The 72,089-nt window shown below is 50.2% G+C and overlaps 1 protein-coding gene across 1 annotated transcript; it reads right to left on the bottom strand.

Moving 5' to 3' along the window:
• Positions 1–40,515: 40,515 nt before the first annotated feature.
• LOC133360051 (collagen alpha-1(V) chain-like) lies at positions 40,516–68,906 on the bottom strand. Its single transcript, XM_061578630.1, has 7 exons — positions 68,876–68,906; positions 61,821–61,874; positions 60,651–61,008; positions 59,763–59,875; positions 58,162–58,230; positions 46,006–46,248; positions 40,516–42,796 (listed from the first exon to the last, which is right to left on the bottom strand). The coding sequence occupies exons 3-7, from the start codon at positions 60,970–60,972 to the stop codon at positions 42,650–42,652; spliced, it is 894 nt and encodes a 297-aa protein (XP_061434614.1). The 5' UTR covers positions 60,973–61,008; positions 61,821–61,874; positions 68,876–68,906; the 3' UTR covers positions 40,516–42,649.
• Positions 68,907–72,089: the final 3,183 nt, after the last annotated feature.

Raw genomic sequence — 72,089 nt, 5'->3', positions numbered from 1 at the left:
TGAATATGTGGGTCTCTGCGTGAATCTATGGGTCTCTGTGTGAGTCATTGGTGACCAGGCTGAGACCATAAACCCACTGCACTTGAGAACCCGGTTTGACAACAGGCAGCCGCTGGAACCCGGATTCGAACCCAGGGTCTCAGCGTCTCTGGCCTCTGAGCCACCGGGAGTCTCCTCCAGATTGCGGTTCTTTTGTTAATTACATTATAACATCTTTTTTGTTGTTACAATGATTTTCCAAAGGTTCGGCGCGATTTTGAGAAATGCGTAAGTAAAATTGGCGAACCCATTTTTAATATAACGACTGCGGGAGCTGGGTGCGAGGGGATGAGGAAAGGGAGGGAGGGAGGGAGGGGAGGAGGTGCGAGGAAGGGAGGAAGGGATGGGATGAGGGGTGAGGAAGGGAGGGAGGGGATCAGGGGAGAGGTAGGAAGGGGAGGAGGGGGTAGGGAGGGAGGGGAGGAGGGGGCAGCGAGGGAGGGAAGGATGGGGAGAGGGAGGGAGGGGAGGAGGGATGGGGAGGGTGGGGGAGCGAGGGAGGGAGGAGAGGAGATGGGAGCGAGGGAGGGAAGGATGGGGAGATGGAGGGAGGGAGGAGGGTGGAGTGGGGGATGGAGGGAGGGAGGGAGAGATCACAGTTTCACCCATAGTCGGGTCTATAAAAAATAACTAGTGGGCAAAATGAATTTAATCAAATTAGACTCCGCAAGAAACGGTCTAATAAATTAGGCCCGTATCCCTGTGTATATAAAAGAAATCCATATGAAATGTTCCGTAGCACCTAAGGAACACTTTCATCCGAGCCGCTGTGATTCAAAAAGCCCCGTCTCTTAAATCGCGGCGCCCACGATGAAATATGAACCATGGAAAAGTCGATCCGTTTGGTAGAATAAAAAAAATATGACAGACAGAGAGCGAGAGAGAAATAGCGAGAGACTTTAGACTTTTAAACAACTTTTATTGCCGCCAGCAGCAAAAGCACTGGAGGCGATTTCAATATGAAATACCGTCACCAGCAAACAAATGAAAATAAACGCTACAAATCGACGCGCTGTGGCGCTAAATGCACCGCGCACAATACAAAAGAAAAGTCACGTGGTTGTGGTGATGGTGGTGGTCATCGCGCACGCCACGGTGACGAGCGAGCGTTTCAGAAGGTGAACACGAGGGTACCGTCCACGCTGGTACAGAGGGCTTTTCCGGCTCCCCAGCGTTCGAAGAAGACGTTCACATCACCAACATGTGTGTGGTATGCGTGCTCCAGCCGGAGCCGCGCCTTGAGCAGGCCTCTGAACACTGGAAGCACAGAGCAGCCGTCAGTGTCACCCTCCAGCATCTTTATTCGAAGCTGTTGTTGTAGAAGGGTAACCCCAGTTTCCTGAAGATGTCCCCCAAAAGGCGGAACATTGGTTTGAGCCGCTGGCAGTGTTAGTTCTGGTGGGGCAGATCCTCCCTGGCACCTGCTCGACGCGTACACGTTAAAGCACCTGAGGCTGGAGTTATTCAAGACGAAGTCGACAGAAATCAAGTGACCTTTGATGAGTTCTTTGAAGGAGACGTTCTCTGGTGCAAACCGCGAACTGAACACAATCGCCACGCCGGCGAGGTTGTCCTCGGCGTGGCTGAAGAAGGCCCGGCCGCCTAAAAAAGCTGCCGTTGGGCCTCCAGAGTGGCGTCCATGTGAGTTTCCTGGAGGAAGAGTCACATCTGCTTTGTTCCCTGACAAAGCGCTAGATCTGACCCCATCTCTTGTAACTGCGAGCGCTGATACAGTTCAGACTAGCAACCTTAATAGCTGAAGCCAACATACTTTTTGGTTCTTTCGGTAAAGTCACGTAGGTAGAAAAATTAAAAAAAAATTTAAAAAAATATATATATCATGACGTTTTGATCGCAACACAAGCGGTCGTCCTCAGGCGGAAAAAATAAGAGGTTATATATGTGGTGAAGGGCAAGCAGGCGGGGTCTGAGCTGGAAAGGAATTCCATCCTCGCACGCAAGCACGTCAGTTGTGTTAATGGGGGAGATTAAGTTGAGAGAGATTAGGGAGAGAGATTAGCGGGATTAGCAAGTTAATGTTATGTCTATGTGTAACACAAGCTGCGGCGCTGCCAACTGCGCTGTGAGGCAAGCGCATGATACATAAAGCCCATCACACAGCCAGAACCATCGATACATCGAGGCTAAGGGAGCAGAGGTGCCCATGTTAGAGAGACCCCAGCCCGTTAATGCAGAGGCACCTAACAGGGCAATGCAACTCAGAGAGTCGGAGATAACAGCCAAACGGCAGGGAAGAATGGAAGCACCACAGCAAGTTACGACTTTGCTTGGTTAATAACGTCCTTCCAATGATTAATCAGCTTATACCCATATTCTCGGTTAAAATTGTCTCTGTGTTTATATATCGCGATATAGTGATATAGATTTTTTTATTTTATTTTATTTTTCTACCTACGTGACTTTGCCGAAAGAACCAAAGAGTATGGATTCCTGCAGCCACGAAAGCTCCAAATCAAGATTGAAGCCATCACGTTGTTGTGGTGGTGGTGGTGGTAGTGTTAACAGTAGCGGCGGGGGACCGGGTTACTTCTGAGCAGAAGTAAGCTCCCCCTTCGCCTTGCGAATGAACGCTTTTAGGCGGTACCATTCCTGAGTCGAGAAACCAAACCTGTCGCTATTGCGGCAAATTTGTTGGGATGCTTTGAGGAAAGCGGTGAGGTCAGGGAAAACGTCCCCGACCCTGACTTTCCGCTTCCTGAATGTTTTCCCAACGAAGCTGTGGATGTCCCCAGGTGACTAATCGCACTGGCCGTTGACTTGTGAGTAGCTGACCTCACTCACGATGTCCTCCCCTTCGGTCTCCGACACCTCGTCGTCAGAGTCCTCTAGCTCGTCAAACTGCGACTCAGCAGAAACCTCGTTTGCCGTTGATGATGGCAGGACCCCATCGGAAACAGGGTGGCTGCCCTCTGGTAGTGGAGCTTCTGTTGCTCTCCCTTCGGGTGAGGTGAGCCAGCCTTCGTCCCCTTCCTGCATCACCGGCTGGTGGTTCCTCTTGCCCTGAGGATGCTAAGGCGGCGTGCGGCAGTGGCGGTGGGGGTGTCGGCGGCGCCTTTCCCACCATGCTGTCCTCAGGCGAGTCGCCATGTCTTCATATTCAACCCCCGCAGTGTCGTCTAGGACGGGGCGTTGCTTGTCCTGCTCTGCGACTTTTTGGGTAGGGTTCGTGATCGGCGGTGGCCACGCGCTTTGGGTTCGGGGCCGTGTGGCCTCCTCCACCGTGGGTGGGCTTGACCCTAGGCTTGCGCGAGGGTGACGAGGGTGATGCCGTCGTCATCCTCTTCGTCGGTCGGCGGTGCAGTGGTGGTGGTTATGGTGCAGTTGTGGTAGTGCAGTGGTAGTGGTGCAGTGGTGGTGGTGCAGTTGTGCAGTTGTGGTAGTGCAGTGGTGGTGGTGCAGTGGTGGTGGTTATGGTGCAGTTGTGGTAGTGCAGTTGTGGTAGTGCAGTGGTGGTGGTGCAGTGGTGGTGGTTATGGTGCAGTGGTGGTTGTGCATTGGTGGTGGTGCAGTGGTGATGGTTATGGTGCAGCGGTGATGGTGCAGTGGTGGTTGTGCATTGGTGGTGGTGCAGTGGTGATGGTTATGGTGCAGCGGTGATGGTGCAGTGGTGGGTGTGCAGTGGTGGTTGTGCATTGGTGGTGGTGCAGTGGTGATGGTTATGGTGCAGCAGTGATGGTGCGGTAGTGGTGGTGCAGTGGTGAGCGTGCACCCCAGGTTAAGAAGACCCACTGCGTTAAATCATCGCGCACAGGTGCGAGAAAAAAACGCCTTGCGCTCTGAGAACCACGCGAAAGGCAACCCAATTAAACGTGTTATTGTTGTTGCTATTGTTTTCGAGAAAGAGGGTAGGGGGTGATGTAATGAGTGGGGGACGAGAGAGAGAGTTTCACATCGAGTAGAGCGTCGTGCGTGCACGTAAGTCGAGTGACAGAGCGCGAGCGACTCGGTGCGCGAGTGAGAGAGAGGACACTGACACGGACCTTTGTCGTTGTTGTTGTTGTTGTTTAGGAATGAGATTAGGTGCAGGCGGAGTGGTGGGGGGAGGGTGGCGAGGGGGGCAGCTTCAATGGCGCTCAGTGGAGGGCAAAGGACGCGGAGAGGATTCCTGGCGAATGCAGTGGTGGTGGTGCAACAGTGGTGGTGGTGGTGGTGGTGCAACAGTGGTGGTGGTGCAGCAGTAGTGGTGGTGATGCAGTGGTGGTGGTCGTGCAGTGGTGGTGGTGGTGCAGCAGTAGTGGTGGTGCAGCAGTGGTGGTGGTGGTGCAACAGTGGTGGTGCAACAGTGGTGGTGGTGCAGCAGTGGTGGTGGTGGTGCAACAGTGGTGGTGCAACAGTGGTGGTGCAGCAGTAGTGGTGGTGCAGCAGTGGTGGTGCAACAGTGGTGGTGCAACAGTGGTGGTGGTGCAGCAGTGGTGGTGCAGCAGTAGTGGTGGTGCAGCAGTGGTGGTGGTGGTGCAGTGGTGGTGGTGGTGGTGCAACAGTATTGGTGGTGGTGGTGCAACAGTGGTGGTGGTGCAACAGTGGTGGTGCAGCAGTAGTGGTGGTGCAGCAGTGGTGGTGGTGGTGCAGTGGTGGTGGTGGTGGTGCAACAGTATTGGTGGTGGTGGTGCAACAGTGGTGGTGGTGCAACAGTGGTGGTGCAGCAGTAGTGGTGGTGCAGCAGTGGTGGTGGTGGTGCAGTGGTGGTGATGCAGTGGTGGTGGTCGTGCAACAGTATTGGTGGTGGTGATGCAGTGGTGGTGGTGGTGCAACAGTATTGGTGGTGGTGATGCAGTGGTGGTGGTGGTGCAACAGTATTGGTGGTGGTGGTGCAACAGTGGTGGTGGTGCAGCAGTGGTGGTGCAGCAGTAGTGGTGGTGGTGATGCAGTGGTGGTGGTGGTGGTGCAACAGTGGTGGTGGTGCAGCAGTGGTGGTGGTGGTCGTGCAGTAGTGGTGATGCAGTGGTGGTGGTCGTGCAGTGGTGGTGCAACAGTGGTGGTGGTGCAGCAGTGATGGTGGTGGTGCAGTGGTGGTGGTGGTGCAGTGGTGGTGGTGCAGTGGTGGTGGTCGTGCAGTGGTGGTGGTGGTGCATTTGTGGTAGTACAGTGGTGGTGGTGTTCTCCAACCCCCTATTCTGACAGAGTGAATCAGGTTGTGAGCGTGTCAGTGTGTGAGTCAATATGTGTGTGTGTATCAGTGGGTGAGTGAATCAGTGTGTGAGTCAGTGGGTGAGTGAATCAGTGTGTGAGTGTGTGTGTGAGTCGGTGGGTGAGTGAGCTAGTGAGTAAGTGAATCTGTGTGTGAGTGTGTGTATGTGAGTCAGTGGGTGTGTGAGTCAGTGAGTGAATCAGTGTGTGAATCAATGTGTGTGTGCATCAGTGGGTGAGTGAATCAGTGTGTGTGTGTGTGTGAGTCAGTGGGTGAGTGAGACGGTTGTTGTTGAGTGAGTCAGTGAGTGAGTCAGCGAGTTAATGTGTCACGACCTATATGACCTCCCCAAGGTTGACTCAACAGCGACTGGGGAGACAAAGGCGGCCGGGCGTGGTGATGGCCACCCACCCTCTCCTTTGCCCATGTCGGCTTTCGTAGGTGCTGCTCGCTCAAAGCAACTTGTCCCATCAGTCATCTGAAGGATATACGAGAAATCGGAAGCCTTTGTAGAGTTTGTATGCGTCTCCGTCTTGTTCTGCGCGAGTTTCCCTGCAGATTTCGCTGCTTTCTTCCGATGGATAAAATAAATCCGGACATTTGTGACCAATAATAGGGGTTTTTTCCCCTTTTTTCTGGCAACAAAACAGCTGTGTTAAGATATTAAAACACCAAACTTAAACCTTTTATAAGGAATCACGTCTGCGTTAACCACAACGCTTGTGGGTCAGAATGCAAACAAAACAACACACTGATAATATATGCATTGTCTTTGGTTCTTTCGGTAAAGTCACGTAGGTATAAAATAAATAAAAAAAATATGTATTTTATACCTACGTGACTTTACCGAAAGAACCAAAGAGTATGGATTCCAGCAGTCACGAAAGCTTCAAATCAAGACTAGATGGCATTGTCTTTGAAACTGATTGGTCCACACCAGAGAGACAGCTTTCTTTTGAGCCTCGTCTCACACGGTGTTAGACCAGAGGACGCCAAGAGGCGTACAGCCCAAAGACAATGCCACTAGAAGAGTAATGAGAGCCCCGGGTGAGCAGCTATACCATGGGACCTCCTTTGCCGGTACCAAAATGTGGTAATAAGTTTTTCCTCATTACTCTGATAGTGCAATGTCTTTGTGATGTACGCCTCTTGGCGTCCTCTGGTCTAACACCGTTTGAGACGAGGCTCAAAACAAAGCTGTCTCTCTGGTGTGGACCAATCAGTTTCAAAGACAATGCATCATATTATCAGACTGTGTTTTTTTTTATTCTGACCACAAACATTGTGGTCAATGCAGACATAATTCCTCGTAAAAGGCTTCAGTTTGGTGTTTTAACATCTCAACACAACTGTTTCGTTGCCAGAAAAAAAGGGGAAAAACCTATTATAATATTTTGGTGCTGGCAAAGGTTATGAAAAATAAGATTTTTTTTTTACCCTCGCCGGCAATAAAACAGGGTTTGTTTCAAGATGTTCAAACACCAAATAGACACCTTTTGCAAGTAATAAATTTACTGCATTAACCACGCACAAAGTAGTTGTAGTGAACATGCAGACACTTGCCTGCGCGTGGCCTCTGGTCCACGTGTCATCGTCATGGTCTATTCACTGCTGGATGAAGATCGATGTGACGATGCCATTGGCCTGGGGGGGAGGGCAGCTGGGGAAGGGGGGCGGGGTAGTTGGGGTGGGTAGGTGGGGGGCAGCCGAGGAGGGGGGCGGGGTAGTTGGAGTGGGTAGGGGGCAGCCGAGGAGGGGGGTGGGGTAGTTGGGGTGGGTAGGTGGGGGGCAGCCGAGGAGGGGGGCGGGGTAGTTGGGGTGGGTAGGGGGCAGCCGGGGAGGGGGGCGGGGTGGCGTGTGAATGAAGAGCGACGCCAGCTCACTCCCCGTGGTGTCGCGGCTAAACGGGAGGGGAGCGGACACAGAGGCGATCAGGGACGCGTGGGTCAGGGGAGCCGGGCTCGCTCAGCGCAGTAAACATGCCACGGCGCGCCGCCGTCCATTCATTACGCACGGCGCAACGGGGAAGTGAAATATGCGAGCGCAGATGTAATGGTCCCTTTGACATTAAACACTTTTTTTCCCTTGTTGCCCGAAGGTTTGATTTAGCCGACCGATTTGTACGTTGCAAAAACGTTGCTTTGTTAAATAACTTCAGCCTGGCTGCTGCTGCTGATGGTGGTGGTGGTGGTGCTGCTCGGATAGCCGAACGGAGATCACAAGTCCCAACCGCATCTTGCTCCTCGTCGTCGTCGTTGTGAGAGTCCCAACCACGCAGCACATCCCCTTGGCTGCCATCTGAACGCTACTGGGGTCACAACCCTTGAGCCGGATCATCCACTGCACCAACCATAGCAGCAGCAGCAGCTGATGGTGATGATGATGATACAGGGGATACCGAATGATGATGATGTAGATGATGTTGTTGATGATGATGATGATGCAGGGGATACCCGATGATGATGATGATGATGTTGATGATGATGCTCAGATGGGAAAAAGTCTCAGGTCAGTATGCGGAATGTGTGGAAAGCAGCCAGAAGAGAACCGTGGAACGTGTAACGTGGACTCCACAGCGCCCGAGTCAAGAACACGAGGAGGAGGGAAGAGTAGAGAGGAGAGAGAAGGGAGGAGGGAGGGAGGAGGAGGGGGAGGAGAAGGTGGGAGGAGGAGGGAGGAGGCGGAGGGAGGATGGAGGAGGAGGGAGGAGGCGGAGGGAGGATGGAGGAGGAGGGAGGAGGAGGAGGGAGAAGGGGGGAGGAGGGAGGAGGGAGGAGGAGGAAGCATCGTCATCACAGCAGCGACGATTTTCCTCTACTCCTGATGCAATCATCTGGCTCATCAATCACCGCCTTGATGTAAAATGACAGCTGTTGCTCTACATCAACATCATCCGTGTGCGAAGAAGGAGACTGTTAACTCTATCAGCATCATCATCATCATCCGCATCACCGTCGTCATCATAATCGAGAGCCGTGGTCTATCCACTGCTTGAGTAAACTCTGTACGTCTCCGGCGCATCTCCGTGTCTTCTAGCAAAATCCGTGAGCATCTCTTGCGACACCACCCACCAGACGCCCCAACCTGGGAAAGTTTGCAACTTCAGCAACGCCGAGTCAGCACACAGAAAACTCCTGGATGGTTTCGACACGCAGTGTCTCATCATCTGCATCAGCATCTGCACCATCATCTGCATCATCATCTGCATCATCTGCATCATCATCTGCACCATCATCTGCATCATCATCTGCACCATCATCTGCATCATCATCTGCACCATCATCTGCATCATCATCTGCACCATCATCTGCACCATCATCTGCATCATCATCTGCACCATCATCTGCGTCATCATCTGCACCATCATCTGCATCATCTGCACCATCATCTGCATCATCATCTGCATCATCTGCATCATCATCTGCATCATCATCTGCATCATTATCTGCATCAGCATCTGCATCATCATCTGCATCACCTGCATCATCATCTGCACCATCATCTGCATCATCATCTGCACCATCATCTGCATTATCATCTGCACCATCATCTGCATCATCTGCACCATCATCTGCATCATCATCTGCATCATCTGCATCATCATCTGTATCATCATCTGCATCATCATCTGCATCATCATCTGCATCATCATCTGCATCATCATCTGCATCATTATCTGCATCAGCATCTGCATCATTTGAATCATCATCTGCATCATTATCAGCATCTGCATCATCAGACTCATCATCTGCATCATTATCTGCATCAGCATCTGCATCATCTGCATCATTATCATGTAACATCATCATGCAACATCATCTGCATCAGCATCTCCATCCTCTGCACCATCATCTGCACTATCATCTGCATCATCATCTGCATCATCTGCATCATTATCTGAATCACTATCTGAATCACCATCTGCATCACCATCTGCACCATCATCTGTATTGTGAGTAGCTCTGCTCCTGAGATGACATTGTCAGTCCACCTCTTGTCTGGAAGTGCCAATCGAGGTCTGACCAAGTCAGATGGGGGGGGGGGGGGGCTCAAGGAAGCACTCAGGTAGAAGCAGGCATCTCACCCCTCCGAGCAATGAGGCCAATAAACCAATGGCAAGGCCCCATTGGCTGTCTGGCTCACGTAAAGAAAGCGGCTGAGGCTTAGCCAGAACGGCAAATGTGTGGACCAGGAACATCTCAACAGCTGCTGCATCCCTTTGACAGCAGCGGCCAGGGTCGCGTTGCCACTTGGCGGCTGTAAGTCCACTCTTACGCTCACTGCTGCAGGAGGTTGACGAGTGGCTGGTCTAGCTGTGGTTGGATGGCAACGTTATCTCGAATAGGGCTGTGCTTGCAAAAGGGAGGTGGGGGGGGCTCGTGTGAGTGCACGCCGAGGTGCAGAGGCGGCGAGGGTGAACGGGACGGGCCTCAGCTGAGATCCCGAGAGCATCCCCGTTGTTTGAAGGCTAAGGGGTGGTCCATAAATGAAGTCACGCGATTTTGGACGATTTTTGACCCCCCCCTTCCCCCTCGTCACACAAAAAGTCAGACCCCCCCCCCTCAAATATGACGTCACAAAGGTCTGCGCGCCCCCCCCCCCCAAAACATATTTCCATTTTGAAAAAAAAACATGCTTCAAATCGCTTTAAACTATTGTCATTGTATTTAGATTTAAAGCTTTCGTGACTGCAGGGATTCATCTTCTTGGTTCTTTCGGTAAAGTCACGTAGAATGGAAATAATAAAATAAATCTCACGACGTTTCGGCCACAACGTAAGCAGCCGTCCTCAGGTGGAGAACAGGTCTGTCGAGAAGACAGAGTCTGTGAGAATTATTTTACGATGTTTTATTTTTATTATTTTATTATTTCCATTCTACGTGACTTTACCGAAAGAACCAAGAAGATATTGGCATTGTAGTGCGTATTTAATGTGGCGCTGTACTCTGATGTTGGAGGAGAAAATGTTTATTAAAACGTCCATTAAATTAAGTAGAACGTGTTGTCTATATTTATTAAAGTTGTGCATTTTGAAGTGACGTCACATTTTTCAACCTCCCCCCTCGTCACACATCGTCACAAATGTCTGACCCCCCCCCCCCCCCCGCAATAGGTGCGTGACGTCATTTATGGACGGCCCCCAAACCTCGCTACCGGGCGGGGAGCGGGGTGGCTGAGCCGCTTCATGAGCCGAGGATGAGCGGTTTGTAGAGAGCTGCCCCACACTGGCAGTAGCACTGCGTGTGTGTGAACCACGTCCTTGGCGGGTCCATGAGTGTGGATTCTCGAGTCTGTGTTGTCTAACACTGTGAGTCGGGAACGTGGCTCGCTATCTGAAGCGCGTGCGTGCGCGTGTGCGTGTGAGTTCATCTCAGTCAGTCGACCCGTGGCACCTGCTGGGTCTGACCCGTGAACCTCCTGCCGGCGGGCGTTCGACAATTCACGTGGCCTCAACGTGCACCTAGCCTGGCACAAGCGACGTGGTGACGTCACCGCCACTTAGTGGCGAATGGCGGTTGTTGTTGTTGTGTGTACGGAGTGGTGGTGTATTAGCGGTCAGCGCGCTGCGCTACGAACCCGGCGACCCGAGTTCGGTTCTCTCTCACGGCCAACGCCGGTGATGATTATCTGAACCGGTCCTCGGCTTCTGCCTAGGTCGACTCAGCCTCAAGCGAGTACCTGGTGCGGTGTGTAGTAAACACAGCCACTGGGGAGACAAAGGCGGTCAGGCGTGATGCTGGCCACCCACCCTCTCGTGTGCCCTGCCAGCCTCCATAGGTGCTCGCTAACAGCACTTGCCCTCAACCGTCTGTTAAGGCTACACGGGGGATCTTTGTCTTTAGGTAAAGAGTGTCCAGCACCAGACACGGCTGCCTTTATCTCTCAGCTGCTGAGGTTTACAAACCGCAACCCAGGTACTAATTGATGGCCGGGCTGACCTCGGATGCCCAGGACCGGTTCGAACGTCCGTCCCCAACATTGTCCGAGGGACGGGACTCTAACTCGGGTGGCCGGGCTTCTTACACGCGGCACGGCACGCGATGGGGGGGTGGGTGGGTCGGTGGCCAGCACCTCGTGGCGATGTTTACAGGTGAGGTGTCGGTGTTCGTGAGCGCAGAGCGCGCTGCCCGCTACACTACCGCTCCCCGCTCGCAGTTGAACGCGCGCGCACACGGACGTGCAATATTGCGGGGGTTGTCGGCGTAGATCGAGACGGATACGCCGTGGTGAGTATCGATCTGTCACCCCCCCCCCCCACCGCAACACCTTCTACCCGACATCCCTGCCACGACTCCGTCTTCCGTGCGACGTTTATTTGATTTATTTTCCCAATATTTGGTGGCGACAGTGGATTTCAACCCCCCCCCCACCCCACAAGAAAATAAAGTTACGATGCAGCCAATTTATCCAACTCTGTCGCAGTCTCTTTTTTTAATTATTATTTTACGACGGTATAAATAGACGTTTATAGTTTCCTTTTTTATTCTGTACGAGGGCCGTAACTCAACAAAACCGGGCGTGGGTTTTAAATGAAGGTGCGTGCTTTGTTTTAATTCGCTTGCTGTATCAGCGCCCCCCTTTCTTTCGCCACGAGAACGAGCTAAATAACAATGATGATGATTGTCGGGGTTGTTGTTGTTATTGTTTGCGGACTATTACAATGTAAGTTTGGTTTAATCTTCCCGAGTTTCAGACCGTTCTGTGTCCCGGTTTGTATTTAATTTTACCCAGTGGCTGCGACACCGCCAGGGCAAGACGCGTAGACTCAAGGATGTAACGTGGGGTCAGGGGTCAAGCGATGGAAGGCTGAAGGGGTTGGGGGGGGGAGCACAGTGTATAGTGTAGTAGTGTATAGTGTAGTAGTGTATAGTGTAGTAGTGTATAGTGTAGTAGTGTAATAGTGTAGTAGTGTGTAGTGTAGTAGTGTATAGTGTAGTAGTGTATAGTGTAGTAGTGTATAGTGTAGTAGTGTATAGTGTAGTAGTGTATAGTGTAGTGTATAGTGTAGTAGTGTATAGTGTATAGTAGTGTATAGTGTAGTAGTGTATAGTGTAGTAGTGTATAGTGTAGTAGTGTATAGTGTAGTAGTGTATAGTGTATAGTAGTGTATAGTGTAGTAGTGTATAGTGTAGTAGTGTATAGTGAGTGTATAGTGTAGTAGTGTATAGTGTAGTGTATAGTGTAGTGTATAGTGTAGTGTATAGTGTAGTAGTGTATAGTGTAGTAGTGTATAGTGTGGTAGTGTAGTAGTGTATAGTGTAATAGTGTAGTAGTGTATAGTGTAATAGTGTAGTAGTGTATAGTGTAATAGTGTAGTAGTGTAGTAGTGTATAGTGTAGTAGTGTATAGTGTAGTGTACAGTGTAGTAGTGTATAGTGTAGTAGTGTATAGTGTAGTAGTGCATAGTGTAGTAGTGTATAGTGTAGTAGTGCATAGTGTAGTAGTGCATAGTGTAGTAGTGTATAGTGTAGTAGTGTATAGTGTAGTAGTGTATAGTGTAGTAGTGTATAGTAGTGTATAGTGTAGTAGTGTATAGTGTAGTAGTGTATAGTGTAGTAGTGTATAGTGTAGTAGTGTATAGTGTAGTAGTGTATAGTGTAGTAGTGTATAGTGTAGTAGTGTATAGTGTAGTAGTGTATAGTGTAGTAGTGCATAGTGTAGTAGTGTATAGTGTAGTAGTGTATAGTGTAGTAGTGTATAGTGTAGTAGTGTATAGTAGTATAAAGTGTAGTAGTGTATAGTGTAGTAGTGTATAGTGTAGTAGTGTGTAGTGTGGTAGTGTAAATTGTAGTAGTGTATAGTGTAGTAGTGGATAGTGTAGTAGTGTATAGTGTAGTAGTGTATAGTGTAATAGTGTATAGTGTAGGAGTGTATAGTAGTATAAAGTGTAGTAGTGTATAGTGTAGTAGTGTATAGTGTAGTAGTGTGTAGTGTGGTAGTGTAAATTGTAGTAGTGTATAGTGTAGTAGTGTATAGTGTAGTAGTGTATAGTGTAATAGTGTATAGTGTAGTAGTGTATAGTGTAGTAGTGTATAGTGTAGTAGTGTATAGTGTAGTAGTGTGTAGTGTGTTAGTGTAAATTGTAGTAGTGTATAGTGTAGTAGTGCATAGTGTAGTAGTGTATAGTGTAGTAGTGTATAGTGTAATAGTGTAGTAGTGTATAGTAGTATAAAGTGTAGTAGTGTATAGTGTAGTAGTGTATAGTGTAGTAGTGTATAGTGTAATAGTGTAGTAGTGTATAGTAGTATAAAGTGTAGTAGTGTATAGTGTAGTAGTGTATAGTGTAGTAGTGTATAGTGTAGTAGTGTATAGTGTAATAGTGTAGTAGTGTAGTAGCGTATAGTGTAGTAGTGTATAGTAGTATGAAGTGTAGTAGTGTATAGTGTAATAGTGTATAGTGTAGTGGTGTATAGTGTAATAGTGTAGTAGTGTATAGTAGTATAAAGTGTAGTAGTGTATAGTGTAGTAGTGTATAGTGTAATAGTGTTTAATGTAGTAGTGTATAGTAGTATAAAGTGTAGTAGTGTATAGTAGTATAAAGTGTAGTAGTGTATAGTGTAGTAGTGTGTAGTGTGGTAGTGTAAATTGTAGTAGTGTATAGTGTAGTAGTGTATAGTGTAGTAGTGTGTAGTGTAGTAGTGTATAGTGTAGTCGTGTATAGTGTAGTAGTGTATAGTGTAGTACTGTGTAGTGTATAGTGTGGTAGTGTAAATTGTAGTAGTGTATAGTGTAGTAGTGTATAGTGTAGTAGTGCATAGTGTAGTAGTGTATAGTGTAGTAGTGTATAGTAGTCTAAAGTGTAGTAGTGTATAGTGTAGTAGTGTGTAGTGTGGTAGTGTAAATTGTAGTAGTGTATAGTGTAGTAGTGTATAGTGTAATAGTGCATAGTGTAGTAGTGTATAGTGTAGTAGTGTATAGTAGTATAAAATGTAGTAGTGTATAGTGTAGTAGTGTATAGTGTATAGTGTGGTAATGTAAATTGTAGTAGTGTATAGTGTAGTAGTGTATAGTATAGTAGTGTTTAGTGTAGTCGTGTATAGTGTAGTAGTGTATAGTGTAGTACTGTGTAGTGTATAGTGTAGTAGTTTATATTGTAGTAGTGTATAGTGTAGTAGTCTATAGTGTAGTAGTGTATAGTGTAGTAGTGTATAGTGTAGTAGTATATAGTGGCGTAGTGTATAGTAATGTATAGTGTAGTAGTGTATAGTGGTGTAGTGCATAATAGTGTCGTTTGTAGTGTATTGTCGTGTATAGTCGCGTAGTGTATAGTGGCATCTACAGAACATGAAAAACAAGTGACATCTACATCTACAGAACGTGAAGAACAAGTGGCATCTACATCTGCAGAGGGCTAAGAACCAGTGGCATCTATTACTGCAGAACATGAGGAACCAGTGGCATCTACAGAACGTTAAGAACCTGTGGCATCTACATCTGCAGAAATTGAAGAACTGTGATGCCGCCGCCACGAAGCCGTTCGGCAGGCGCCCCATCCCCGACCTCGCCACCACCAAGCAACAGAGCCAACCCCTTGTCCCCCTCACCTCACCTCACATGAACACACCCGCACGCATTCCCCCCCCCCCCCCCCCCCATAGAGCTCCGAGGGGAGGTCACCTGGCCGACCGGTTTTTATCCGAGAAACCCTTATCGGGATTAACTCTCACAGTTTCCGGCGATCAGGGAATTGGATGACCTCCCCCGTGCTACGTTGCGCCGCGGCGCTGCGACCGTCCTTAATATGGTGTGGTCGCGGCGTGGGGCATTCGGCCACCGCGGTTGAGGCGCATTTCCCCCCACACACACCCCCACGGGTCGACGGGGCAAGCAGGGGAGGGACGGGACAGCATGAATAGCGGGACCGCAGGAGCTGTTGCGTATAGTCATGGAGGGTTGGGATAATTACGCTTGAGCGCGCAGGCCCCATTGTTAGGGAGGGTAAGGGATTAATTAGGATGTACGCCGCCAACGTCGCTCACTGATTAGCAGATCAAAAGCGCCCGGAACCGCCGTGCGCGCACTCGAGGTGCGCAAGCCCATTGTTCAGCGCAGCATCCCCTTTGAGGTAGGGAGGATAAATAGAGGAGCGCAGAGGGGAAATAGCCCCCTTCTCTCCAGGCCAGCGGACCAGCAGCAGCTCCAGCCAGCGACCCGGACGTCCGTGAGACGCATCGAGGTACGTTGTTAGCGCAGGGAGCAGCGAACCTCCGCGGGCGCCAAACAGTGAGTGGGGAGGTGAAGTAGGATAATAGCCGATAAATAGGGAATAGGTGCCGGTTTAGTGGAATAGGCCAGCCTCGTCGACTCACTGATTCAACATTAGTTACCAGGTAATAAATCATTAATAGCGAAGCGTGGTCTCGCGTGATCTTGTCGTGCAGTGTGAGCGTGTGAGTGCGCGTGTGTACGCAGTGATTCTGTAGTGCTGCGGCTCGCCTAGGGGGAGCGCTGCGCAGTGGTGCGAGAGTGGGTGTCGTGTGTGCTCACTCCGTGTGTAATACAGGTGCGCGATCATAACTTGCGTAGTCGGTGTGGAGTTGGAGTGTACGGAGCGGTGTGTGTGTGTGTGCATACGTTCGTTACGTGTCGGATACGGATGCGCATTGGTAACGTGCCGCACAGGGCTATACTGCGAGCACGGCGTTTGATTGATGATGATGTGCGCACGTATGCTCGCAGCGTGGGAGCGCGGCGCGAGGCTGTAATAGTAGGGGCGTCGCGTTCGAATGCCGGCGAAACCGTCGCGGGTAATAGGGAGGTGGGGCAACGTAAACGGAATAAGGGATGCTGGCGGGAGGGACCCCGGGGGCCAACGGCCCCCACAGAACCAGTGGCATCTACATCTACATAATTTCAACGGATGTCATCTACATCTGCAGAACGTTAAGAACCGGTGGCATCTACATCTACATAATTTCAACGGATGTCATCTACATCTGCAGAACGTTAAGAACCGGTGGCATCTACATCTACAGAACGTTAAGAACCAGTAGCATCTACATCTGCAGAACTTGAAGAACCAGTGGCATCTACATCTGCAGAACTTGAAGAACCAGTGGCATCTACATCTATCGAATATGGACCAGTGGCATCTACATCTGCAGGACATGAAGAACCAGTGGCATCTACATCTATAGAATATGAACCAGTGGCATCTACATCTGCAGGACATGAAGAACCAGTGGAATTTACATCTATAGAATATGAACCAGTGGCATCTACATCTGCAGGACATGAAGAACCAGTGGCATCTACATCTGCAGAACGTTACGATCCAGTGGCATTTACATCTGCAGGAGATGATACAACTTTTAAAGGCATTCCCCGTGTTTAGGGGACACGCCGTACAACGTGTTTTGAATCGACAGGAGTAAAGTTTAGACTTATGAACAAATCGACTTACGAACAAATTCTCTGGAACCTAACTCGTTCGTAAGTAGAGGAGTCCCTGAACTGCGTCCGGGTGAGAGGGGAGGAGGGATTTGGAGGTGGGGTGGCGACACCGAAGTCGTGGAATTCCCGGGGAGACTGGAGGTGATTTGTAGCTGTCCAGATGAGGGTTTTGGTTACGCGTTTCATCATGAATCCGATGTTTATTTTCTCATTCTTCGATAAATGGAACAATTTGGATGTCACGAAACACACCTTACAGTTTCGAATGGACCCAAAAGTATGACATCCCAGGTAATGACTTCGCGAACATTAAATCACCTCCATGTAGAATTATATATTTTTCATTCTCTTTGGGTCTTTCGATAAAGTCACGTAGATAGAAAAATAATTTTAAAAAATCACGCGTTTCAATCGCAACACACGCAATCGTCCTCAGGTGAAAAACTACTTTTTTCCACCTGATGATGATTGCTTGTCTTGCTTGTGTAGTATTGTACAGACAGACTCTTCAACGTCTTTTAGTAGCACACACTTTATTTGTGAATACAGTCCCTATGCACTGAGGGGTATACGGTCCCCTCACCCGTTACACTCCGAACGTACAAGCCTACAGGCTACTCATACCCCGCTCCTTCAGTGTCCTCTGACTGGACCTAGGGAGATGTCTCCCTGACCACTGGTTACTCTGAACCCTAGCCCTTATAAGGGCTGGAGGGCTTGGTCCAGGGTCCTATGCTTCTTCCGCCGTCTTGGGTCTTCGTGTCGTCGAACTCCCCGAGAGCTTTGAGCGTTCTGGCTTTATACTCGTTCGTGGCCGGGTTGTCCAATCCCCGGCCACCTTGTGGAACCCTGTGATTGGTCGTTCCCAATCTGCTTTTCGATCCCAATTCACCCTATCTGACCCTGACCGTTAGGTCGCGCGGGAAAACCTTGTTTAAGGTCAGCTCTCACAACTTGTGAGACCCTGACCGTTAGTTTGAGCGGGAAAACCTTGTCAACGATTAGCTCTCCCAGTTTGTGAATATCGAGTGGGTAACTCTACTACACTTGTGTTGCGATCGAAACGTCGTGATTTTTTATTATTTTTCTATCTGTGACTTTACCGAAAGACCCAAAAAGTATGAATTCCTGCAGTCACGAAAGCTTTAAGTCAAGATTTATATAAAAACATTGTATTTTTCCCACACGTCTTTAGCAGCACTGTGCGCACACGCTGGCAAAAATCCACCAGGCACATACATCACGGCCGTGGTTTTATTCGTTTTATTGTTTTTGTTGCTGCTACTGCGATATTCCAGTTGTTAAAATATATACGCGGCCAAACACATTCACGATAAATGACGTCACGCACCTAGGGAGAGGGGGGGGGGAGTCAGACATTGTGACGATGTGTGACGAGTGGGGGGGGGGGGTGAGAAATGTGACGTCACATCAAAATGCGGATCTTTAAATGAATATAGACAACACGTTCTACTTAATTAAATAGACATTTTGATAAATGTTTTCTCCTACAGCATCAGAGTGCAGCGCCACATTAAATACGCACTACAATGACAATAGTTTAAAGCGATTTGAAGCATGTTTTATTTGTGGGGGGGGGGGGGCAGAGCTTTGTGACGTCATATTTGAGGGGGGGTCTGACTTTTTGTGACGCCGTGTGACGAAGGGGGGGGGGGGGTCAAAAATCGTCCAAAATCGCGTGACGTCATTTATGGACGGTCCCTTAGCTCTGCTGGCTACGTACGGCGCGGAAAAAGTTCAACGTACGTACCTGGCGCGACGCGTGAACATCGCCACCAGGGAGACAAAGGCGGCCTTCGTAGGTGCTGCTCGCCAACAGCACTTGCCCCAACAGCCGGTTGATGATATACGGGGGATCTTTGTCTTTGTGCACAAAGAACCAGACTTGTGAATTACAATTTTGCCGTAAAAGCCGGGGACACGAGAACACAAGCACGCGCACACAAAGACAAAGTCGCCGCATGAAGTTCAGATTATTGCTGAAATTTACGATTTTTTTTTGTTGCTTCAAAGTTTGCTGTTCATTGATTTTGCCCGGGCCCATTCAGCGCCTCGCATCGATGAGTAACGGCAGAGCCGTGGTCACTAGGGAGCCACAACCACCACCACCACTCCACCCCCCCCCCCCTCTAGTCCCACACGAATCGGTGAGCCGGGCTCCCCGAGAGGAGCCTACGTCCAACCCCACTCTGGCAATGACGGTAATGGCTCGTCTTCACCACATTATAACTCGCTTTTTCTTTGCATTAACACTTTGGAGCTTTTTTTATATCCCCCCCCCCCAGCCAATATTTATAGATTGAGTCACACAAAAAACGATAATTGTATTATTTTCTTTTTACCTCCGTGACTTGACCGAATAAAACCGAAGAGTATAGATTCTTGCAGTCACGACAACTTCAAATTTTGAAATAATTGCATCGTATTTATTTATTTATATATTTGGAGGAGTGGCCCACTTAATGATATCGGCAAAATGTGTCTTAGTAAGAGCCCCATTCACAACCCGGCCATACGCTGAATAACGAACCCGTTTAAGAATCTTGATAATAATGTTGCTCGTGCTGAAACCACCCCCATAATTGCTGCCGAAATAACGATCTCCTCCACTAAGGTAAGAACCGCCTGTGATGGTGGTGGTGTGAAATTTTATTTTATTTTTATACGTAGCTGTGCAGTGTCTACCCGGTCATTGCATGACCCGTTCTTATTAGAACGATGCTCCTGATTATTTGAAACGTGCAAGCCGGGAGGCTGCGGCCGCGCTGACACGCGGTGCCTGCCTGCATTCCAGCACCGTGTGGAGGCAGCAGCGAGGGTTGATGGATGTCCCAGCAACAATGCGGATTCCACTTGATCCGTCGATGGGGGGATAATGCTTCGTGTCTGTACGTCGCACGCGTGGGTTGTCACGGAGTGGATGTGTGTGGGGCGCCACGGTGGCTAGGAGATGTTAACTCCCTCGCCTGGTATACAGGAGGTCGTGGGTTCAATCCCGACCCTGACGCGTGCTGCTGTGTATTTGGAATTTGCGTGTCCCTCTCATCATCATCACGGTGGCTAGGAGATGTTAACTACCTCGCCTGGTGTACAGGAGGTCGTGGGTTCAATCCCGACCCTCACGCCTGCTGCTGGATATTTGGAATTTGCGTGTCTCTCTCTCATCATCATCACGGTGGCTAGGAGATGTTAACTACCTCGCCTGGTATACAGGAGGTCGTGGGTTCGATTCCGACCCTGACGCGTGCTGCTGTGTATTTGGAATTTGCGTGTCCCTCTCATCATCATCACGGTGGCTAGGAGATGTTAACTACCTCGCCTGGTGTACAGGAGGTCGTGGGTTCAATCCCGACCCTGACGCCTGCTGCTGGATATTTGGAATTTGCGTGTCTCTCTCTCATCATCATCACGGTGGCTAGGAGATGTTAACTACCTCGCCTGGTGTACAGGAGGTCGTGGGTTCAATCCCGACCCTGACGCCTGCTGCTGTATATTTAGAGTTTGCGTGTCTCTCTCTCTTTTTCTCATCATCACGGCGGCTAGGAGATGTTTACTACCTCGCCTGGTGTACAGGAAGTCGTGGGTTCGAACCCGACGCTGACGCCTGCTTTTGTATATTTAGTGTTTGCGTGTCTTTCTCTCCCCGTGGTCACTGTGGATTTTTCTCCGGGTCCTCCGGTTGATCCCCCCCCTCCCATTTAGAATAAACGTCACGCGTTTGAAGCATTTGTGTGCTTCTGAAAAAAAACCCAGCTAACATCGCTCGGTGAGGCTTACCTGGTTAAAAAAACAACAACAATATTTTATTTTAATAGTAATTCCAGAGAGTGGGTGGGTAGGCGAGGGTGAGTGTCTGGGTGGGTCAGTGGTCAATGCGTTCTGCAAAGCTGTGACTCGGTCCATGCAGTGACGGATTATCATCGTATGAGCAAAAGTAGCTACATGTGTAGTAGCTACTACATATGTAGTATAACATATGCACTACTACATATGTAGTAGTACATATTTTGTAGCTACGGGTCCAGCACTTTCAAGGGCTCCGCGCTAAATGCTTTCGAGCTATCAAGCCCGGTTCAGTGATTCTGCACTTGCTCTATTGCTATAGTACTATACCGCCTTCAACTTTTACGAACGACCGGGTGTTTAACGTTGCGATTTGTCGTATTATCTGGCTGTATAGCAAATGAAAACATACAATTACTTTACTATGCAAGTAAAACATTTGTGTGTTTTAATATTTAGTTTTAATTTTATTTATTTAGGGCCCCTTTATAACATCATATGCTACAGGCCTCGCACTAGCTTCATCCGGCACTGGGTCCATGGTGCCAAGGAGTCAGCAGGTCACGACGACCACCACTGCCGTCGATACCACGGCGCCATCGCTTCCTTCCCTCTGCCTCACTGCCTCCCTTCTGCTCACTGCAGTCGGCCTACGATCGGCAGGCCGAGTGCTTTGGGTTGGGCGTAAAAGTGTGGGTAGGCCTCGGCAAGGTAAGGTAATTTACCCTTTTTACCGGGTAAAAGAGTAAAGGTGTCGACATACCAAGGGGTAAGGTAAAGGGCAGGGTAAAGGTAGCGCAAAGTATTACCTGGTGAATACCTTGTGTTTACCGCTCGCTGAAAGCTCCGTGGCGCAGTCCGTGGCCTCCATTTAAAATTGGAATCATCGAGAGTATTCTATATGAATAAAGCGCTCTACCTGGCATTTACCTGTTATACACCTTGTTCATGTGTAGCAGTACCCTAGTAATTTCCCTGTGATCGGGCAATTTGTATGAGGTAAGGGTAAAAGGTAGGGTAAAGGTAAGCTCGTTGTTTTTACCTTTTACCTTACCTTGCCGAGGCCTAAGTGTGAGTCACCTATCGGCCGGTACGGTCAGAGTTTGAGCAAATAAGCGGTGGCCGCGTCCGGCCACCCAGTGGCTCGGGTGGGCAATTGCAGGTGCTGCACCTTCACCCGACGCTTTAGTTTTGCCGAATGCACGGGTTTTATTTGTTCATTACCAAAGCACGCAACGCCGATATACTTTACACACGCGTGTGTGTGGTGTGTGTGTTGTTTGTGGTGTGTGTGTGTGTGTTGTTTGTGGTGTGTGTGTGGTGTGTGTGTTGTTTGTGGTGTGTGTGTGGTGCGCAAATTGATTAAATGTTACATTTGAATTTAATCATGAACGACGGAGCGTTCCAAGTCTTGTGTGTCAATTTGGAACGTGTCGTTGGCACGCAGTGGTGATATTCCTGCCCAGGGCCAATAAAGATTTTGGGGTGGGGGGGGCAGTGGAGTGGGGGGCACTCATAGCCCCCCACTCCACATCTCTCCCATGGGCGCGATTTGTGTCGTGTGCCTGGTCGAGAGGCCATTTGCTGTCCGTCTGGCGTCTGGCATCTGGGCTTTTGGCTTCTGGCTTTTGGACACAAATCCTTGCTGATGTCCAATCGTTGGCGAATCCAACTTGGGTGGAGGGTGGTGAGGGGGGGGTTATCCCCCTCCCCCCCGCTCCCACTTTGAAACGCCGTATTAACACATTCCTGCGGAGGGAGCTGGTAGGAACGTTGGGTTGCTCGGTCAATGGCCAGGGTCAACGGCGGCGTGGTGTATTCCGCAAATATGACCGACTGCGAGGGCGGGCACAAGCCGGCGTGAGTAGGTTAAACGTTGAGTTTTATAAGGGCACCACGGGGTGACCAGCCCCTCCCCACCCAGCCCCACCCCTCCCACCCCCCACCCAGCCCCACCCTCCCCACCCAGCCCCACCCTCCCCACCCTCCCTTCCCCACCCAGTCCCTCCCTCCCCACCCAGCCCTTCCCTGCACGACGGACGGACGGACACAATAATCCCCTGTGGGCTGGTGTAACCAGGATGTTCCTACCAGTAAAATGCTGCTCTTCGATTGAAACATAGCAGGGAATCTACATTGGTTTTATGGTTATCATCATTAGCGAGTATGTGACTCCTTCGCCTGCAACGGAAATTAAGACATCTGTCACCGCGCTGAACGTTATCTGCTTTGGTATGTAAGAATAAAATGACGAGATAGATACGCATTGTGATGAGGTTTTTATTTTATTTTCAATATTTGGCAACGATGTAAAGAATGTTCGTGGTGAAAGCATTGCCATTGATGGTTGCACACAAATTGAAAATTTAGCAGTTTTTTTTAATTAACCGTTTTGGGTCTTCCGTGTCGATTACTCAGAAACCCCGCCGTGTCGCCATCTATCATTGTTGTTGTTATTGTTGTTGCTATTATTGTTGTTATTAATGATGTTATTTGTATTTGTTGTTATTGTTGTTATTAATGATGTTATTTTTATTTGTTGTTATTATTGTTGTTGTTGCTATTGTTGTTATTGTTGTTATTGTTGTTAGTACTGTCGTCATTATTGTGGTTATTATTGTTGTTGTAAATATTGTTATTGTTGTTGTTATTGTTGTTATTATTATTGTTGTTGTTGCTATTATTGTTGTTATTGTTATTATTATTGTTGTTATTGTTGTAATCATTATTGTTATTGTTGTTAGTACTGTTGTTATTATTGTCGTTATTATTGTTGTAAATATTGTTGTTGTTATTGTTATTATTATTGTTGTTATTACACTATGTAACACATTTTTTGTTCCTGGGCACAAAGTATTATTTTTAATTGCTTATGCCTAAAAAGTAGAAAAAATGTCTCTTATTCCCCACAAACATTACGGCGTCGAAGACGAAGTAGGACATCCACGCGCTCGTCCGCCCGTTCGTTTCTCAGTCCGCTCGTCCTGGTGAGGGTGGCGGCGGCAGCAGCGGCGTGTTGAGTGGTGGCGGTCTACACCTCCTGGTGACAGACTCCAGCACCACTACACTATTCACTACTATACACCACTACACTCATATACACTATACACTACTATACGCTATACACCACTACACTATACACTACTTTACACTACTACACTCATATACACTACTATACACTATACACTACTACACTCATATACACTACTACACTCATATACACTACTATACACTACTACACTATACACTACTACACTCATATACACTACTACACTCATATACACTACTATACACTACTACACTATACACTACTACACTATACACTACTACACTCAAATACACTACTATACACTACTACACTATACACTACTACACTCATATACACTACTATACACTATACACTACTACACTCATATACACTACTACACTCATATACACTACTATACACTACTACACTATACACTACTACACTCATATACACTACTACACTCATATACACTACTATACACTACTACACTATACACTACTACACTATACACTACTACACTCATATACACTACTATACAAACGTACAAAATCAGCAGGGGATCAAATACTTTTTTCCCTCACTGTACATGCAAAAGATGCAGCAAGCCTAGAAAGAGTCATCGTCCAGAGACTGAAATCTGACAACATACCTCTAGAGGACTGCCGGGCACAATTGTAATAAAGGACTATGCAGGCGATGTAGGTCTCCGTTTGTCCTTTATTGGGTTCTTGTCTCGCACCCCGCGGCGTCCACGGTCGGACCCGCGCCTCGACTGCCGTGCACCCCGCGCACGCTCCGTGTGCCCCGCAAACCCCGCAGCCACACCGCTGCTCCGTGTGCCCCGCACACTCCACTAACTCCTCACACACCGCTAGCTCCTCGCACCCCGCTAGCTCCTCGCACTCCGCTAGCTACGGCTACCCCACGTACACCGCTGGCCGACGGTGCCGTGGACTCTGACCACGTGGCAAATGGCGCCACTCCTCCGCCACCGCCCAGCGTGGCTTTCCCCTATTTCCACTCTCTTCCAACCCCCAGATCTCTTCCGGCTCTCTCCCTATATTCTCCCTATCACGTGACCCTGACCCCTCCTTCCTGTACTGCCTCCGTCTCCGCCCCCGCTCACCCCGACTCCCATTGGAGCCGAGGTGAGCGGTGGCTCCTCGCACACGCTCCGTCAACCAGGCTCCGCCCCCTCAATACTCCGGCCCACGTGAGTGGCTCGGAGGCCAGCACCCACCCTGTTCTTGCTCGCATTACACAATGTTATGACAATGCTGCTGTGATGACTGGGCATATATCCGGCCTTCAACAACGAATATGTGACAAAAATCACAGAGCATTGTTTGTCAACTGTGACAACCACAGCTTAAACTTAGCAGTACACTCAGCTAAACAGTATCCACTTGTCATAACATTTTTTGAACTGTTGAAAGTATATATTTGTTTTTCTTTCGTTCAACAATTCGTTGGGAAAAGTTAAAAAAGCTGTGCCCATCACAGTAAAGCGGGAGTCTGAAACACGCTGGAGTGCACGATCAGAAGCTGTTAAAGCTATCTGTGAAGGACTGGATGAACTAGTAGGGCTGCTAGACAAATTATCGGAGGACGTAACTATGACGCCTGAAACCAGAAGTGATGCAGAACAGTTACAGGCATGCGTATTAAATTTTAACTTCATAGTTTTATTACATTTCTGGAATGTCATTCTTGGAAAGAAGCGCTTACAGGATCCTACTATGAATTTCAAGAAAGCAGCAACTGATCTTGAATCTTTGGAGCTTGAATTTGTCAAGCTTCGTGATGATTTGAGCCAAGTTGCTGTAGAAAACGCCAAAACAAGATGCACAGCCTGGGGGATCGATGTGGACAGAAGAATTAGGCGACGTCGGAAGATGCCAGGAGAACTGGCAAGAGATGCAGGACTTTCAGCAGAAGAAGAAATTGTGCGCGTTATGAAGAGAGTATTTTATCGACTTCAACAGGAGATGTCAACACAGTTTTTACGACTAAAAGACCTGAACACAAAATTTGGATTTCTGCTGGACGTCAAAACTCTTCTATCCGACACAGATGTCGATGCAATTCGTCGAAATTGCACAGATTTTGGAAATTTATTTGACACCGACATCAATGGCCACGAACTTTTCACAGAAATTGGAGATTGCAAAATGCTGCTCAGTAACCGGAATGAAGTTCTACCAGAAACTCCTTTGGATCTTCTTGGTTTTATGGAGACGACATATTTCCGAATATGCGAATTTCACTGCAAATTTTATTAACAATAGCAGTTTCAATTGCAAGCTGAGAGCGGTCGTTCAGCAAATTGAAACTTATTTTGTCGCATTTGCGTGTTTCAATGGGACAAGATCGTCTCAGCGATCTTGCTCTTCTTAGCGTTGAAAGAGAAACATTGGAAAAAACATTGGAAAAAACATTGGAAAAAACATTGGAAAAAACTGATTCCGTGATTGACCATTTTGCGACAGTGAAATCAAGAAAAAAAATAATCTTTTGTAGACTATGTCAACTAGTCTACGACAGGGACTGAGTGAGCCATGTAATATAATTTCTATAAATCTTTAAATAAAATGTTTAATTAAAATTTAAATTGTTATTCCTTATTCGATGAAATAGGAAAATGTGATTAAATGGGGGGGGGGGGGGGCGCCAATGTTATAGTTTGTCCCCGGGCGCAAAATATCCTAGCTACGCCTCTACACTACTATACACCACTACACTATACACTACTACACTATACACTACTACACTATACACTACTATACACCACTACATTATACACTAATATACACTACTACACTATACACTACTACACTATACACTACTACACTATACACTACTACACTATACACTACTAAACTATACACTATACACTACTACACTATACACTACTACACTATACACTACTACACTATACACTACTACACTATACACTACTACACAATACACTACTACACTATACACTACTACACTATACACTACTACACTATACACCACTACACTATACACTACTACACTATACACTACTACACTATACACTACTACACTATACACTACTACACTATACACTACTAAACTATACACTATACACTACTACACTATACACTACTACACTATACACTACTACACTATTACACTACTACACTATACACTACTACACTATACACTACTACACTAGTACACTACTACACTATACACCACTACACTATACACCACTACACTAATATACACTACTACACTATACACTACTACACTATACACTACTACACTATATACTACTATACACTATACACTACTACACTATACACTACTACACTACTTTCCACTACACTAAACACTACTACACTAATATACACTACTACACTATACACTACTACACTATACTCTACTTTCCACTACACTATACACTACTACACTATTACACTACTACACTATACACTACTACACTAATATATACTACTACACTATACACTACTACACTATACACTACTATACACTATACACTACTACACTATACACTACTACACTACTTTCCACTACACTAAACACTACTACACTAATATACACTACTACACTATACACTACTACATTATACTCTACTTTCCACTACACTATACACTACTACACTATACACTACTATACACTATACACTACTACACTATACACTACTACACTACTTTCCACTACACTAAACACTACTACACTAATATACACTACTACACTATACACTACTACACTATACACTATGACACTATACACTACTTTCCACTACACTATACACTACTACACTACTATACACTACTACACTATTACACTACTACACTATACACTACTACACTACTATACACTACTACACTATTACACTACTACACTATACTTTTTGGTTCTTTCGGTAAAGTCACGTAGGTATAAAATAAAATAAATCACGACGTTTCTGGCGCAACACAAGCGTCCATCATCAGGTGGGAAAGCATGGTCTGCTGCTGAGGCAGATTGATTTAAAAGGTTTGAAATGGGTGTAGCCCAAGGGTCATAAAGAAGTGGCCGGGGCTAATGATGTTAATGTGAGAAATTAGCATGTTAATGTGACATCGAAGAATTGTGCAATGCAAAGGCATGAGTGCAACCTAACGGGTGCAATACAAAGGGCATGTGAGTGTAATAAAAGGACTCAGACACTTCTCTCTGACTCCGTGTCCTTTATTTGGGGTTCGCGTTCTCCTTCCCACACGGCACTCCTCCTGAGACTCTCTCCCTGGCAGCCCCACATCTGCCTTCGCTCCCGTAGCCTTCCACGCTCCTGCAGCTCCGCTGCAGGCTCTTGGTACAGCCCTATGGCTGCTCCCCCAGCAGCTCCATCTCTGCTCCCTGTTCCTCCGTGCGTGGCGATCTCGCCACCTCCCAATGTCAGCCCTTCGTGGCCTCTATGGCTATCTCGCCATTTCCTACCTCAGCCCTTCGTGGCCTCTGTGGCTATCTCGCCATTTCCTACCTCAGCCCTTCGTGGCCTCTGTGGCTATCTCGCCACTTCCTACCTCAATCCTCCACTCTCTCTTCCACCCCGCTGGCTGGCGCCGTCATGAGCCCCTCAGCCACCAGGCTGAGGCACGGCGACCACCCAACGTGTTCACCACCCTTCACTCCCCCGACTGACCCCAGATAGCTTCCTGTCTCCCCGCTATAACTTCTCCCCCACGTCAACCTGACTCCTCCCTCTCGGATCGTCATATCCGCCCCGCCCATTTACGCCCGCATTACACTACCCTCCCCCGTACAGAAAATCCCAGCCGTCCTCGGCTGAAACAGAACAAAATAATGCGGGCGAAGGCATCACAATCAGGAGTCCCCCAGACACAACGGAGATTATAACAACAACAACACAAGCAACGAAAGGGGAGGTATCAGGAACTGGAACAGAACACCGGCCTGTCCTCCGCGCAACATCAACAAGAATAAGAATGGCACAATGAACAAAACGGCAACTGACACGCAAGAACGGCCAACGCGCACAACCCAGAAATGTGATGTTTTAGTGCGTGTCCATGTTGCAGTTCCATCCGCTCGGCTCAAGTCCAACGTCAAAGAGCAAGTGGTAGAGCAGAATGACGAACGGCGCTCAATTGCTCCTTCAAGTCCTCATCCAGCTAGCACACCAGGTAACACCCAGTGCGACGGGAGCTGAAGAATCTGTGACGAGAAGGAGAATCCAATCCCCTGAGGCACAGCACAACAACGCACATCCGCATGTCGTACACGACAGCCACCCGGCCTCAGGGTAGTGGAGATGATGTAAATCCGGCCCGCTTAAAAAAAAAAACCCCAATAATTACCCAAATTAACCGCGATCGATGCCCCAGTATTTACATTTTAACAACAATATTATTTACACGTAACAACAATAACAACAAAATTTCCTGCTCTTGCCCACCAGCAGTCCTCCCTTGAGGACCAGCACAGACATCGCACGTACACAGCATGTACCCACGGTCACTCTCAGCAACCCAACAAAACACCTAATCACACACCCTCGCGTGGAGAGAGCCACGCTCCCCAGCGGTAACGTTTAACTCGCCCTAACCCCCACCGTGGTCGTCAACCCCCAGCAACATCCACTGACCATACTCTCAGCTAGTGCAATTTCGGGGATGAGCAGCAACTCGGCCACGCTCCTCCCTTACTATCCCATCAGAGATGGACACACACCAGCCTCGTATAGTCCGATGCTTTATAGCCCAGGGAAGGTTCATCCCCCAGCAATGCCAGACCCCCTGTACTCCCCCCACGGGGCAATGTTCTCTTATAGAGACAATAACACCCTAACCCAGATCCCGTGAGCCCCCGGCACACCAGGTTCAGTCTGCCCCCGCACAACTGAACCATGACTCCCCGAGCCATATGAGCACATGGCCCATTAGTTTAAGACATACCACGGAGGTTTCGCCTCCGGGCTGTCAGGTCAGCCATCAGCCATAGGCCGATGTGACCACAACTCGTGCATCACCCAATCAACAATGGCAGGCATAACAGATGGAATATTTGCCCCACCCCGGTTTTTCCCGCGCGCTCAAGAATGGCGTCCCCCTTCGCCCAGCGCGTTCGCGCAATCTCTCGCGCGCACTCAAAATGGCGGCCCTTTCCGCAAAGCGCATCGTCACCATACCCCGCGTGCGCGCAAAATGGCGGCCCAACGTGCGAACACGTGGCCAGTTTTCTCCATTCGTGCACCCCAGCTTCCCTTAGCTGGGGGTCACAAGACGCATCCCCCGTCACGTTATAACAACCCCACCAACGATAGACGCACAGCCCCAGCTTGCTGCGCACAGCTGTCATATCGTGGAATTTTTAACCAATATTTTACCAACCACATTGGTTACACAACCCAACTCGCCAAGCAACTCGTGGTTGCATGCGATCAACCGAATACGCGACGCCACTTGGCGCCAATTTACGATCCCATTAGCATTAACATCTAAGCCACCCACAACGGCGTCATCGCGCACCCTCATTCTCAAAAAGCTCAATTACCCCTATAATATACACGCAATCTCGTGTGCACAACACCCATACAACCAAATTTTTGGGTCCCCCTCTATAATATACACGCAATCTCGTGTGCACAACACCCATACAACCAAATGTTATGGTCCCCCTCTATAATATACACGCAATCTCGTGTGCACAACAACCATACAACCAAATATTTGGGTCCCCCTCGAATTTGTTACCAATTTCCAACAGGTACGCACAATATAAAAACAATCTCAATTCCAATAGTCAACCACTGCATCGCACCCCATAACCATACAGAACGGTATAACAGCACATGCAATCAGCATATCGCGATCACACGCGTACATTTAAGCACAATAGCAAGCAGATCTGCAGGCAACCAACACACCATTAATCCTGTCGTAACTTTGCAGCAACAACACAATTATTCTCTCTCTTGCAACAATCGCATCGCACACAGCACCTCGCAGCACAATACACCCAAAAAAATAAATATATATATTTTTTCAATTAAGCCCATCGCACAAGGTAACCCACAAATAATACAGCGCAAGATACCCGACGCTCCCAAGTTAATAATTAACTTCACCATCAAGATAACCACTCCACGCAGCAGCGCACACACACAATTTGACACTCAGCAAATACAGCAGACTCTCCGTCCATTCTCAACACACGCACACACTTATATTGACACCAAGCAACAAGCAGATAGCGCGTTCATCGTTATTACACACACATACAGACAGTCCGAACCGCGCTCCGCACAATCGAGTCATAAGAGAAAACCAAAATAGCCCCCCCCCGGCCCTCGAAAGATGAGTGAGGTGTGTGTTAAGGCCGGGTGCGTATCGTTATGACTCGCCCGGGGCTGCGGCAAGAAGAGGACGGCAGGGTGGCAACTTGAGACGCCTCGCAGAACTCGTTCGGCGACTTGACGGCTCCGTTGTCACGCACCCGAACCAGGACGGGAAGCTCCCGCCCCAGCAGCTGCAGCATCGGCGTCTTCTCCTCGCAGCACCCCCTCGAAAAACAGCAGCTCACAGCAGGCTGCTCACCCCGCGGCACCTCCAGATGGCAGCGCAAGGCTGCCTCTCCGCCGCGATGTTGAAGATGGCGGCGTCCTCCCGCCGCGGTGAAGACAAGATGGCGGCTTCCCGCCGTTTCTCCCCTGCCACGCCCAAGATGGCGTCTTCGTGCCACGTGGCAATGGCGCTGGCAGCGCAGGAAAGGCAGAGGCCTGCGGATCACCACCGGGCCTCCCCGACGTCGTCCTCGGCGTGGTGAACTCACACAGTCGCGCCAGCACGATTTTCAAGGTCCCCATCTGCATCACCATCTGTCTCCATCGTAAGTTGGCATCCTCCGGCACAGACAGGTCCACCGACGCGGCGACACCTTGCTCACCCGGACCCGTACTCGTTCCAGAACGGATCTCCTCTTCCATCGCAGGCAGGTCCACTGTCTGAGGAAGGTCGTCGTCGTCGGATGATGTAGCAGGAATATTTTTTTTTCTTCTTTCTCTCAGTTGTTTTGAGATGCCGTTTCACTTCTGACTCCAGTGTAATAAAAGGACTCAGACACTTCTCTCTGACTCCGTGTCCTTTATTTGGGGTTCGCGTTCTCCTTCCCACACGGCACTCCTCCTGAGACTCTCTCCCTGGCAGCCCCACATCTGCCTTCGCTCCCGTAGCCTTCCACGCTCCTGCAGCTCCGCTGCAGGCTCTTGGTACAGCCCTATGGCTGCTCCCCCAGCAGCTCCATCTCTGCTCCCTGTTCCTCCGTGCGTGGCGATCTCGCCACCTCCCAATGTCAGCCCTTCGTGGCCTCTGTGGCTATCTCGCCATTTCCTACCTCAGCCCTTCGTGGCCTCTGTGGCTATCTCGCCATTTCCTACCTCAGCCCTTCGTGGCCTCTGTGGCTATCTCGCCACTTCCTACCTCAATCCTCCACTCTCTCTTCCACCCCGCTGGCTGGCGCCGTCATGAGCCCCTCAGCCACCAGGCTGAGGCACGGCGACCACCCAACGTGTTCACCACCCTTCACTCCCCCGACTGACCCCAGATAGCTTCCTGTCTCCCCGCTATAACTTCTCCCCCACGTCAACCTGACTCCTCCCTCTCGGATCGTCATATCCGCCCCGCCCATTTACGCCCGCATTACACTACCCTCCCCCGTACAGAAAATCCCAGCCGTCCTCGGCTGAAACAGAACAAAATAATGCGGGCGAAGGCATCACAATCAGAAGTCCCCCAGACACAACGGAGATTATAACAACAACAACACAAGCAACGAAAGGGGAGGTATCAGGAACTGGAACAGAACACCGGCCTGTCCTCCGCGCAACATCAACAAGAATAAGAATGGCACAATGAACAAAACGGCAACTGACACGCAAGAACGGCCAACGCGCACAACCCAGAAATGTGATGTTTTAGTGCGTGTCCATGTTGCAGTTCCATCCGCTCGGCTCAAGTCCAACGTCAAAGAGCAAGTGGTAGAGCAGAATGACGAACGGCGCTCAATTGCTCCTTCAAGTCCTCATCCAGCTAGCACACCAGGTAACACCCAGTGCGACGGGAGCTGAAGAATCTGTGACGAGAAGGAGAATCCAATCCCCTGAGGCACAGCACAACAACGCACATCTGCATGTCGTACACGACAGCCACCCGGCCTCAGGGTAGTGGAGATGATGTAAATCCGGCCCGCTTAAAAAAAAAACCCCCAATAATTACCCAAATTAACCGCGATCGATGCCCCAGTATTTACATTTTAACAACAATATTATTTACACGTAACAACAATAACAACAAAATTTCCTGCTCTTGCCCACCAGCAGTCCTCCCTTGAGGACCAGCACAGACATCGCACGTACACAGCATGTACCCACGGTCACTCTCAGCAACCCAACAAAACACCTAATCACACACCCTCGCGTGGAGAGAGCCACGCTCCCCAGCGGTAACGTTTAACTCGCCCTAACCCCCACCGTGGTCGTCAACCCCCAGCAACATCCACTGACCATACTCTCAGCTAGTGCAATTTCGGGGATGAGCAGCAACTCGGCCACGCTCCTCCCTTACTATCCCATCAGAGATGGACACACACCAGCCTCGTATAGTCCGATGCTTTATAGCCCAGGGAAGGTTCATCCCCCAGCAATGCCAGACCCCCTGTACTCCCCCCACGGGGCAATGTTCTCTTATAGAGACAATAACACCCTAACCCAGATCCCGTGAGCCCCCGGCACACCAGGTTCAGTCTGCCCCCGCACAACTGAACCATGACTCCCCGAGCCATATGAGCACATGGCCCATTAGTTTAAGACATACCACGGAGGTTTCGCCTCCGGGCTGTCAGGTCAGCCATCAGCCATAGGCCGATGTGACCACAACTCGTGCATCACCCAATCAACAATGGCAGGCATAACAGATGGAATATTTGCCCCACCCCGGTTTTTCCCGCGCGCTCAAGAATGGCGTCCCCCTTCGCCCAGCGCGTTCGCGCAATCTCTCGCGCGCACTCAAAATGGCGGCCCTTTCCGCAAAGCGCATCGTCACCATACCCCGCGTGCGCGCAAAATGGCGGCCCAACGTGCGAACACGTGGCCAGTTTTCTCCATTCGTGCACCCCAGCTTCCCTTAGCTGGGGGTCACAAGACGCATCCCCCGTCACGTTATAACAACCCCACCAACGATAGACGCACAGCCCCAGCTTGCTGCGCACAGCTGTCATATCGTGGAATTTTTAACCAATATTTTACCAACCACATTGGTTACACAACCCAACTCGCCAAGCAACTCGTGGTTGCATGCGATCAACCGAATACGCGACGCCACTTGGCGCCAATTTACGATCCCATTAGCATTAACATCTAAGCCACCCACAACGGCGTCATCGCGCACCCTCATTCTCAAAAAGCTCAATTACCCCTATAATATACACGCAATCTCGTGTGCACAACACCCATACAACCAAATTTTTGGGTCCCCCTCTATAATATACACGCAATCTCGTGTGCACAACACCCATACAACCAAATGTTATGGTCCCCCTCTATAATATACACGCAATCTCGTGTGCACAACAACCATACAACCAAATATTTGGGTCCCCCTCGAATTTGTTACCAATTTCCAACAGGTACGCACAATATAAAAACAATCTCAATTCCAATAGTCAACCACTGCATCGCACCCCATAACCATACAGAACGGTATAACAGCACATGCAATCAGCATATCGCGATCACACGCGTACATTTAAGCACAATAGCAAGCAGATCTGCAGGCAACCAACACACCATTAATCCTGTCGTAACTTTGCAGCAACAACACAATTATTCTCTCTCTTGCAACAATCGCATCGCACACAGCACCTCGCAGCACAATACACCCAAAAAAAAAAATATATATATTTTTTCAATTAAGCCCATCGCACAAGGTAACCCACAAATAATACAGCGCAAGATACCCGACGCTCCCAAGTTAATAATTAACTTCACCATCAAGATAACCACTCCACGCAGCAGCGCACACACACAATTTGACACTCAGCAAATACAGCAGACTCTCCGTCCATTCTCAACACACGCACACACTTATATTGACACCAAGCAACAAGCAGATAGCGCGTTCATCGTTATTACACACACATACAGACAGTCCGAACCGCGCTCCGCACAATCGAGTCATAAGAGAAAACCAAAATAGCCCCCCCCCGGCCCTCGAAAGATGAGTGAGGTGTGTGTTAAGGCCGGGTGCGTATCGTTATGACTCGCCCGGGGCTGCAGCAAGAAGAGGACGGCAGGGTGGCAACTTGAGACGCCTCGCAGAACTCGTTCGGCGACTTGACGGCTCCGTTGTCACGCACTCGTTCCAGAACGGATCTCCTCTTCCATCGCAGGCAGGTCCACTGTCTGAGGAAGGTCGTCGTCGTCGGATGATGTAGCAGGAATATTTTTTTTTCTTCTTTCTCTCAGTTGTTTTGAGATGCCGTTTCACTTCTGACTCCAGTGTAATAAAAGGACTCAGACACTTCTCTCTGACTCCGTGTCCTTTATTTGGGGTTCGCGTTCTCCTTCCCACACGGCACTCCTCCTGAGACTCTCTCCCTGGCAGCCCCACATCTGCCTTCGCTCCCGTAGCCTTCCACGCTCCTGCAGCTCCGCTGCAGGCTCTTGGTACAGCCCTATGGCTGCTCCCCCAGCAGCTCCATCTCTGCTCCCTGTTCCTCCGTGCGTGGCGATCTCGCCACCTCCCAATGTCAGCCCTTCGTGGCCTCTGTGGCTATCTCGCCATTTCCTACCTCAGCCCTTCGTGGCCTCTGTGGCTATCTCGCCATTTCCTACCTCAGCCCTTCGTGGCCTCTGTGGCTATCTCGCCACTTCCTACCTCAATCCTCCACTCTCTCTTCCACCCCGCTGGCTGGCGCCGTCATGAGCCCCTCAGCCACCAGGCTGAGGCACGGCGACCACCCAACGTGTTCACCACCCTTCACTCCCCCGACTGACCCAGATAGCTTCCTGTCTCCCCGCTATAACTTCTCCCCCACGTCAACCTGACTCCTCCCTCTCGGATCGTCATATCCGCCCCGCCCATTTACGCCCGCATTACATGAGTATGAGAGTGCAATCCAAAAGACATGTGAGCATGAGAGTGCAATCCAAAGGCATGAGAGTGCAATACAAAGGACATGTGAGCATGAGAGATCTTAGAGAGAGAGAGACACAGAGAGTCGGAAATAACAGCTGACATAGGCAGATAGGATGGAAACATCACAGTCAGTTAAGCCTTTATCTGGTTTAATTACGTCCTTCCAATGATTGCTCAGTTTGTAACCATTCTCTCAGTTGAAGTTGTGTCGGTGTTGATAAATCTTGATGGCTTCATGAACAAATCTCTAAAGGTAGCCAGTAGGTTTGCAGAGTACCTCCGTCTTGGAAAAATCAATTTCGTTTGAGCCCACAGTGTTAAAACAATGATCGGCAATCGCAGAGATATTGGTCCTACCGTGTTACAGATCTGCCTTGTGTTCACGAACGCTGTCCAAGACATGTCGTTTCGTTTCCCCAATGTAACTGCTGCCACAACCACAACTCAGTTTGTAGACACCAGGGTATTGCATGTCAGGAATCACATGCTTTACAGTTGGGATTAAATCACTGGATCTTGTGTTCGTTTAATATTTCTTGTGTTCGTTTAATATTTTGGAAATCTTTTTGGTAACCCCCGCGAAAGAGTGTTACAATAAAGAAGGTGCCTCCTGCAACTACCTCGTCTCCGACTTGTGCTACACTACACATACATGCAGCGGGTGTTGTCGATGAAATGAACGGATGTGGGAGGGAACGCGGAACACCTGGAGCAAGCCCACGAGTGCGAGGAGGAAGCGCTCGATTTCACTCCAGACATTTGAGTCCACTGTTTTGTTTGGTATCGCTCTTCCTGCTTTCTCCTGGCGAAGCCTCCCCGGGGGTTTTCTGCTCCCTCCTCCTCCTCCTCCCCTCATCCTCCGCCCTCTTCCTCCCTCCTCCTCCCCCTCCTCATCCTCCCTCCTTCTCCCTCCTTCTCCCTACTCCTCCTCTCTCCTCCTCCCTCCTCCTTCTCTCCCTACCTCCCTTCCTCCTCCTTCCTCCTCCCTCCGTCCTCCTTCCTCCCCCTCCTCCCTCCTCCTCTACCTACCTACCTCCCTCCTCGCCCTCCTCCTCCCATCCACAACCCTACCCTCCACCTGCTCCCACCTCTCCTCCTTGCACCTCACACTACTCACTCCTCACTCCCCTCTTCCTGGTCTCTTTTCACTCCTCCACCTGCTCCGAACCCTCACCTCTCTCCTCTTCATCCTTCCTCCTCCTCCTTCCCCCCTCCATCCTCCTCCCTCCCCTCCTCCCTCCTCGACACCCACGCCGTGGGGGAAAGCAAAGGGGGTGGGGGGAGTTCACCACCATCATCTCTGCACGTGATCCACCAGCCCTAGCCACTCGCACTCCAACCGCGGTGCTAGAATCGCTAACGGGGGGGGGGCGGTGCGGCCCCCCGTGGCCAGACACCACGGGGGGGGGGGGAGGTGTTTGACGGTGATGGTTGCTACATCGCCAATTAAAGCGGAATTCGCGGCCCATGGGTCGATATTGTGCGGCGTGATCCCAGGAACCATGGCAGAGCCATTTAATAATAGCGGAGGGATGGAGGCGTTGGAGGGGGGGGGGGGGTCCGGGGGTAGTGGAGGGAGTGAGAGGAGGAGGAGGGGGTGGAGGGGGTGGTCATGAAGGCATGGGGAGGTTAATGTGCCGTGCAAATGTTTCTATGAAGGGCAGCTTTTTTTAGAGGATCACTCTCTCTTTCTCTCTGTGCATGGGCAGCAACACTTTGGGTGGGTTACCACCTCCTGCAATGCGAAAAACCGGGACGTTTGCGTTTTCAGAGCGAGGAGATAATGTCATCGTAGCGAAATAAAATGAACTATTTCAAATATTTCCTTTTTATTTTACAAGGCAAGGGCCACATGAGCTATGTCGCTCTTTTTTAACAGAAGCGACCTGGCCACAAATGATAGCCCACGGGATTGTCTCATCGTGTGGAAATTTATAGCAGCCAAATACTATAAACGCGTATTGCTAAATGTGGAGAGAAAAATCCGGAGGATCCGGAGAAAAATTCCACGCGAACACGGGGAGAGAGAGGCATGCAAACTCCAAATATACAGCAGCAGGCGTCAGGGTTGGGATCAAACCCACGGCCTCTTGTATACCAGGCGAGGTAGTTAACATCTCCTAGCCACCGTGATAATGATGAGAGAGAGAAACACGCAAACTCCAAATATACAGCAGCAGGCGTCAGGGTCGGGATTGAACCCACGACCTCCTGTACACCAGGCGAGGTAGTTAACATCTCCTAGCCACCGTGGCGCCCCACACACGGCCACTCCGTGACAACCCACGCGTGCGACGTACAGACACGAAGCATGATCCCCCCATCGACGGATCAAGTGGAATCCGCATTGTTGCTGGGACATCCATAGTTAACACCGTGTCACCCCAATAGGATGGATCTGCATGCACGTGTGAGTATTAGAAAAACTAAATTGGAAACCCATATTTTGGGGGGTAACATTTATTTATTATAACATGTTGACATTGGATGCCATCAACATCAGCTCCCCGCCACCAACTCTAAGTTCCCGCGGATCGAATCTTTTCTGGAATGGGTAGTGTTAGTATATGGGTAGTGTTAGAATATGGGTAGTGTTAGTATATGGGTAGTGTTAGTATATGGGTAGTGTTAGTCTATGGGTAGTGTTGAGTCTATGGGCAGTGTTGAGTCTATGGACAGTGTTGAGTCTATGGGCAGTGTTGAGTCTATGGGTAGTGTGTAGTCTATGGGTAGTGTTGAGTCTATGGGCAGTGTTGAGTCTATGGGCAGCTGGTGGTGGTGCTGGCGGTGGTGCTGGTGGCGATGCTGGTGGTGGTGCTGGTAGTGCTACTGCTGGTGGTGGTGCTGGTGGCGATGCTGGTGGTGGTGCTGCTACTGCTGGTGGTGGTGCTGGTGGTGCTGGTGGTGGTGCTGGTGGTGGTTCTGGTCGTGGTGCTGGTGCTGGTGGTGGTGCTGGTGGCGATGCTGGTGGTGGTGCTGGTGGTGCTACTGCTGGTGGTGGTGCTGGTGGTGCTGCTGGTGGTGCTGGTGGTGGTGCTGGTGGTGGTGCTGCTGGTGGTGCTGGTGGTGGTGCTGGTGGTGGTGCTGGTAGTGTTGGTGCTGGTGGTGGTGCTGGTGGTGCTGGTGGTGCTGCTGCTAGTGGTGCTGGTGGTGGTGCTGGTGGTGGTGCTGGTGGTGCTAGTGGTGCTGGTGGTGGTGGTGGTGGTGCTGGTGGTGCTGCTGCTAGTGGTGCTGGTGGTGGTGCTGGTGGTGCTGGTGGTGCTGCTGGTGGTGCTGCTGGTGCTAGTGGTGCTGGTGGTGGTGCTGCTGCTGGTGCTGCTGGTGGTGCTGGTGGTGCTGGTGGTGCTGGTGCTGGTGCTGGTGGTGCTGGTGCTGGTGGTGCTGGTGCTGGTGCTGGTGGTGCTGGTGGTGCTGGTGGTGGTGCTGGTGGTGCTGGTGGTGGTGCTGGTGGTGCTGGTGGTGGTGGTGCTGGTGGTGCTGGTGCTGGTGGTGGTTCTGGTGGTGCTGGTGCTGGTGGTGGTGCTGGTGGTGCTGGTGGTGGTGGTGGTGCTGGTGGTGCTGCTGGTGCTGCTGGGGATCCTCGACGTGAAGAGCGGTGGCAGAGCGGTTGGCGCCGCGCCGCGAACCCGGCGGTGCAGGGCCTCCCCTAGGTCGACTCAGCTTCGAATGAGTACCTGCCGTGGTGTGTAAACTTCGCCAGTGGGGAGACAAAGGCGGCCGGGCGAGTGCCGTGCCGGCCTTCATAGGCGCTACTCGCTCACAGCACTTGCCCCGACAGTCTGTTGAGGCTATACGGGTGATCTTTGTGTTTGGGGGGCACAGGTGGTGGCACCGGCCAGCCATCTCAGCCAGTCAACCCATGGCACCTGCTGGGCCTGTCCCGTGACCTCCTAGCGGCGGGCGTTCGACACTTGGCCTCGGAGTGCACCTAGCCTGGCACAAGCGACGCGCCGTGGCGTCATCGCCACTTGGTGGCGAATGTTGTTGTTCTATTTCCGTAGCTGTCAACCCCTTATCAGCGCCCCTACCTCATTACAGACCGATTCAGATCGTATTGATCACCCCGTGCCCCTTATAAACATCAACGTTCATTCCACAAAGTCCCCTCGCAAGGGAGAAACACAAACACATAAGGGCCGTCCATAAATGACGTCACGCGATTTTGGACGATTTTTGACCCCCCCCCCCTTCGTCACACGACGTCACAAAAAGTCAGACCCCCCCACTCTCAAATATGACGTCACAAAGCTCTGCCCCCCCCCCCCCCAAATAAAACATGCTTCAAATCGCTTTAAACTATTGTCATTGTAGTGCGTATTTAATGTGGCGCTGCACTCTGATGTTGTAGGAGAAAACATTTATTAAAAAGTCTATTTAATTAAGTAGAACGTGTTGTCTATATTGATTTAAAGTTGCGCATTTTGATGTGACGTCACATTTCTCAACCCCCCCCACTCGTCACACATCGTCACAAATGTCTGACCCCCCCCCCCCTAGGTGCGTGACGTCATTTATGGACGGCCCCATAGACACAAATTATGTTATTAAACACAAACAGTTTTACGTATTAATTTAGATAATTGGTGTCAATGGTGCTACTTATCATGCTACTGTCTGTGATCTTGCATGCTGATGCTGATGCTGCTTGCTTGATATGTGAATGCACACACTCACAAACCTGTCAACCCCTTATCAGAGCCCCTACCTTATTACAGACCGATTAAGACACCTTATTGATCACCCAGTGACCCTTACAAATATCAACGTTCATCCTTCAAAGTCGCATCGCAAGGAGAGAAACACAAACGTAAATTAATTTTGGACCTGCAAACTCAATCCCCTCTGCACAGGAAGACGGAGCAAACCGCGTGGAGGCCGATTCGCTGGGCCGAGAAAAAATCCACAAAGTTGCGACGGAAAAACCCAACCAATGTATTGCAAAGCAATGACATCGACGACGACGACAACGACGACGGCAATAATAATGTTACACGTAATTATTATCAATAACAATAATAAACGACGATATTTTTTTTTTAAAGATGCAAATTTACAATTGAAAAAATACTTCCAAATTTTTCAACACGACTTTGTGTTAGCACCATCAACGGATAACTATGGCACACAAATAAACTGCATAGCGTTGGGTGGGGGGGAGGGCAGCACCATGGTATCTGTAACACGAAGTAAATAGTCGACCAAATTGTCGAATGAATTGTCGACCGAATAGTCGACCGAAGAGTCGACCGAATAGTCGATCGAATAGTCGAACGAACTGTGGACCAAAACAGCCGACCAGTGCGCAAGAGATACACGTGACCAGGACAGACAAGCAGACAATGTCCCCTCTACAGAATTACATTGTTTTTTTAAAGTATCGTCTCAAAAACCACGACCCAAACTCTCCTGCCGCCGCCGGCGCGGGTAGCACGGGCGCTCGACGGCACTGGCTACCGCATGCAGCGATCTTCATCGTGGGCAGGTTGAGATGAATGAATGCGACGACGACGGTGGTGGTGGTGGTGGCGGTGGCTACAATGCTGCACGTGGCTGCTGCCGGCTGACTGTAAAGTTAACAGCACCGTGGCCGTGCGGAGGTTAACAACAGCGGCAGCGGCGGCGGCGAGGGTTGATGAATCACCACACGCAGATGTTGCGTAACCCCGTTTGGGTGGCAAGCAAGGCGGTAGCCGGAAACATTTGGGGCGCCATCCGTGGGGGACAGTGTTTGACACCCCAGTCGCATTGCGCCGTGGGGTCTCCCTTTGTCGGGCGCTCCGCTTTCCTGCCAGGTATAAACCGCTCAATTGGCCTGGGAATATCTTTGCCATATATAGATAGGGGACGGCAGAGCTTGGGCGATTGATCGGGGCCAGCGCTCGCCCCGCGTGCCTTCCGCTGCCTTCCCGCTCCACCCGCTCGCGTCGTTCCCCTCTCTACGCGAGAGCGGGAATCCGGATGCGAGGTACCGCCCCCCCCCCCCCCCCCCCCGTTGTCTCATGTCTGTCTGCTCATCTGACTCCGTCACGTGCTGCTTTGCGAGCCGCCCATCCTGTGAGGTTGGCACAGCAACCGTGCCAACCGTTGGGGGGCGGGGGTGGACGCTGGCACGCGGTTGGCACCTTTGGGTCAACATTGGCCTGACGACGCAAGAGTCACGGTCGCGTGCGGAAGGCCCCGCGCCCGATTGGTCGGAGCGGAGGTCACGTGATCACGGGGTTGTGACGGCCGCCATTTTTTTAAAATTTTGGTTTAAGGGCTTTAAACCAAAAGACGTCCCTGCGTGTGAAATGAACTTTGGAAATTGTGAATTGTGTATCGAAATTTTTTCTCGGCGGGTCCCGAGATAATAAAAAAAAAAGTCGACATCTTTTTCAAGATTTTCTTCAGGCGCCTGGGATTTTTCTTCGGCGGGTTGAGACGACGGTTACCGAGACAGTAGTGGTAGTCCTGGCAACAACGACGACGACGATGAGGGCGATTTCGCAAATTCAAGTGTCTTCTCAAACAAGTCGGGATGGGTCGCAGTAAAGTGACCTCCAAAAAAAAAAGGTGTTTTTAAGAAAGAATCGTAAGGTCCATTACCATTGACAGGAACAAACATCAACAGCAATAACAATAACGCCGACAAATAATAATAATAATAATGGAGGATATTAACAACAAAAAACAACCTTGTAAAAATAAAATAATTGACCTGGCCTCGCACCTGCACACAGGTACGAACAACATTTTACTTTAATCATTCAAATCATATCTCGACTTTAAAATTCCTTCGCTGTGGTTTATGCACGCCGTGTGTAACTCCGTGCCTTACAAGTTTACGAACACGCCCGTTTTCTTTTAGTGATTGCATCGTCTGGGCGAGGGAGGAGGGACGAAGGGAGGGAAGGGAGGAGGGTTGTGATGGGCATGGAAGACTGCGATGGGAGGGAATGAGGGATTGATCAAGGTGAAGGAATGAGGGATTGAAGGAGGTGAGAGAATTAGGGATTGAAGGAGGTGAGAGAATTAGGGATTGAAGGAGGGGGAGCGAGAGGGGGCGGCCCTCTAGCCGAGGTAGCAAACGGGCCCCAGCTGGAAGCCAAACTGCTGCCCAGGACCTCCGAGGTCTCCGGGCATGAGGTCCGCGATGGGCAGCTGCTCCACGTGGGGGGTGGAGACCTCCAGCACCGTGCGGCCCTCGCCCTTCCGCTCCTACGGCGCACGGGCGGCGCACACGGCAACGCCACAACCATCACGGCAACGCCACAACCATCACGGCACCATCACGCGGCACGCCACAACAATCACGGCAACGCCACAACCATCACGGCACCATCACGCGGCACGCCACCACCATCACGGCACCATCACGCGGCACGCCACAACCATCACGGCACGCCACAACCATCACGGCACCATCACGCGGCACGCCACAACCATCACGGCACCATCACACGGCACGCCACAACCATCACGGCACCATCACACGGCACGCCACCACCATCACGGCACCATCACACGGCACGCCACAACCATCACGGCACCATCACGCGGCACGCCACAACCATCACGGCACCATCACACGGCACGCCACCACCATCACGGCACCATCACACGGCACGCCACCACCATCACGGCACCATCACACGGCACGCCACAACCATCACGGCACCATCACACGGCACGCCACAACCATCACGGCACCATCACGCGGCACGCCACAACCATCACGGCACCATCACGCGGCACGCCACAACCATCACGGCACCATCACACGGCACGCCACCACCATCACGGCACCATCACACGGCACGCCACCACCATCACGGCACCATCACACGGCACGCCACAACCATCACGGCACCATCACACGGCACGCCACAACCATCACGGCACCATCACACGGCACGCCACAACCATCACGGCACCATCACACGGCACGCCACAACCATCACGGCACCATCACATGGCACGCCACAACCATCACGGCACCATCACACGGCACGCCACAACCATCACGGCACCATCACACGGCACGCCACCACCATCACGGCACCATCACACGGCACGCCACCACCATCACGGCACCATCACACGGCACGCCACCACCATCACGGCACCATCACACGGCACGCCACAACCATCACGGCACCATCACACGGCACGCCACAACCATCACGGCACCATCACACGGCACGCCACAACCATCACGGCACCATCACGCGGCACGCCACCACCATCACGGCACCATCACATGGCACGCCACAACCATCACGGCACCATGACATGGCACGCCACAACCAAGATGGCACCATCTCGCGGCATGCCACAACCATCGTGACGCCATCACGGCATGCCACACCATCACCACATCATCACCACACCATCACCACATCATCACCAGACACCACACCATCACCACACCATCATCACACCATCACGACACACCACACCATCACCATACCATCACGACAGACCACACCATCACGGCACCATCACATGGCACTATCACATGGCACGCCACAACCATCACGGCACCATCACACGGCACCATCACGACAAACCACACCATCACGGCACCATCACACCATCACGACAAGTCCCAACATGGAGCGGTCAGGTAAGGGATGACTGAGTGTCTGTCCAGGAACCTCCAAGTGTCACCCGTTGCACGTGACGTGTGCGCTATCGCTGGCTACTTTGCATCTACCCCTCCAACATTTCAAACAAAGACAAAGATCCCCCGTGTAGCCTGTAACAGACTGTTGGGGCAAGTGCTGTTAGCGAGCACCTACGAAGGCCGGCACGGCACACGAGGGGTTGGGTGGCAAGCACCACGCCCGGCCGCCTTTGTCTCCCCGGTGGCGATGTTTACACACCCCATCAGCTATTCATTTGAGGCTGAGTCGACCTAGGGGAGTGAGGCTCAGGACCGGTTCAGATAATCGTCACTGGGTGTTGGCCGTGAGCGGGGAATGGATCTCGCGTCACCGGGCTCGTAGCGCGGCCTAGCGCCAACCGCCACTACACATGTCAAGCACACACACACACAACATGTCAAACACACACACACGCAACATGTCAAACATACACACGCAACATGTCAAACACACACACACGCAACATGTCAAACACACACACACGCAACATGTCAAGCACACACACACGCAACAAGTCAAGAATACACACACGCAACATGTCAAACATACACACACGCAACATGTCAAACACACACACACGCAACATGTCAAACACACACACACGCAACATGTCAAATACACAAACACGCAACATGTCAAGAATACACACACGCAACATGTCAAACACACAAACACAACATGTCAAACACACACACACGCAACATGTCAAACACACAAACACACACACACAACATGTCAAACACACAAACACACGCACACGCAACATGTCAAACACACAAACACGCAACATGTCAAACACACAAACACGCGCACACGCAACATGTCAAACACACAAACACACACACACACAACATGTCAAACACACAAACACACGCACACGCAACATGTCAAACACACAAACACACACACACGCAACATGTCAAACACACAAACACACGCACACGCAACATGTCAAACACACAAACACGCAACATGTCAACACACAAACACGCAACATGTCAAACACACACACACGCAACATGTCAAACATACACACACGCAACATGTCACACACACACACATGCAACATGTCAAACACACACACACGCAACATGTCAAACACACAAACACGCAACATGTCAAACACACACACGCAACATGTCAAACACACACACGCAACATGTCAAACACACACACACGCAACATGTCAAACACACGCACACGCAACATGTCAAACACACACACACGCAACATGTCAAACACACACACACGCAACATGTCAAACACACACACGCAACATGTCAAACACACACACGCAACATGTCAAACACACACACACGCAACATGTCAGACACACACACACGCAACATGTCAAACACACACACACGCAACATGTCAAACACACACACACGCAACATGTCAAACACACACACACGCAACATGTCAAACACACACACACGCAACATGTCAAACACACACATGCAACATTACAAACATACACACACGCAACATGTCAAACATACACACACGCAACATGTCAAACACACACACACGCAACATGTCAAACACACACACATGCAACATTACAAACACACACACACACAAAATGTCAAACATACACACGTGCAACATGTCAAACACACGCAACATGTCAAACACACGCAACATGTCAAACACACCACGCGCGAGCCACCTGTCAAACAATTTCAACCGCCCAACCGTCCCGACACACGATCGCCGCGAAAGCGAGGGAAGGGGGACGGACGGGAGGGTCCGACTCACCGAGCACCCGTCGTGCAGCGCCCGCACGTAGGGGCTCGCGTCGTGCGAGATCTCCTCGTCGTTGGCCGCGAGCATCCGCACGGAGCGAGCGTGCGGAGAGCCGGCCCCGCCGTGCGCGTCCACCCACGCCACGGCGTCTCGGCACAGGTAGGTGACGTTCTGCCGGGCGGACGAGCTGAGCAGCCGCAGGAACGTCATCTGCACCGCGCCTACGGGCCTGCCGTCCAGGTCCACGTAGGAGAGCTAAAGGGGGGGTGGCGGGCGGGGGGAGAGGGTTGTCATCGTCGTCACGGTGGCGGTGGCTACGCCGTGTCGCGCGTGCGGTGTACGTGTGGACGTTCAACTTAATTTGCTCCAACCATACTGATCGGAGGTGGAGTGTTGAGTCTATGGGTAGTGTTAGTCTATGGGCAGTGTTGAGTCTAGGGGTAGAGTTGAGTCTATGGGTAGTGTTGAGTCTATGGGCAGTGTTGAGTCTATGGGCAGTGTTGAGTCTATGGGTAGAGTTGAGTCTATGGGTAGTGTTGAGTCTATGGGCAGTGTTGAGTCTATGGGCAGTGTTGAGTCTATGGGTAGTGTTGAGTCTATGGGTAGTGTTGAGTCTATGGGTAGTGTTAGTCTATGGGCAGTGTTGAGTCTATGGGTAGAGTTGAGTCTATGGGTAGTGTTGAGTCTATGGGCAGTGTTGAGTCTATGGGCAGTGTTGAGTCTATGGGTAGTGTTGAGTCTATGGGCAGTGTTGAGTCTATGAGCAGTGTTGAGTCTATGGGCAGTGTTGAGTCTATGGGCAGTGTTAGTCTATGGTGCAGTGTTGAGTCTATGGGCAGTGTTGAGTCTATTGGCAGTGTTGAGTCTATGGTGCAGTGTTGAGTCTATGAGCAGTGTTGAGTCTATGGGCAGTGTTGAGTCTATTGGCAGTGTTGAGTCTATGGGCAGTGTTGAGTCTATGAGCAGTGTTGAGTCTATGGGCAGTGTTGAGTCTATTGGCAGTGTTGAGTCTATGGTGCAGTGTTGAGTCTATGGTGCAGTGTTGAGTCTATGGGTAGTGTTAAGTCTATGGGCAGTGTTGAGTCTATGGGCAGTGTTAAGTCTATGGGCAGTGTTGAGTCTATGGGCAGTGTTGAGTCTATGGGTAGTGTTGAGTCTATGGGCAGTGTTGAGTCTATGGTCAGTGTTGAGTCTATGGGCAGTGTTGAGTCTATGGGCAGTGTTGAGTCTATGGGTAGTGTTGAGTCTATGGGCAGTGTTGAGTCTATGGGCAGTGTTGAGTCTATGGGCAGTGTTGAGTCTATGGGCAGTGTTGAGTCTATGGGCAGTGTTGAGTCTATGGTCAGTGTTGAGTCTATGGGCAGTGTTGAGTCTATGGGCAGTGTTGAGTCTATGGGTAGTGTAGAGTTTATGGGCAGTGTGGAGTCTATGGGTAGTGTTGAGTCTATGGGCAGTGTTGAGTCTATGGGCAGTGTTAGTCTATGGGGAGTGTTGAGTCAATGGGCAGTGTTGAGTCTATGGGCAGTGTTAAGTCTATGGGCAGTGTTGAGTCTATGGGCAGTGTTGAGTCTATGGGTAGTGTTGAGTCTATGGGCAGTGTTGAGTCTATGGTCAGTGTTGAGTCTATGGGCAGTGTTGAGTCTATGGGCAGTGTTGAGTCTATGGGTAGTGTAGAGTTTATGGGCAGTGTGGAGTCTATGGGTAGTGTTGAGTCTATGGGCAGTGTTGAGTCTATGGGTAGTGTTAGTCTATGGGGAGTGTTGAGTCTATGGGCAGTGTGGAGTCTATGGGCAGTGTTGAGTCTATGGGCAGTGTTGAGTCTATGGGCAGTGTTGAGTCTATGGGCAGTGTTGAGTCTATGGGCAGTGTTGAGTCTATGGGCAGTGTTGAGTCTATGGGTAGTGTTGAGTCTATGGACAGTGTTGAGTCTATGGGCAGTGTTGAGTCTATGGGCAGTGTTGAGTCTATGGGCAGTGTTGAGTCTATGGGCAGTGTTGAGTCTATGGGCAGTGTTGAGTCTATGGGCAGTGTTAAGTCTATGGGCAGTGTTGAGTCTATGGGCAGTGTTGAGTCTATGGGTAGTGTTGAGTCTATGGGCAGTGTTGAGTCTATGGGCAGTGTTGAGTCTATGGGTAGTGTTGAGTCTATGGGCAGTGTTAGTCTATGAGCAGTGTTGAGTCGATGGGTAGTGTTGAGTCTATGGGCAGTGTTGAGTCGATGGGTAGTGTTGAGTCTATGGGCAGTGTTGAGTCTATGGGGAGTGTTGAGTCTATGGGCAGTGTTGAGTCTATGGGCAGTGTTGAGTCTATGGGCAGTGTTGAGTCTATGGGCAGTGTTGAGTCTATGGGCAGTGTTGAGTCTATGGGCAGTGTTGAGTCTATGGGCAGTGTTGAGTCTATGGGCAGTGTGAGTCTATTGGCTGTACGTATGTACGTAGAACTTCTTTCGCACCGTACGTAGTCAACTGTGCTAATCGGGGGTGTACAGCGGGGGGGGGGGGGTGAAGGACAACAGGGTGCACGGTGGCAGTACGGCCAGCACCACGCCCGGCCGCCTTTGTCTCCCTAGAGGCGATGCGTGCACACCGCACATCAGCCACTGAGTTGAGGCTGAGTCGACCTAGGGGGGTGCTGGCCGCGTCCCTACCACCGCGCCTCCATCGATCCGCGCGGGGTCTGTGCAGCCATCGGGACGGAGGGGGCGGTGGCGAGTGGATGGGCGAGCTAGAAGGCCTAATTAATTTTTCCTTCATTTCCGTTAATGGGGATGTGTGTGTTGGGGGGGGGGGCTAATTAGGATTGATTTTGACTCCACGACCTCATAACCCCCCCCCTCTCTCCTCTGTACCGACACCTCCCGACGCTGACCACCGCCACCGTAATTGGTTATCGACCGCCAGAGAAGCGACGTGCACGCGACGTAATTGGTCGCGACCGGCGGGTACCCGGAGCAGAGAGAGGGAGACGAGGATGAGAGGCGTGGGGGCATGGTGGTGGCGCTGCTTGCCGTGCCTCCGCCGTGGTCAATTGATCAACAAATCGATGGTGGAGGGGAGGGAGGGTGGGAGTGGGGGAGGAGAGGCGGTGGTGGTGGTGGGGGGCGTCAGCTCGTTAGCGAGGCGGTAATTGAGCGATACGGACGCATTAGCCGTGATGTTTGCCGATAACTCTTCAGCGCACGGCAACCAAAATCTGTGCGTGTGGGGGACGGCGGGGGGTGCAGCAAAGGCCCCCTTGCCCACGAATAAAGGGACACCCCAAATTAGAACTTGAGAGTTATTTCGTGCTGTCATTGGTGACCGTGCTGAAACCATCAATGCACTCGACTTAAGAACCTGGTGTAACAGGCTAAAATAACCACCTTCCCTGATTAAACCTGGGTATAGTTTGGCCCAGGCCAGAGTATACACGGGGAGATAGAGTGTCCTAGGCTAAACTATACCCGGGAGTTTAAACTAGTCTGGTCCAGACCATACCCCTCTAGGCCAGAATATGCCCCATGTGAAAGTTCAAAGGCAATTATCCACACAGAGAACAGCCGACAACGAACTTCAATCGATATCTAAAAAGCGTATAAATGGAAGCAAGAATCTCAATTTGATCAATTGGAGCATTTTAAGGTTTAGGGTTATTATTAAAGTTTTTTTTCTGGTTGAAGCAATCAAATTCTATGTGTTTCCAGTTTTAAATAAAATGTTGGGAAAATGTAGTAATTCATGTGTATATCGCTCAACACTATTACTGGGGCTATGATTTGGCCTATAGGGGCATAATTTGGCCGAGGCCGTAATATATCCGGGTATAATCTAGCCTAGGCCGTTTTAACCCCGGGTATACTATGGCCTGTGGGTTAACTCCGGCCTGTTACACCGGTTTAATCACAACTCGGTCTGTGCGAGTCTATGGGTCTCTCTGTGAGTCCATGGATCTATGTGTGAGTCTAGGGGTCTCTGTGTGAGGAGTCTTTGGGTCTCTGCGTGAGGAGTCTTTGGGTCTCTGTGTGAGTATATAGGTCTCTGTGTGAGAAGTCTATGGGTCTCTCTGTGAGAAGTCTTTGGGTCTCTGTGTGAGTCTGTGGATCTTCATGTGAGCCTATGGGTCTCTGTGTGAGTCTATGGGTCTCTGTGTGAGTCTATGGGTTTCTATATGAGTCTATGGTCTCTGTGTGAGTCTATGGGTCTCTGTGTAAGTCTATGGGTCTCTGTGTGAGTCTATGGGTCTCTGCGTGAGTCTATGGGTCTCTGTGAATCTACGGATCTGTGTGAGGTGTCTATGGGTCTCTCTGTGAGTCCATGGATCTATGTGTGAGTCTAGGGGTCTCTGTGTGAGTATATAGGTCTCTGTGTGAGAAGTCTATGGGTCTCTCTGTGAGAAGTCTTTGGGTCTCTGTGTGAGTCTGTGGATCTCCATGTGAGCCTATGGGTCTCTGTGTGAGTCTATGGGTTTTTATGTGAGTTTATGGGCCTCTGTGTGAGTCTGTGGATCTTCATGTGAGCCTATGGGTCTCTGTGTGAGTCTATGGGTCTCTGTGTGAGTCTATAGGTTTCTATATGAGTCTATGGGTCTCTGTGTGAGTCTATGGGTCTCTGTGTAAGTCTATGGGTCTCTGTGTGAGTCTATGGGTCTCTGTGTAAGTCTATGGGTCTCTGTGTGAAGAGTCTATGCGTCTCTGTGTGAGGAGTATATGGGTCTCTGTGTGAGTCTATGGGTCTCTGTGTAAGTCTATGGGTCTCTGTGTGAAGAGTCTATGCGTCTCTGTGTGAGGAGTATATGGGTCTCTGTGTGAGTCTATGGGTATCTGTGTGACGAGTCTATGGGTCTCTGTGTGAGGAGTCTTTGGGTCTCTGCGTGAGGAGTCTTTGGGTCTCTGTGTGAGGAGTCTATGGGTCTCTCTCTCTCTGTGGAAGGAGTCTATGGGTCTCTGTGTGAGGAGTCTATGGGTCTCTCTCTCTCTCTCTGTGTGAGGAGTCTATGGGTCTTTGTGTGAGGAGTCTATGGGTCTCTGTGTGAGGAGTGTATGGGTCTCTGTGTGAGGAGTCTATGGGTTTCTGTGTGAGGAGTCTATGGGTCTCTGTGTGAGGAGTCGTTGGGTCTCTGCGTGAGGAGTCTATGGGTCTCTGTGTGAGGAGTCTATGGGTCTCTGTGTGAGGAGTCGTTGGGTCTCTGCGTGAGGAGTCTATGGGTCTCTGTGTGAGGAGTCTATGGGTCTCTGTGTGAGGAGTCCGATGCGTCGTCGATGTAAGTTGTTGGTGACCAGGCTGAGAGCACCAACTCTCGCCACGCTCGAACGCGGCCGTCAATCTATGCGCCCTTGGGGCGACTCAAACCCAGCATCCGAACTCGGCACCCCCAAACGACCGCCGCCTCCGACGCGACCATCGCGAGCCACGAGTCGCCGATGGGCCCCCCACCAACCTCGCTGGGTCGGTGCCGCAATTTTAACGACCCGTTAACAACGCCCCCCACTTTCGCGGGCGCTTCACGGAGGGCTGTGGAGATGGAGATATTGGATTTCTGCACGAGCGCAGAAGCACCCCCCCCCCCCCCCCCCCCGCTCCCACCTCATAAAGGAGCCGCAGCTGTGACAACCGCGGAGCTGCGGGATTCGCTCGCCCGCTCGTTCGCCCGCTCGTTCGCTCGCTCGCTCGCGTTCGTTTCTGCCCTCGAAGCCTTGCTCGCTCGTTTTCTCACGTGTGCCTCGTGCATCACGTATGTTACCATGCGATGAACTTGAATGCGTGACAACGCTGGGTGGGTGCGATGCTCGGGTGGCGAGGTTTTTGTGAGCGCCGTGTGTTTCATTTTTAAACGCGCTCGTGTTTTGATAATAACAAAAGTGTGTGCGCGTGTGGTCTGTTTATAGGGTCTCGCTAACAGCACTTTCCCCAACAGTCTGTTAGAGGCTATACGGGGGATCTTTGTCTTTGGTGTGTTTGATGGGGAGCGGTGGCGTAGGGGTTAGCGCTACGCCGCGCTACGAACCTGGCTACCCGAGTGTGATTCCCGCTCACTGACAACACCAGAGACGATTATCTGAACCAGTCCTGGGCCTCCCCTAGGTCGACTCAGCCTCAAATGATTCTCTGGTGTGGTGTGTAAACATCGCCACCGGGGAGACAAAGGCGGCCGGGAGTGGTGCTGGTCACCCAACGCCTCGTGTGCCGTGCCAGCCTTCATAGGTGCTCGCTAACAGCAATTGCCCCAATAGTATGTTAAGGCTAAATTCCATCTGCTGGTAATGTAAAAAAAAAATATTCTCAAGTGTGACCAGCCACAAAAACAGCATTCTGGGTGAGCCATCATGCCCACGATCCAGCCAGGTCTCAAATATTATGAACATTCGATTTACGAACTTTCAGAGATACGAACAAACCTGTCCGTATGTCTAGTTGTCTGTTCGGACCGAAAGTCATAAGTTCCAGCGCCGCACAACAGATGTTGGCGATGGCATCTACATCTACAGAACGTGAAGAACCAGTGGTATCTACATCTACAGAACGTGAAGAACCAGTGGCATCTACATCTATAGAACGTGAAGAACCAGTGGCATCTACATGTGCAGGACATTAGGAACCAGTGGCATCTACATCTACAGAACGTGAAGAACCAGTGGCATCTTCAGAACGTGAAGAACCAGTGGCATCTACATCTACAGAACGTGAAGAACCAGTGGCATCTACATCTACAGAACGTGAAGAACCAGTGGCATCTACATCTACAGAACGTGAAGAACCAGTGGCATCTTCAGAACGTGAAGAACCAGTGGCATCTACATCTACAGAACGTGAAGAACCAGTGGCATCTACATCGACAGAACGTGAAAAACCAGTGGCATCTACATCTATAGAACGTGAAGAACCAGTGGCATCTACATCTATAGAACGTGAAGAACCAGTGGCATCTACATCTGCAGAACGTGAAGAACCAGTGGCATCTACATCTGCAGAATGTGAAAAACCAGTGGCATCTACATCTATAGAACGTGAAGAACCAGTGGCATCTACATCTATAGAACGTGAAGAACCAGTGGCATCTACATCTGCAGAACGTGAAGAACCAGTGGCATCTACATCTGCAGAATGTGAATAACCAGTGGTGTCTACATCTATAGAACGTGAAGAATCAGTGGCATCTACATCTATAGAACGTGAAGAACCAGTGACATCTACATCTCCAAAACGTGAAAAACCAGTGGCATCTACATCTGCAGAACGTGAAGAACCAGTGGTGTCTAAATCTGCAGAACGTGAAGAACCAGTGGCATCTACATCTACAGAACGTGAAGAACCAGTGTCATCTACATCTGCAGAACGTGAAGAACCAGTGTCATCTACATCTACAGAATGTGAAGAACCAGTGTCATCTACATCTGCAGAACGTGAAGAACCAGTGGTGTCTAAATCTGCAGAACGTGAAGAACCAGTGGCATCTACACCTGCAGAACATGAAGAACCAGTGGCATCTACATCTATAGAACGTGAAGAACCAGTGGCATCTACATCTATAGAACATGAAGAACCAGTGGCATCTACATCTACAGAATTTGAAGAACCAGTGGCATCTACATCTATAGAACGTGAAGAACCAGTGGCATCTACATCTACAGAACGTGAAGAACCAGTGGCATCTACACCTGCAGAACATGAAGAACTAGTGGCACCTACATCTATAGAACGTGAAGAACCAGTGGCATCTACACCTGCAGAACATGAAGAACCAGTGGTATCTACATCTACAGAACGTGAAGAACCAGTGGCATCTACACCTGCAGAACATGAAGAATCAGTGGCATCTACATCTATAGAAGGCGAAGAACCAGTGGCATCTACATCTATAGAACGTGAAGAACCAGTGGTATCTACATCTATAGAACGTGAAGAACCAGTGGCATCTACATCTATAGAACGTGAAAAACCAGTGGTATCTACATCTACAGAACGTGAAGAACCAGTGGCATCTACATCTATAGAACGTGAAGAACCAGTGGCATCTACATCTACAGAACGTGAAGAACCAGTGGCATCTACATCTACAGAACATGAAGAACTAGTGGCATCTACATCTACAGAACGTGAAGAACCAGTGGTACCTACATCTGCAGAATGTGAATAACCAGTGTTACCTACATCTATAGAACGTGAAAAACCAGTGGCATCTACATCTGCAAAACGTGAAGAATCAGTGGCATCTACATCTATAGAACGTGAAGAACCAGTGACATCTACATCTCCAAAACGTGAAGAACCAGTGGCATCTACATCTACAGAACGTGAAGAACCAGTGGCATCTACATCTACAGAACGTGAAGAACCAGTGACATCTACATCTCCAAAACGTGAAGAACCAGTGGCATCTACATCTACAGAACGTGAAGAACCAGTGGTATCTACATCTATAGAACGTGAAGAACCAGTGTCATTTACACCTGCAGAACATGAAGAACTAGTGGCATCTACATCGACAGAATGTGAAAAACCAGTGGTATCTACATCTACAGAATTTGAAGAACCAGTGGCATCTACATCGACAGAACGTGAAAAACCAGTGGCATCTACATCTACAGAACATGAAGAACCAGTGGCATCTACATCTACAGAACGTGAAGAACCAGTGGCATCTACACCTGCAGAACATGAAGAACTAGTGGCATCTACATCTACAGAACGTGAAGAACCAGTGGCATCTACATCTGCAGAACGTGAAGAACCAGTGGCATCTACATCTACAGAATTTGAAGAACCAGTGGCATCTACATCTACAGAACGTGAAGAACCAGTGGCTTCCACATCTGCAGAACGTGAAGAACCAGTGGTATCTACATCTGCAAAACGTGAAGAACCAGTGGCATCTACAACTACAAAACGTGAAGAACCAGTGGCATCTACATCTACAGAACGTGAAGAACCAGTGGCATCTACATCTACAGAACGTGAAGAACCAGTGGCATCTATATCTACAGAACGTGAAGAACCAGTGGTATCTACATCTATAGAATGTGAATAACCAGTGGTATCTACATCTATAGAATGTGAATAACCAGTGGTATCTACATCTGCAGAACGTGAAGAACCAGTGGCATCTACATCTATAGAACGTGAAGAACCAGTGGCATCTACACCTGCAGAACGCGAAGAACCAGTGGCATCTACATCTACAGAACGTGAAGATACAGTGGTATCTACATCTACAGAACGTGAAGAATCAGTGGCATCTACATCTACAGAACGTGAAGAACCAGTGGCATCTACATCTGCAGAACGTGAAGAACCAGTGGTATCTACATCTACAGAACGTGAAAAACCAGTGACATCTACATCTCCAAAACGTGAAAAACCAGTGGCATCTACATCTATAGAACGTGAAAAACCAGTGACATCTACATCTCCAAAACGTGAAAAACCAGTGGCATCTACATCTATAGAACGTGAAGAACCAGTGACATCTACATCTCCAAAACGTGAAAAACCAGTGGCATCTACATCTATAGAACGTGAAAAACCAGTGACATCTACATCTCCAAAACGTGAAAAACCAGTGGCATCTACATCTATAGAACGTGAAGAACCAGTGACATCTACATCTCCAAAACGTGAAAAACCAGTGGCATCTACATCTGCAGAACGTGAAGAACCAGTGGTGTCTAAATCTGCAGAACGTGAAGAACCAGTAGCATCTACATCTACAGAACGTAAAGAACCAGTGGCATCTACACCTGCAGAACATGAAGAACCAGTGGCATCTACATCTACAGAACGTGGAGAATCAGTGGCATCTACATCTGCAGAATGTGAATAACCAGTAGTATCTACATCTATAGAACGTGAAGAACCAGTGGCATCTACATCTGCAGAACGTGAAGAACCAGTGGCATCTACATCTATAGAACGTGAAGAATCAGTGGCATCACCATCTATAGAACGTGAAGAACCAGTGACATCTACATCTCCAAAACGTGAAGAACCAGTGGCATCTACATCTACAGAACGTGAAGAACCAGTGGTATCTACATCTACAGAACGTGAAGAATCAGTGGCATCTACATCTATAGAACGTGAAAAACCAGTGGCATCTACATCTATAGAAGGCGAAGAACCAGTGGCATCCACATCTACATAACGTGAAGAATCAGTGGCATCTACATCTATAGAACGTGAAGAACCAGTGGCATCTACATCTATAGAAGGCGAAGAACCAGTGGCATCCACATCTACAGAACGTGAAGAAGCAGTGGCATCTATATCTACAGAACGTGAAGAATCAGTGGCATCTACATCTATATAATGTGAAGAAGCAGTGGCATCTACATCTACAGAACATGAAGAACCAGTGGCATCTACGTCTACAGAACATGAAGAACCAGTGGCATCTACATCTGCAGAACGTGAAGAGCCAGTGGCATCTACATCTGCAGAACGTGAAGAACCAGTGGCATCTACGTCTATAGAACGTGAAGAACCAGTGGCATCTACATCTGCAGAACGTGAAGAACCAGTGGCATCTACGTCTATAGAACGTGAAGAAGCAGTGGCATCTACATCTACAAAACATGAAGAACCAGTGGCATCTACATCTGCAGAACGTGAAGAATCAGTGGCATCTACATCTATAGAATGTGAAGAAGCAGTGGCATCTACATCTACAAAACATGAAGAACCAGTGGCATCTACGTCTACAGAACATGAAGAACCAGTGGCATCTGCAGAACGTGAAGAGACAGTGGCATCTACATCTGCAGAACGTGAAGAACCAGTGGCATCTACGTCTACAGAACGTGGAGAACCAGTGGCATCTACATCTGCAGAACGTGAAGAACCAGTGGCATCTACATCTACAGAACGTGAAGAACCAGTGGCATCTACATCTACAGAACGTGAAGAACCAGTGGCATCTACATCTGCAGAACGTGAAGAACCAGTGGCATCTACGTCAACAGGAGATTTTATAACTTTTAAAGCCATCCCCCGTGTTTAGTGTACATACAACACGTTCTGAATTGACGGGAATAAAGTTTGGACTTAACGAACAAATCGACTTACGAACGGACCTCTTGAACCTAACTCTTTCGTAAGTCGAGGAGTCTCTGTATCTCAAAGTAGCAACCCGTGTACGTTCATGGGTTCTGTAGGCGGGCTATCCCATGGCAATGTGATTCAGTAGCGCCTTTGTTTTGTCTGTGCATTTGCATAGTTTTGAGAATAATTTGGCTGGTGGGTTTTTAATTTTATTTACAAAGATGCGCCCCTCCCCATCCACACCCCCCCTCACTCCATTTCCCCATGCAAGTGTTGGCACCCTGGTGATCGCACAGCCTAGCGGTGGCAGCAGTAGCAGCGTTCGCTCCTCCCCCCCCTACACCCCCACTCCCCTCCACGACGTTCTTTCTCTCCTGGCTCTCAGCGACACCACCCCAGAGTCGCCGTCATCGACGATATCAATTTAAAGTGCGCGGCACTTTGCAGGTGCACTCCTGCGGCCGTCTGGAACGCTCTTCACCTTCCGATATGAGTAAGCCCAATGAAACTGCGCACACTTTTAAATCATATGGATTGACCAATTCATATATTTCAGAGCTGCTTTTGTTGTTTTTAGTTTGTTGACCCCCCCCCCCCCACTGGGCCGTCGATTAGCTTTGTGCAGCGCAAAATAAGTCCATACATCTGTGAAATATCGGGCGCGTTTCAAATTGCATCATTATCATTATTATTTAATGCCCTGTTATCTTAGCTGCAAGCGTGAGCCTGCCCTGCACTGCATTTCACTGCTGTCGCAACAAAACAAAAACTCCCAACAGGTTCGTCAATAACTACACGGCGTAGCCTTCAAATGAAAGCGAATATATAGCAGGCGACGGTTCGGGCAATGGGCCTTCCTCAGAGCGCCAATTCACCACAAGTCACGTAGGTAGAGAAATAAAAGTAAATTAAAATAATAATTCACGACGTTTCGACCGCAACACAAGCGGTCGTCCTCAGGGGAAAAAAAATAATCCAGCAGTGAAACTGCTGACTTTACCTTAAGAACCAAAGAGTATGCATTCCTGCAGTCACGAAAGCTTCAAATCAAGATTGCCATGGATCTTATTATAGTTGTGTTTCACCCCCCGCCACAGCCATCACTGCCAAGGGGTCGAGAGGGTGGACGCGCGGGGGGGGGGGGAGTTGACTCTTACCGGGTGACCGTCGCTGAACTCGCTGAACCACGTGCCCAGGGTCTCCCCAGGCCACGACGACATCTTCACCTGTGAAGCACATCAATCGGCATCCTTTATTGTCGCTGTCGCTGTCATCTCCGCTGCCATCAACACCGGCGGCGGCGGCGGCGCCACCGTCGCCATCGTCATCAAGCGCCGTGATCGTCGCGGTCGTTACAGCTGGCGATATGCCGGTGTGGGAAGCTCAGCGTGCTTTGAGAATCGTCATCGTAATCACAACCCCGATTGTCGCTGTCGTCAGCGAAAACCTTGGCAGGGACCCTCCTGAAGGAAGTCATGAGACTCCGCGAGGCCCTCCCGGGGTAACACGCGGCATCGTCACCAATAATAATTTAATAATAATGACGTTTATACATGCCCTGTCAACCCATCACGGTTTACTCCGTATTCTTGGACATGGACATGGAGTTTTCAGGAACATACGGCGTACAGCCATTTCAATACGGGCAAAAATAAATGTCTATTTGTTTGTGTTTCTCCCTCGTGATGGGACTTTGTAGGATGAACGCTGAGATGTATAATGGGACGGGGTGACCAATAAGTTCTGAATTGGTCTGTAATAAGGTAGGGCACTGCTAAGGGGTTAACAGGTTTGGCAGACAAGTCAATTCTCAGGGCTGCTAGAAAGCCCTGACCCAGACAGAGGCCTTCAGATGTTGCTTGAAAGTCGGACTGCATTTGATGTTGCGGACGTGCAAAGGGTTTCACACCGAGGGTGTAACAGTGTATAGTAGTGTAGTGTATAGTTTAGTGTATAGTAGTGTAGTGTATAGTAGTGTATAGTGTAGTGTATAGTAGTGTAGTGTATAGTGTAGTGTATAGTAATGCATAGTGTAGTGTATAGTAGTGTAGTGTATAGTGTAGTGTATAGTAGTGTAGTGTATAGTAGTGTAGTGTATAGTGTAGTGTATAGTAGAGTAGTGTATAGTGTAGTGTATAGTGTAGTGTATAGTAGAGTAGTGTATAGCAGTGTAGTGTATAGTAGAGTAGTAGTGTTTAGTGTAGTGTATAGTAGTGTATGGTGTAGTAGATGTTAGTGTATAGCAGTGTAGTGTATAGTGTAGTGTATAGTGTAGTGTATAGTAGTGTAGTGTATAATAGTGTAGTGTATAGTAGTGTATAGTGTAGTGTATAGCAGTATAGTAGTGTAGTGTATAGTGACGTGAGGCTGTAACAGTTCGAGCCCTTGGTGTCCAAAGCATCATCATCGTCACCATTGTCATCACCGCCATCATCACCGCCATCATCACCATCATCGTCACCATCATCGTCACCATTGTCATCACCAGCGTCGTCACCATCATTGTCACCATCATCGTCACCATTGTCGTCACCAACATCGTCACCATCGTCGTCACCATCGTCGTCACCGCCATCATCACCGCCATCGTCACCGTCACCGCCATCGTCACCGTCACCGTCACCGCCATCGTCGTAACAATGACAGCGGCAGCACGTAAACAGAACCGTCGCGACGTCTCGATCCATTGGCAGGGGTTTGGGGGTGAGACGGTGAGAGGGGGGGAGGGTGGCGAGGGGGGGGGGGGGCGACTCCTCACCGAGGCCGTGCGCTCATCCGGCACGACGCAGGTCTCTCCGCCGCTGGTGAAGTTACAGAAAACCTTGAAGGAGTCTCCGGAGCAGCCCTGGTTCGGGTCGATGTAGTAGTCTCCTGCGCGTGGAGGGGGGGGGGGGGGGGACAAGGGGGGGGAGTGTGCGTGGAGCTTTTGCCTTTGGTACGGGGGGGATCGAGCGTTGTCCCCCCTCGACCTCGCACGCGTGAGGGGGGGGGGGGCATTCTCCCGAGCGCATGCCGGTTTACTCCCCCCGGCTGAGAACAAACTGGATTCGTGCGTGTCACCCCCGTGTGTTATGGACTGAGCGGTGTTGCGAGGTCAAGGATCAAGCTATCGCGGGTGACATCACCGTATAAACATTGAAACGTTATTACATTATGAATGTCAAAATGAGGGTTTTTTTGGGTTAGATCGCGTCAATAGAAATGTGTCGTTAAACCCGCCACCCCGCCCGACACAGCCAATTAGTAAGGTTTGTCACGTAAACAGAACGTACCGATTCGAATCTGTATTCAGATTGTAAATGTTGTGGCTTTGCTCTCCAACACACAACCGGTGTGTGCTGTACTAGTAACGGACTGGCCACGTTCCGTTTACGTGACAAACCCTTTACTGATTGGCTGTGTCGGGCGGTGGCGGATTTAACGACACATTTATATTTACGCAATCTAACCCAAAAACACCCGCATTATGGATGATATTGGTCGTGAAAGCCTACGTGTTAAATAAAAAAAATCCCGCATCCCTCTGATGGTGTCGGCGCCGCAACCGCCGGCAATAGCATTTTTTATTTTCATTTCATCCTACCGACGGCGACATCGACGTCGGCTGTGCGTTGCTCAATTCCCTTGCCAAATCCGGCGAACGCACCGTTGGGGAAGTCCGGGTGGCAGAGCTGCAGGTCCTTGCAGGTGCGCGCCGGGTTGCTCTGCGTGCCCAGCGGGTGCTTGATCTGCTCGATCTCGATCTTGAGCGAGTTGAGCGACGCGAAGATCTCCTCCATGCCGTCCTCGTAGTCCAGGTAGGCGTCCGGATCCGGATCGGCCACCCGGTTGGCGCCGGTGCCGCCGGCGCCGGCGGCGGCGTCGCGACCCCGGCCGGCCGGCGCCTCGCCGTAATCGGAGAAGGGAAGCCGCTCCCCGTCCATGGGCAGGCTGGCGTCCACCGATCGGCGCGACCGGAGCTCGCCCATGAGCGGGAACGGGTTGATGACGTCGCCGGGAGGTCCCTGGGGGAAGGATTGCCGGGGGTGGTGGTGGTGGTGGTGGTGGAGTGTATTTTACATTTGTTTTTTATGACAGAGTGCTTCAAACAGATGGACCCAATTTCAAAGCAGTAAATTTCACGATGGCAACATGTTACAATTACACGAAAAGTTACAAACGGTTTAATGAGTTATTAAGTTTTACTATCCATTTTATAAATGCTCTATGTGCCCTCCACCTGCTGTACGGACAACATCGAGACGATAGTTGAATTCGTCCAAAACGCCTCTCTTCTAACGTTTTACTCTGAGGTGCGTGGTCACCCTGTGCTCTTCCCCTTACATCAACAGCCTGCTTCCTCAAATTGTCGGTACCAACGACGAATGCTCTTTGACATTGGCGGATCAATGCCGAAACACCGTTGAAATGCATGCTGCACCGTAATTACGAATTCAGTCTTGCAGAACTGCAGAACGCAAAACGCCTTGTGAATGACTAAGGCTAGGGGCTGTTTGTGCGCTGGAAGAGGCATCTAGCGGTAATCATTTTAAACGCTATGCCCCACCCTTTCAGTGAAAAGAGTTTCATTCATGGGCGGTTCGTGGTTGCAGAGATTTAGCGATTTCAAATCGGGTCCAGCATTTTCAAACACCCGGTATATTTAATCTCATTATATACTTTTTTATTATTACGGATGCTTAGAAACGGGCTCACATGGGCCGACAGGCTCCAAGGCCCAACACAGAAGCCGCTCGCCCTAAGGCCCCGAAAATCTGACGCTCTCTAAAAAGCTCGCACGGTCACAATGTGTCGGCACGGAATTGGCGCAACTCACGGGAGGGCCGGGAGCTCCTGGGGGGCCCAGTTCACCTTTGGGACCGGATGCCCCCTAGAATGAACACACGCACACACGCACAATGAATATTACACGCCACACAAGCTAGAAGATTAGAACACCGGCAAACCGTATAAAAGGTCGGGGCGTCCGACTTGCTGGGTGGACGATGGGGGTTACGGGCAGATGTGCGAGTAGGTCGGTTAAGTGTACCCACCCCGTCATAAAATAAAGAGTTGGTATCTGTGGGACATTTTTTTCTTTGCTAAACATGCCCTGAGCTTGTTTGCCATGTTTGCATGCAAACAAAAATGCTCCGAGCATGCATTTCAAAGACAATGAATATACTACCAGTGAATGATCTTTGTTTGCATGTTAACCACAGAATGTGTGGTTAATGCAGACATGATACCTTGCAAGAGGCTTCTGTTTGGTGTTCTAACATCTTGTATTGCCAGAAAGGGTGAAACCGCTTCTTATATTTTGATGCTGGCAAAGGAGGGCTGCTCACCCCGAGCTCTCAATGCCCTGACAGTGGCATTGTCTTTGTGCTGTTCGCCTTTTGGCGTCCTCTGGTCTGACACTGTTTGAGACTGGGCTCTAAAGAAAGCTGTCTCTGGTGTGGACCAATCAGATTCAAAGACAATGCATCATCATACACTACCAGAGCGTTTTTTTTCATGTTCACTATAAGTACCGTGTGTGGTTAATGCAGTACGTGATTGCGAAAGGTTTCTGTTCGGTGTCATAACATCTTAACACCGCCTGTTGAATTGCCAGACAGGGTAAAACCTATTCTTCCAATGGCCCCAGCTCGCTGTCGTCAATTACGCTCTTATCCTGGGCACCTCCTGAGAGCAGCCGACCTGGCGCCGGCAAAAAAGAAACCGAGCCGAACGCCAGACCTCCCGACCGCGGAGAGGCGATGCGCCACGCTCGGTAGATAAAACGTGGAGGCAAAAGAGAAAAAAAAGCATCAACGCGTGGCTTCTGCAACGCGTCAGTCCCTGGAAGTAATTAATTAGTGGAACGTGAGCCCAACAGGAAGCTGTCAGGGCAAATGGAACGAATTTGCATGTTCGCAAATTATTTTAAATTTCTTCCTCTTTTGATTCGAGTCTCCCGAGATTTTTCGGGAGACTCGAATTCCGCCAGCGGCAACGCGACTTTGCACGAGAGTCACATGCAATCGCGAGCGTCTCCGACCGCGGCACCACGAGTTACCGTAATCGCTCCGCCCCACTCCGCCCCACTCCGCCCCACTGGGAGGACGCACGGGCAGACGGACGAACGTACGGACACACCCGGCCAGATGGGGAAAAGCGGACAGACATGGGCAGATGGCATCCATGGATAGACAGAGAGACCGACGAAGCCAATGCCGTAAAATTCCAGCTTTTTTTCCCCAACCGAAGTTGCCTGCCGAAGCGTTAAAAAAAGCTAAAACCGTGGCAGCCAACTTGTTGACGTGAATATTGATATTCCTGGGCTCCACCACGATGAAATGCTAAAAGCTCCATTAGCCAACGGCGGGCATCGCGGTCACATCGTGTCTGTTCCCCCCTAACGAGTACTCCTGTCAAGACTCCGGCCTGCGGCAGGAGCCGACGTCAGCCGTAAGCCGGTCTCGGCGGAAAGAGCCCACCTGCTTCCTCCGTCCGGAAAAAAAGAACTAAACATTAAAGCCCATTAAAACGACAAGCAGGCGCCACTTAACTGAAGCCATCACGCACACCCCTACACTACCCCTCCCACCACCACTGCCCGGAAAAAAAAAATCCCGCGATAGAACGCGTCAGGAACGTCGTCGCTGACGTCTCGATCAACGACACGGGACCCCGTGCACGCGCTCGCGAACGTACAAAATACAATTTTTTTTATTAATCGGCGTTGTCCGCGCAGGCGACCGCTTTGCGTGTCCCCTAGCGCCGTAGAACTCAACGAGAGAGCGTGGTGGGGGGGGGGGCAGTGCCGGATTATCGTAGTAGCAAAAGTAACTACCTATGTAGCTACGGGCCCCGCACTTTAAAGGGCCCCGCGCTTAACACTTTCAAGCTATCATCAAGTCCGGTTCAGTGATTCTGCATTTGCTCTATTACTATAGTACTATACCGCCTTCGACTTTTATGAACGACTGGGTGATTAAGTTTAGCGATTTGTCGTATTATCTGGCTGCATAGCAAATGAAAACGATACAATTACTTTACCGTGCAAATAAAAAATGTGTGTTTTAATATTTATGTGTTTTTTATATTTAGGGCCCCTTTATAACATCATTCTACAGGCCCACGCACTAACTTCATCCGGCACTGGGTGGGGGGAGAGAGATGAGAGAGAGGAGAAAGAGCAGATGGGGGAGAGGAGGGAGAGGAGGGAGAGAGAGCGCGGAAGGTGGCAGCAACCACCTTAAAACTGGAGCTCGCGGAACTAGATTCAAGCCAAGCCTCAACTGTGGCGTCGACATTGTGGATGGGGTTCATACTTAATTTGGAGCTTTCGTGACTGCAGGAATTACTTTTTGGCTCTTTCGGTAAAGTCGTGGTTTCTCTGTGTGCCTATGCACGTCTCTCTCTCTCTCTATGTATCTCTGTGTTATCTCTCTCTGCTTATATGTATGTCTATATGTTTCTGGTTCTGTGTTTTATCTCTCTCTCAAATTTAGCATTCTCAGGAAGAACGTAATCAACCAGGTAGGGTGTTGACTGTTTGTGTTTCTATTTCATTTATACCTGATGATAATTGCTCGTGTTGCAATGGAAACGTCGTATGCTAGTATTTAATTTATTATTTTCTCTTTATACGTGACTTTACCGAAAGAACCAAAGAGTAATTTTGGATGGGTTAAAGTGGCTGACCTCGATTATTCTGACACCCCCACCCCCTCTCTATCTGCTGCTGCTGCAGCCATCACAAGCCTGTTCATGTCGTCAGTAAAAGCCCCACGTGAGAACGCAGATTTCCGGAGAAGATTGTTCGTTCAATGGATTGGTCACCAGATTTCGATTGCACGCAATTCAAATTGTTTATCGGCCATGTACATATAATGTCTCTGCTTTTTATATGAAACCCTCCCGTCGGAATCCAGCCCTCCCGTGTGACTTGCCTGCTACAGAATCGTAATCTTTATTTAGATTGCGGGAGGAATCCGATAAACTCTGAAGCTCATTTTCACAGTAGGGACACGGGGTCAGCGAGTTATGGCCGGGTCACCACTGAGAAAGAGCTACTTAGCTCAATGGGCCTTACACAGAGCCCATGGGTCTCTATGTGAGTCTATGGGTCTCTATGTGAGTCTATGGGTCTCTGTTGTGAGTCTATGGGTCTCTGTTGTGAGTCTATGGGTCTCTGTTGTGAGTCTATGGGTCTCTGTTGTGAGTCTATGGGTCTCTGTTGTGAGTCTATGGGTCTCTGTGTGAGTCTATGGGTCTCTGTTGTGAGTCTATGGGTCTCTATGTGAGTCTATGGGTCTCTGTGTGAGTCTATGGGTCTCTGTTGTGAGTCTATGGGTCTCTGTTGTGAGTCTATGGGTCTCTATGTGAGTCTATGGGTCTCTGTTGTGAGTCTATGGGTCTCTGTTGTGAGTCAATGGGGTTTCTATGTGAGTCTATGTGTCTCTGTTGTGAGTCTATGGGTCTCTCTGTGAGTCTATGGGTCTCTGTTGTGAGTCTATGGGGTCTCTATGTGAGTCTATGGGTCTCTGTTGTGAGTCTATGGGTCTCTATGTGAGTCTATGGGTCTCTATGTGAGTCTATGGGTCTCTATGTGAGTCTATGGGTCTCTGTTGTGAGTCTATGGGTCTCTGTTGTGAGTCTATGGGTCTCTGTGTGAGTCTATGGGTCTCTATGTGAGTCTATGGGTCTCTATGTGAGTCTATGGGGTCTCCGTTGTGAGTCTATGGGTCTCTATGTGAGTCTATGGATCTCTATGTGAGTGTATGGGGTCTCTGTTGTGAGCCAATGGGGTCTCTATGTGAGTCTATGGGTCTCTGTTGCGAGTCCACGGGGTCTCTATGTGAGTTTATTGGTCTATATGTGAGTCTATGGGTCTCTATTGTGAGTATATGAGTCTCCATGTGAGTCTATGGGTCTCTGTTATGAATCTATGGGTCTCTATGTGAGTCTATGGGTCTTTGTTGTGAGTCTATGGGTCTCCATGTGAGTCTATGGGTCTCCATGTGAGTCTATGGGTCTCTATATGAGTCTATGGGTCTCTATGTGAGTCTATGGGTCTCTATGTGAGTCTATGGATCTCTATGTGAGTCTATGGGTCTCTGTTGTGAGTCTATGGGTCTCTGTTGTGAGTCAATGGGTCTCTATGTGAGTCTATGGGTCTCTATGTGAGTCTATGGGTCTCTGTTGTGAGTCTATGGGTCTCTGTTGTGAGTCAATGGGTCTCTATGTGAGTCTATGGATCTCTATGTGAGTCTATGGGTCTCTGTTGTGAGTCTATGGGTCTCTGTTGTGAGTCAATGGGTCTCTATGTGAGTCTATGGGTCTCTATGTGAGTCTATGGGTCTCTGTTGTGAGTCTATGGGTCTCTGTTGTGAGTCTATGTGTCTCTGTTGTGAGTCAATGGGTCTCTATGTGAGTCTATGGGGGTCTGTTGTGAGTCTATGGGTCTCTGTTGTGAGTCTATAGGTCTCTGTTGTGAGTCTATGGGTCTCTATGTCAGTCTATGGGTCTCTATGTGAGTCTATGGGTCTCTATGTGAGTCTATGGGTCTCTATGTGAGTCTATGGGTCTCTGTTGTGAGCCAATGGGGTCTCTATGTGAGTCTATGGGTCTCTATGTGAGTGTATGGGTCTCTGTTGCAAGTCTATGGGGTCTCTATGTGAGTCTATGGGGTCTCCATGCGAGTCTATGGGTCTCTATGTGAGTCTATGGGTCTCTGTTATGAGTCTATGGGGTCTCTATGTGAGTCTATGGGTCTCTGTTGTGAGTCTATGGGGTCTCTATGTGAGCCTATGGGTCTCTATGTGAGTCTATGGGGTCTCTGTTGTGAGTATATGGGTCTCTGTTGTGAGTCTATGGGTCTCTATGTGAGTCTATGGGTCTCTGTTATGAGTCTATGGGGTATCTATGTGAGTCTAAGGGTCTCTGTTGTGAGTCTATGGGTCTCTATGCGAGTCTATGGGTCTCTATGTGAGCCTATGGGTCTCTATGTGAGTCTATGGGGTCTCTGTTGTGAGTATATGGGTCTCTGTTGTGAGTCTATGGGTCTCTATGTGAGTCTATGGGTCTCTGTTGCAAGTCTATGGGGTCTATATGTGAGTCTATGGGGTCTCCATGCGAGTCTATGGGTCTCTATGCGAGTCTATGGGTCTCTATGTGAGTCTTTTAAGTCTCTACGTGAGTCTATGGGTCTCTGTTATGAGTCTATTGGGTCTCTATGTGAGTCTATGGGTCTCTGTTGTGAGTCTATGGGGTCTCTATGTGAGCCTATGGGTCTCTATGTGAGTCTATGGGGTCTCTGTTGTGAGTATATGGGTCTCTGTTGTGAGTCTATGGGTCTCTATGTGAGTCTATGGGTCTCTGTTGTGAGTCTATGGGTCTCTATGTGAGTCTATGGGTCTCTGTTGTGAGTCTATGGGGGTCTGTTGTGAGTCTATGGGTCTCTGTTGTGAGTATATGGGTCTCTGTTGTGAGTCTATGGGTCTCTGTTGTGAGTCTATGGGTCTCTGTGTGAGTCTATGGGTCTCTGTTGTGAGTCTATGGGTCTCTATGTGAGTCTATGGGTCTCTGTTGTGAGTCTATGGGGGTCTGTTGTGAGTCTATGGGTCTCTGTTGTGAGTCTATGGGTCTCTGTTGTGAGTCTATGGGTCTCTGTTGTGAGTCTATGGGTCTCTGTGTGAGTCTATGGGTCTCTATGTGAGTCTATGGGTCTCTGTTGTGAGTCTATGGGGGTCTCCATGTGAGTCTATGGGTCTCCATGTGAGTCTATGGGTCTCTGTGTGAGTCTATGGGTCTCTACGCGAGTCTATGGGTCTCTGTTGTGAGTCTATGGGTCTCTATGTGAGTCTATGGGTCTCTCTTGTGAGCCAATGGGTCTCTATGTGAGTCTATGGGTCTCTATGTGAGTGTATGGGGTCTCTGTTGTGAGTCTATGGGTCTCTATGTCAGTCTATGAAGTCTCTACGCGAGTCTATGGGTCTCTGTTGTGAGTCTATGGGTCTCTATGTGAGTCTATGGGTCTCTGTTGTGAGTCTATGGGTCTCTATGTGAGTCTATGGGTCTCTGTTGTGAGTCTATGGGTCTCTATGTGAGTCTATGGGTCTCTGTGTGAGTCTATGGGTCTCTATTGTGAGTCTATGGGTCTCTATGTGAGTCTATGGGTCTCGATGTGAGTCTATGGGTCTCTATTGTGAGTCTATGGGTCTCTATGTCAGTCTATGGGTCTCTGTTGTGAGTCTATGGGTCTCTATTGTGAGTCTATGGGTCTCCGTGCGAGTCTATGGGTCTCCATGTGAGTCTATGGGTCTCTGTTGCGAGTCTATGGGTCTCTATGTGAGTCTATGGGTCTCGATGTGAGTCTATGGGTCTCTATGTGAGTCTATGGGTCTCGATGTGAGTCTATGGGTCTCTGTTGCGAGTCTATGGGTCTCTATGTGAGTATATGGGTCTCCATGTGAGTCTATGGGTCTCTATGTGAGTCTATGGGTCTCGATGTGAGTCTATGGGTCTCTGTTGCGAGTCTATGGGTCTCTATGTGAGTCTATGGGTCTCGATGTGAGTCTATGGGTCTCTGTGTGAGTCTATGGGTCTCTATGTGAGTCTATGGGTCTCCATGTGAGTCTATGGGTCTCTGTTGCGAGTCTATGGGTCTCTATGTGAGTCTATGGTGACCGCGCTGAAATCATCAACTCGCTGCTTCAGAGAATCCCGACCAATCTCGGCAATGCCGGTTGGGCAACGGAACTGGAGGGGAGGAGGGGGGGGGGGGGGGTCAGTCGGGTAGAGGGGGGGGGGGGTCAGGGGGAGAGAGGGAGGGGGTCACGCGGGGGGGGGGGGGGCCCTTTTGTGGGGTCGTCGCCACGATCGTCATTAGCGAGCTCGTACCGTTGAACCCTTGGCACCCTTTGGTCCTGGCGGGCCCTGCAAACACACGCACACGCGCACACAAACACAAAGGTGAAGACACGCACGTTGCCCCACCGTGTAGCCTCGACAACAGACCGTCCTCGGGCAAGCGCTGTCAAGCGAGCGGCCCGTGACGGTGCACCGCGACCTCGGCCAGCCTTTGCCTCCCAATGGGGGTTGCGCGTTTGAGGCCGAGTCAACCTAGGGGGCCGACCGGTGCAGACGAGCGGCAGCGTCGGACGCGAATCGCTGCGGCCAACCGCTCCCCCCTGCCCCCCCCCCCCCGCCCCGCGAAGATGATGGACGCGCTTTCCAGCGCGAGCCCACGCGGGCAAGCGAGCGGCAAACACCGCCATCAATAAAGCAGCTCTATTAAACATTTACGCGCACGCAGACGGCCGGAATGGTGGAGACGGTGGCGGCGGCGGCGGCGGTGGGGGGGGGGGATGGCGACGGAGCGAGTGAGCGCGCGGCGTGGGGGAAAGCGATAAAAAATCAAGCGAAGACCGCGAGCGGACAACTCGCGGCGTCAACGCTCGCCAATTTGATTGGCGAATTTGGCTGGCGATGGTTTCCCGCGGGGTCGTCGGGAGGTGAGCGTAGAGCCCGCGCTTTGACGGATTAACTTTTTTTGCCGTGGTAAAATTTTTGTTGAACAAAAATTACATATTCGTCTGTGTCACACGCCAACTCGAGCAGGTGCCGGGAAGATTTTGGCTCCGCGCGAAATCGGCGGGGCTGCCGCTGCCGCCGCGCGTTTTCTCGCTTTTGTTTTGACGTAAACGCCTGCAAGCCCCGTCCCATCGTCTGCGGTGGCGTGCTCACACTCCAGGAACGCCGGCCGCTGTCACGATTTTTATGGGGAGAGACCAAAAAATAAAAATACACGCATCGTATCTTAATGCCGTCACACGCCGACTCAACGCGGGTGTCCAAAGATTTTGCCTCTCCGGCGATGTCGTTTCCGCTGCCGCCGGTTCTTTTAAATTATTATTCTAAATCATCATTATTATTATTACGTGGACATCTGCAGCCCCTTTTCGTCTGTGGCGGCGCTCCAGGGACAGCGCACACGGTCACGATTTGCGGAGGAGAAATACAAAAAAAACGGCGACCTGAACGACACGCACGGCGAGGAGCGCGGAGGAGCGCGAAGGGACACACGCTCGGAATCGCAATGAGAGGCTGGAGAGGGCGAGAGAGGGAGAGAGAGAGAGAGAGAGAGAAAGAGAAAGAGGGGAACACGTGGATTAGAGGGGGGTTTGGTAACGAGGTTCACACAGGAAAAAAGTAAGATGGGGCTTGGAAGGATTTGGGGGGGGGGTGGGTCAGTGGGGGGCTTGGGAAGGACTTGGGGGTGGGGGTGGGTCAGTAGGGGGCTTGGGAAAGACTCAGAGTCAGTTGGGGGGGGGGGGGGCTTGGGAAAGACCACGTCGCTCGTTCTAGGAGCGGCAATGGTCGATGTGCGGAAACGGCAGCCAAGGATCGGAAACTCATCCGGGAGGGCGACCACCGACGTGGAGATGGAGCGATGCGACGACCTCGCACGCGCGGTGCCGGGCGGAATGGTAAACCACGGATCACCGGCACAGGTGCCGCAAAGGCTTTTACTTCCCGCGGGTGTCAAGGAGGGGCCCGCTACACCCCCCGCGCTCGCGAGGAGCAGGCAGTGGAGCAAGTAGGCCGCACGTGTTTTTTTGTGTTTGTGCGCGTGGCTTCTACTCCCCCCCCCCCAGACACACGCGCAGACACACACGTGGATAACCACTCTGCCGATTTGGGCCCACCACACCTTTCAATATACACAGAGGACCACAAAGCTTGGGGGGCAATTGACGTGGCTCTCCTGCTGCTGCTGCCTTCCCAAGCCTCCGAGTCGCCCCCCCCCCCCTTCTCGCTCTCTCTCCGTAAGCAATCGAGGCAGCGTCCAGCGTGGCAGCGTGCCGTCATTGCCCATCGTGGGAATACAAATATATTATTACACTGTGTAACAAAACAAATGTTTTATTTTTTTGCCCCTGGGTAGGAAGTGTTATTTTGTAATTACTTATGCCTCAATAGTACAGAAAATGGCAGTGATATTTACCTATTTTCAATGAGAAAACGTGGTGTGAATGTGTTATTTCTTCGCGTAAAGTCCTGGTCACAAAAGCAAAGTTTGTGGGGAATAATCGCCATTTTCTGTACTTTTGAGGCGTAAGCAATTAGAAATTAACACTTTCTACCCAGGGGCAAAGATCGTGTTTCATCGTGAATTATCAATTCATCCTTACGATGAGCCACGTGTGTGCGTCGCAGGCGACAACGACGGGGAGGGGGGGACGAATCCCCCCCCCTCACCCCCACAAGGCCGGACGCGGGGCTCAGCTCTGGCCTTGGGGGAGATGCGGAGAGAGGGGGGGGGGGGAGAGAGGGGGGAGAGAGGGGGAGAGAGGGGGGGGGGGAGTGGGGGGAGAGTAGAAAAGAGTGGGGGGGGGGAGAGTGAGAGGGAGGGGGGGAAAGAGTGGGAGAGAGTGAGAGAGAGTGGGGGAGAGAGTGGGGGGAGAGTGGGAGAGAGTGGGAGAGAGGGCGGGGGGGTGGGAGAGAGTGGGAGAGAGGGCGGGGGGGGTGGGAGAGAGGGGAGGGGGGGGAGTGGGAGAGAGGGGGAGAGAGTGGGAGAGAGGGGGGGGTAGGATGGAAGAGCAGTGGGCGAGAGTGGGAGGAGAGGGGGGAGAGAGGGGGTGTAGAGTGGGGGGGGGGGGATGGCGGAGCGTGGGGAGAGATGGGAGAGATGGGAGTGAGAAGTGGGAGAGAGGGGGATGGGGGGGTGGGAGAGATGGGAGGAAGAGTGGGAGAGTGGATGAGACGGGGGGGGAGGAGTGGGAGAGAGGGGGAGGGAGTGGGAGAGAGGGGGAGAGAGTGGGGAGGGGGGAGAGAGAGGGGGGTAGAGTGGGGGGAGAGACGTGACAAGAGATGATCCACCGTGCAGGGAAAACGTTGTGGCCATGAAAAATGAATGAGACGGGGGGGGGGGAGAGAGAGGGAGGGATGCAGGGTGGGGGCGCATCCAATTAAACTCCCCGCAAGATCCGTCTGAACACAGGAGTGGGGGGGGAGGGGGTGACATGGGGGGGGGGTGGAGGGTAAAATGAATATTCAGTGTAGCGGGGCAGGTGAATGTATAATTCACGTCCTGCGATGCGCAGATCGTGAG

Source organism: Lethenteron reissneri, chromosome 67 (genome assembly GCF_015708825.2).
Source record: "Lethenteron reissneri isolate LAM-NWPU_2019-01 chromosome 67, ASM1570882v1, whole genome shotgun sequence".
NCBI lineage: Eukaryota > Metazoa > Chordata > Hyperoartia > Petromyzontiformes > Petromyzontidae > Lethenteron > Lethenteron reissneri.
This window is presented reverse-complemented; position numbering and strand designations above follow the sequence as displayed.

Excerpts from the sequence above, each read along its gene's own strand:
- LOC133360051 (XM_061578630.1), bottom strand. The coding sequence starts at position 60,972 with ATGGGCGAGCTCCGGTCGCGCCGATCGGTGGACGCCAGCCTGCCCATG. Across the intron at positions 59,876-60,650 it reads CCACCCGGACTTCCCCAACG|GAGACTACTACATCGACCCG; the intron begins GTGCGTTCGCCG and ends CTCCACGCGCAG. Across the intron at positions 58,231-59,762 it reads CGGATGAGCGCACGGCCTCG|GTGAAGATGTCGTCGTGGCC; the intron begins GTGAGGAGTCGC and ends TGTGCTTCACAG.